The 70557-nt window shown below is 36.0% G+C and overlaps 4 protein-coding genes across 4 annotated transcripts; 2 read left to right on the top strand and 2 right to left on the bottom strand.

Moving 5' to 3' along the window:
• Positions 1 to 19941: 19941 nt before the first annotated feature.
• LOC143597924 (alanine--tRNA ligase, chloroplastic/mitochondrial-like) lies at positions 19942 to 27412 on the bottom strand. Its single transcript, XM_077076293.1, has 14 exons — positions 27320 to 27412; positions 25946 to 26042; positions 25774 to 25846; positions 25609 to 25670; positions 25342 to 25520; positions 25093 to 25271; positions 24904 to 24982; positions 24257 to 24391; positions 24034 to 24183; positions 23851 to 23961; positions 22870 to 23769; positions 22019 to 22291; positions 20401 to 20610; positions 19942 to 20322 (listed from the first exon to the last, which is right to left on the bottom strand). Exons 1-14 carry the CDS (start codon positions 27410 to 27412, stop codon positions 20137 to 20139), a joined length of 2727 nt encoding a protein of 908 aa, XP_076932408.1. The 3' UTR covers positions 19942 to 20136.
• A 22636-nt stretch (positions 27413 to 50048) lies between these two features.
• On the top strand, positions 50049 to 59210 carry LOC143597923 (uncharacterized). The gene is made up of 2 exons (XM_077076292.1): positions 50049 to 50765; positions 59206 to 59210. Exons 1-2 carry the CDS (start codon positions 50273 to 50275, stop codon positions 59208 to 59210), a joined length of 498 nt encoding a protein of 165 aa, XP_076932407.1. The 5' UTR covers positions 50049 to 50272.
• An 886-nt stretch (positions 59211 to 60096) lies between these two features.
• On the top strand, positions 60097 to 61052 carry LOC143597922 (uncharacterized). Its single transcript, XM_077076291.1, has 3 exons — positions 60097 to 60447; positions 60533 to 60773; positions 60868 to 61052. Exons 1-3 carry the CDS (start codon positions 60097 to 60099, stop codon positions 61050 to 61052), a joined length of 777 nt encoding a protein of 258 aa, XP_076932406.1.
• Positions 61053 to 66322: 5270 nt separating this feature from the next.
• On the bottom strand, positions 66323 to 67474 carry LOC143597921 (uncharacterized). The gene is made up of 2 exons (XM_077076290.1): positions 67406 to 67474; positions 66323 to 66952 (listed from the first exon to the last, which is right to left on the bottom strand). Exons 1-2 carry the CDS (start codon positions 67472 to 67474, stop codon positions 66323 to 66325), a joined length of 699 nt encoding a protein of 232 aa, XP_076932405.1.
• Positions 67475 to 70557: the final 3083 nt, after the last annotated feature.

Genomic DNA, 70557 nt, shown 5'->3' with positions numbered 1-70557 from the left:
GGGATCGACATGGATACCATTCTCGTTGATCACATGTCCTAAAAAGTGAACCTCGCGAAGCCAAAATTCACATTTCGAGAGTTTAGCATACAGTTGTTCCTTCTTCAATAGTTCCAGAATTACCCTTAAGTGCTCTTCGTGGTCAGTCTCGTTCTTGGAGTAGACGAGAATATCATCGATGAAAACAATCACAAACTTGTCGAGGTACGCCTTGCATACTCGATTCATGAGATCCATAAATATGGCTGGTGCGTTGGTTAGGCCAAAAGGCATAACCGAAAACTCGTAGTGACCATACCGTGTTCTGAAAGCCGTCTTTGAAATATCTTCCTCGCGCACTCTCAGCTGGTGGTAACCAGATCGCAGATCGATCTTCGAGTAGTAACTCGATCCTTGAAGCTGGTCAAACAAATCATCAATTCGGGGTAAAGGATAACGGTTCTTGACCGTCACCTTGTTCAATTCCCGGTAGTCGATGCACATTCGGAAAGTCCCGTCTTTCTTTCGGACAAACAAGACAGGGGCTCCCCACGGCGATGAGCTAGGTCGGATAAAACCCTTATCCAACAAATCTTGCAACTGAGTGGACAACTCCTGAAGTTCCGCCGGTGCAAGCCGATACGGGGCTCGTGCTATGGGTGCTGCACCGGGTGTCAACTCGATTTGGAATTCGACTTGACGAATAGGAGGGAGTCCGGGCAAATCCTCCGGGAAAACTTCCGGGAAGTCTCGCACAACAGGTATATCTTCAATTCGTTTCTCCTCCTCGGTTTTCTCAACAATCTGCGCCAAAATTGCCGGATAACCCTTTCGTAGATACTTCTGCGCCTTCATAAGGGTAATGACGCTGGTGGTCATGCCGCTTCTCTCGCCTCGGACCGAAATGATCTCGCCGGAAGGGGTGGTAATATGGACTATCTTATCGTGGCATATAATCTCCGCTCGGTTCTCGGATAACCAGTCCATGCCGACAACGACATCGAAACTACTAAGCGTAAAAGGAATAAGGTCGATATCAAAGACATGACCTGACAGTTTTAACTTACATCCCGCAAGTACATGAGTCGTTACTATAGTCTTACCGTCAGCTAATTCAACAGGAAACTTAGCATCTAACGGAATTGGAGTTACGTCTAAGAGTTGACTAAAGGCTTTCGACACAAAACTCCTATCAGCTCCAGTGTCAAACAATACAGAAGCAAAACAATCGTTTACAAGGAACTTACCAGTCACCACGTGTGGATCATTGCGGGCTTGACCCGACCCAATTACAAAAGCTCTTCCCTTGCCATTGCTTCCACCATTACTGCCACTTCCATTACCCCCATTGTTGTCATTCTGTTTCAGCTTGGGGCAATCTTTTCTGAAATGACCTTCCTGCCCACATTCAAAACATCCCTTCGTCGTCATAGGTGGCTTAGGAGCACCCTTTGCCGCAAGGTCTCCTCTACATTCTTTCGCTTGGTGACCCATCTTTCCGCATCTCTGACACTTGACACGGTCACACTGGCCAACATGATGATAGTTGCACCTGTTGCACTTTGGATATTTCCCAGCATATCCGCTCGAAACCTGCCCGCTACCGTTGTTGTTGTTATGATTCTGAGTGTTAAAGCTCCGAGTGAATTCGGGCTTACGGTAGTGTTGTTGCGGTGGGAGGTTCGAGGATGAAGATCTGGTGTTGTCAAACTTCCTCTTCCCGCTGTTCGGGTTGCTGTTGCTGTTATTGTCGTTACTCTGGTTGTCACGGGCTTTAACAGTTGGACCCCTAGGTGGTAACGCACCTTGGGTCACAGCCTGATCCGTCAGTTTGTGAGCTAAACGGATCGCTTGTTGGATCGTGGCTGGTCTAGAAGACGTCACCATGCCCTGAATCTGCGGTGCTAATCCATCAATGTACATTTCTATCCTCTTGCTCGGCGGATCCACCATCCGCGGACACATCACAGCCAACTCGTGCGAACGGGTAGTGTAGGCTTCGATTTCCGAACCCACCATCTTCAGCGACCAAAATTCTGACTCTAATTTTGAAATCTCTTCTCCCGGACAATACTCCTCTCGCATCATGTTTTTGAACTCCTCCCAGTTCATCGCATTAGCCAGTTCCAATCCAAGGATCTGGACGTTCGAATTCCACCAAGTGAGGGCGGAATCCTCAAGTGTTCCAGCAGCGAATTTGACCCTACTGGCAGGGGGACAATTGCACATTTCAAATGCCGACTCGGCCTTCTCAGCCCAACGCAGGAAGCCTATAGCTCCCTCAGTGCCCTTAAACGTACTAGGCTTGCAGTCAAGGTAGTTCTTGAAGGTACACGTTCCACTCGGACCTCCAGCTTGATTCTGAACGTGTGCGGCTAAAGCGGCCGCTACATGGTCGTTCAGCAGAGTTTGGAGTTCAGCTGCAGTCAAGCTGATGTTACCACGTCCACGTCCAGCGTTTCTTCCAGCCATCTAGGTATTATCATCCCGAGATGTCGTCGCCTGAGGACACGTCCGAGTGTGCCTCTGGCTCAGCCGGTCCTTCCTCCGGTTCCTCTTCGGGTTCCTCCTCGGGATCCTCCTCAGGCTCCTCTTCGGGATCTCCTTCGGGTTCGGCCTCAGACTCTGCCTCAGGTTCGGCTGCGTTCTGAGCAAGTTGCATTCGTAAGACATCGCAACGCTCTAGAGCTATCTCAGTTAAGGTCCTTGCTTCTTGGAGTTGCTCTTGCAAGTCTATCATCTCGGCTTGCATCTTCATCATAATTTTCATTTGCTGATCACTAGCCTCTCGCATTTCCATCATTGCCGCTGCCTGCGGGCAATCTCCTCCTTAGTCTCGGTTCCGTCCTTCAACAGTCCGGAAACGTTGGCTCTCGTATAGCGCATGTAACCCACGTCACGCTCCAAGCATGAAACAACAGCTGCGAGAACTCTCTCTACAGGTTCGGCTATGGGTGGTAGGGTGTTGGGATAAGCAGGGTGGTTCGGGTGAGGCAACGGGGGAACTTGTTCGCGATAGACCATACGTCTGATCATGTTAGGGTACCAATCCCAGCTAACGTCGTTTTCGTAAATGCCTCCGGATAGGCGGTACCTCTTCGGTGCGGGAGCTTCGAGTTCCGGGACTACTCGGGGTGGCGAGGCGGTAGGTAACTGCGGTTCCTTCCCGTGAGCATGCGTCATCGAATCGGATGATGATGAGGGTGGCGTCGACATTCCTACAGGTAAGCCGTGTATGCGCGCGCGTATGAGTGAAAGAGGTAAAGAGATAAGATTACAAGACTACACAAACCTATGCAGTGCGTATCATTATAACTAATGGGTCGTCGCGGTTATAGTCTAGTATGCATGCAGCTTCTAGTTCGCTATAACCAATGGCTTTGATACCAATCTGTCACACCCTCAAAATCCACTAACGGAGTTTTACCGTCAGAGGGTGTGAACTGGCAGGATCGGAATCATCAGTTATAATCAAACCATAAAATAAAGTTTCAAAACCATGAAAACGTTTACGAGTAATTAAATGCGGAAGCGTAAAAACCTTTAATCAAAAGTTGCGTCACGCAGGACGACTTAAAACCAAAGATAATCGTTAAAAATAAGTTTGCAGGACAAAAGCGTTTTCAATCAATGCATGTTCCTAAACCGCGCGCCCGCCTCGGCTACCTGAGAATAACATACTAAAAGTGTCAACACAAGGTTGGTGAGTTCACAAGTTATATAAAATAAATCGTTTAGCGTTTGCGTTCAGCGTTCTACGTTAAGCGTTTTGCGTTAAGCGTTTTGCGTAACCACGTTACGGCGTTTTGCGTTACCAGATAGTGTTATGTCAAAGTATATATCGATAGGTAGCTAGTCTATACAACAAGTATTACTAAGTGTTCGACACCGAAGCTGACTCGTTTAGTAAGTGCCTTGTCACCAGGTCCTCCAGACCATGGTACGTGTTAGCCAAAATTACACCCGCTCGACCTCCAGTCGAGTTTAGCGTTGGGTGGGGTTTGTCAAACCCAGTAGTACTACTCAACAGTGACTCGCTATTCTAAATATTAACCGGTTCGATGTGTAGGACTTCAAATATTTCGTTTGCCACTTAGCCTTTACAAGTGATATATAATTTATAACAAAATCTTAAATGCGTTGTGGAGTATGTTATCTCCCCCAAGTGAAAAGCGTTTGAAAACAGTTTAAAGAGGGGAAAGTGAAACTCACTGTTTGCGAAGAATTTCCCAAAATAAATCACCAAGATGCGCGTCACCGAAAAACTCTCTCTAACGTTCTAAAACAACAAAGAGATTTTTCTAAGTGTCGGAATATTATCGAGTCTCTAGACCCGGTACGTAATACCTATGCACATAACATGTTTCGTGTTTCGTTTGTGTGTGACTTTAACAAGTGTTTTTGTGACACATCACATGTGTAAGCAATCATATACGTGTCATGTATTCATAACGTACATTACTAGCAATTTTTCCCCGTAAGGGCATTTTGGTCAACAAATAACAATTAACTAGCCATTATTCCCCATAAGGGCATTTTGGTCAAATTATGACAATCAATTAGCAGTTATTCCCCGCAAGGGCATTTTAGTCAAAACACGACAATTATCTTGCAATCATTCCCCTCAAGGGCAATTTGGTCATAACACGATAATAAATTAGCAAGTATCATATTTCATGCATTTTCACAAAACTCAGCAGCTAGTTTCACCGAGACAGAAATCCTACTAGAAAGATTGTACTATTTCACCGATCATAGCATCTCAATTAATTTACCAAAAATCATCACAGAAGCACATATGTCTTAGGTTTCCAGAACATATTTTATTACATTTTTATTCCTCATAGTTTTCTCACAATCATCAAATCATTACAGCAAACTCATAACAGTCAGATTCATGCACAACATAATGTTATTTGCAATTCCCGTTAAACGAAAAATCCAATAAATGCAAGACCACTTGGGTTTGGTTCCTAACTCAATGAGTCAACTTCCAGAAGTGGAACCAACCCAATTGGTCTCGTAGTTCATGAGATATAACATTTACAACATAACCTAACAGCAGGTCTAACAGCTCAGCTTTGCACAATGTTTTTGTAAAATCATAAAAGTTAACTTCTACTTGTCCAAAAATTACAAATTTATACTTTATAGAAACTAGACTCAACCTAGTTTACTGCAGTACCAATAATATCAACCAATTTTCATGTTTACACTTCGTTACAGTCACTTAAACATCATATACACATTCTGTCCAGAAACTGTTTGCATCCAAACTCAATATATTAACAACCTATGAACTATCGTGCATTCATATGACCCTCTAGACTCCATAAACACCATCCATGCACATCAATTACATATTACATACTTGATTAGGGTTTGTGTTTGAACTCAAATCAAAGACACAACAATCAACATGCAACAAGATTCAATCTAGCTATCAAATCATCATCAATCAACAACACTCATGTTAACTTCATACATACATGAAATCGGCTCATCTAGGGTTTTCAATTAACCCATTAAACATCAAAATCAAGCAACAAGAATGTAAAGGATGATCAATTATACCTTCCTAGCACCTAGTTCTTCAATCACAAGCTTGATTTCTTGATGTATGTGTGTGCAAAGTGGACGGCAGCCAAGGAGAGGGTAGGGAGGGTTTGTGATCGGAACTTTGTGGGAAAGAAGAATAATAGTTAGGGTTAAGGTTAAGGATCTATTTATAAACACACAAGTTACACTCAAGTCCCTCCACTTCTAAGTATTACTTTTCTAGCCTAACTAACTTGTTTTCATCTTGAGTTAACGTTTATAACCATGTTATCACATAACACATAAGTCTAACACATAATTATCACATAATTACTGTTTTGACGTTTTTCGTTTATTTATCAATCGTTTGCGTCAACTCGCTTGCGTTTCGGTGCAAATCCCGAAAGACTACACATGTAGTAAGTGTTAAGCGTCATTTAAACCCTAGTTTAAATGTAATGAAGTGTGCGTTATAGATTTAGTGATCTTAAGTTTGAATTGACGGAGTTGAGTTAACGGAGTTAACCTGAAATTGACGATTGTCACAACGGACCATGCCGCCCATCAAGTAACCAGCTAACTCCATTGCGGAGTCGGTTGTTTGAGGTAGGTGAGACCTCACCATGTCGTGGATTTCCCGCGGCAATCTCCAAATGTATCGTGTGACTTTGCTGGACTCAGGTTTAACCAGCTGGGGAACAAGGTGACATTACTCATGAAACTTGGTGTTGTACTCTCGGAGATTTGTCCCTACGACCATAAGGTTGAGGGATTTAGTTTGAATTTGGTCGGTCTCGTGCATGGGACAAAATTTTGCCATCAACAACGCTTTAAATTCTTCCCAACTTAAACCATACATCATCTCTCTCCCTTTGCTCATTAATAGAGCATTCCACCACTCCAGCGCTTCTCCCTTGAACATAAAGGCAGAATACTGGATCTTTTCCTCGTTGGAACACTTGCTTGTGATTACAATTGTCTCCATCTCCTCAAGCCATCTCACGGTTGAAATGGCTCCTTTATCACCATGGAACTCTTTCGGTCCATAGTACTTGAAGTCCTTAAATGAACACCCACTAATTTTTAGTTTCTTAAACTCTTGCCTAACTCCACCATCGGCGTTAGACTCATGAACACTCTCCTCAACGTGAGAAGGTTTTGGACGGGATTTTGCGGATTTATGAGAATGATTAACAGATCGAGAGTTTCTAGATTGAGAATGTCTAGACTGAGATCGAAATTCAGATTCTTCCCTAACCGCTTTCTTGATCATCTTTTGAATTTTATTCATATATTTTTCGGGAATTTCTTCCTCTTGTTCTTTCTCAGGGCCTTTCCCCTTGTCTTGTATTTCTTTTTCTTTACGAGCATTCTCGTCGTTGTTACTTTGTTGAGACATTTTTTTTCTTTTTCTTTTTCAATTAAGTCTGAAAATTTTAACAACATTTATTTTATTAAACACATATTTTATTACACATACATATATATATATCACAAGGGATATATATATTTATTTCATAATACACACACACACACACATATATATATATATATAGTTCCAACGATATATATATAATTCGTCCTATCATTATTTCAAGAACGTTTCTACGTTCTTTATTACACATATTTTACATATCATACAAGCTATATTACACATAAATTCAAATAGCCTTCTTCTCCATCATCTTTAGTCTTTCAAAAACTTCTTCACAACCTTTGTTAATTTGTTGCATTTGCGAAGAAGTGTTTCTCCCATGTTCTTCTTTTTCTTCCCTTCCTCAGCCACCTTCTTCCTCCGGTCATCGGTTTCGTGCAAAGCGCGGTCCAAATGTTCTTCATATGACTGCGGGACTACGTTGGGGTATCCATATTGTGGAGGTGAGTCTCGGTAACCCAATGTCACCATCTCGTAGTGATTCCTTGGTTCTGGATACGGTACGTAAGTCATGTTGGATGCAAGGTAGAGGTAAGTCTTGGCAGCTTGACTTTGTTCTCGGATCTCATCAGCTTGCTCTTCAATTGATGGAATCCTTCCTTGGAATGGTGGGAAGCTTGACGAAGCTTGGCTCTTGAGTTTCTCAAGGTATTGGACATATGGATCAACGGAACCATAGCTTGGAATTTGGGAAGTGAGTGATCCATCCATTGGGCTTGACATCTCATTGGGATTCTCAGGATGCTCTTCTTCCGATTATTCCTCGGATTCTTCCTCGGGATCCTCCTCTTCTTCGGGTTCTTCTTCTTCCGGTTCATTTTCTTCCATGGGTTGTGGAGTCTCAATGTTTATTGGGGGCATCTGAAAACTCTCAAAAGGCATCATTATCCTTATTTTTGGTTTGAGGGACGGCCCTTCATTATTGTTTGGTTGAGAGCTGACTTCATTAAAAGTGGAGCTTCCAGTATGCCATCGACGTTGATCGGAGTGGCATTTCATCCAGTAGGAAGATGGGGATTTCGGTTCCTCTTTGATAGGAAAATTGGAAAGGAAGGCATAGGATGGATGAGGGTTTAGTAAGTATCCAATTGGGTAGTATTGCGGTATTTCTAAGGGTTGGTAAGTGGGGATTTCCGATGGGCGATACTTCAGAAGGTTGATACATTGGTATTGTTGGTGGATGATAACTTGAGTGTCTTGGTGGTTCAATACTTGGTTTTGGTGGACTTTCAGGAACATCTATCGGATAGTGTCTACTTCCGGGGTAATACTCAGGTTGTTTAGACCAGTCATGTTCCATATCTTGGTCAAAGTAAGCTTCATAATAACCATCGCTCATGTTGTCCTCGGGGTAAGGTTCGCAATTCCGACTTCCTTTTCCTTGCGCACAAAGTCTTCCATATGAGCTTTAAATGACATCTAATATTATGGGTGGTTTAGATTGTGGAGTGGGAAATAAAGGTTACCAGCCTATCTTATCCCTAAATCAAATAAACAATTATTTCCTGTACTTGGATCGAAGCTTGGGTATTGTTTTATGATACCCAATTCGCTAAGATCGATGGCTCTGATACCAACCTGTCACACCCCATCTAAGGCCTAGGAGTATAATCAATAGTTGGTACCACAAGTGTAAATAAATCAGAGTTGCATTCAATTAGCGGAAGACTTGTAAAACTTGTGGATTCAAGTTGTAAATATTTACAATACAAAAGTCGGGATTATAAAAGATTCCCGAACTAGTTCAAAAGGTTACTTGTTTTACATTACAAAACCACCACCATATATTAAAGTTTTAACAAAAGATCCGAGCCATCAGATTTAAATATAGTACTTCGACACATCCAAGCGCTAATCTTGTTCACATGCAAAAGTATAGAAAATACGTCAGCAACGAATGCTGGTGAACACGCTGACGCAAAATATTTTCTTTTACTTTATTACCCCTCGAGACTACGCCAGTCTCGGCCCAACGTGGCTTAGGAATAACAAAGTCAAACAACACATCATAAACTCGAGCCTCTACTCTAGGTCACCTCAGCAAACACCGCAGCGTTCGACTTAGTTAAGTACCCGTAAATATACACAACGGTCGTACTCCCTGCATGAGAGCATCCTACGACCGAGGGTGGTGCGGTGTGCCCACCGCGTAGTACCACCTATGTAAGGATCCAGACACACGTATACCACAGCCTGAGGGCTAGGTTTATACCCTTATTTATAATGGTTTTAGGAACACATAGTCCCTTGTAAACAATTTTCATATAACATGTTTGACTCATTTGAAAACAAGTTTATAAAAGTTTGGGGGCGTATTCACCTTATCGCTTTGGGATCGGCTTCAACACCGTCCGAGGGTCTTTCCCTTGCTATCTCGCACCTATAGTACGAGTATAACCATTTGTTAGTCGGATATACAATCCGGCTTAAGACCTTTAGTCTTATTTTATAACTCAACCTCGATGAACCTTTAGTTCATTTTCTTTTACTTGAAAACCTTTAGTTTAAAAGTAATAATAAACCTTTAGTTTATATAAAAACCCGACGTTTCTTCTTCTCCAAGAAACGTAATCATTTTCTTTTATTATTTAAGAAAACTCATTATTGCTTAAATAATAATTTCATAACAAAGAATATACATATATACTTAAACACATATATACGTATTCATAATTCATTCTTTTATTCTTTTCTTTGTTATGTTTATTTTTCTTTTATCGAGGTATCGAGTATAAACTCGACTTAAGGCTTAAACCTTTAATATAATATTATATTATATTCATTTGTCGTTACGCCTAACCTTATTGGCGTATTGGAAACCCTAGGAACTCGAGCAGCACTCCTACGCCGCTTCACTTCTCGATCAACTTTAATACACCTCCAATGGTAATACCAATCTTCAAAAATCAACGGTACGTACTTCGAGAACAAACACCATCTTGGTCAAATGAGGGTGGAGGGTCACACGTATTTCGAGGAAACGTCGGTACACAAACGAAGGATTCGGACACGCAAATCGAGGAAATATGGCACGTTTATCGCGGTGGATCGAGTATACGATTGTCGGGATTTAGAGAGATGTTAGAGAGAGAGTTGAGAACTGATTTTGATGTGCATCAAATGAGATACCGAACCTTGCTATTTATAGACAAAATTTCGGGTCCCATCGCAGTACGTGACCGCCTTCAAGGCACCCGTCGCGTACCGCGACGTATCCTTGGTGAGTCAAACAGTAGGTCTACCACGTGGCGACACGTGGTAGACGTTGCGCCACGTGGCGACACGTGGCGGCAGTGTTGCCACGTGGTGACACGTGGCAGCAAGCAGTGACACCGTGTGCCACGTGGCACACGTGTCACAACGTGTCAGACATCCCATCGCGTACCGCGATGGGTCAAGAAAACAGATTTTACAATTTAAACCCTGGAGTTTGGAATTTGACATAATTAGTCCTTTGGCTTTAGAAAATTGACATTTTGAACTCGAAATTTTTCACGATGTTACAGTAACTACAGAGATCATCATCGATTTCCTAAACTAGAATTTCCTAATTTTACTGGAGAAAATCTAGAGGGGTGGCTTTATAAAGCAGAGCACTACTTTGATATTGATGAAACCCCTCCAGCCTTGAAAGTTAGATTTGCCATTACCAACTTAGATGGTCCTGCTTTATAGTGGCATCAAACGTTTGTGAAATCTAGGGGGCACAATAAGAGATCTACAATGGTGTGATTATGTAAGGGCTATAACCACTAGATTTGCTGATCCTTTCATGCATGATGCTATAGGAGCCTTGGTATCATTGAAACAAACAGGAACTCTACAAGAATTATGTGAAGAATTTGACTTATGGCTGAGTAGAGTTTCCATCAGTGAGGATTATGCTGTGAGTCTTTTCTTGCGGGCTACCAAACCAGAATTTGGTTATCCGGTAAGACTCCTTAGACCGAGAGATTTATCTGAAGCATACGTGTTGGCTAGAATGCAAGATGAGTCTAATCATGCCATTAATTCTCATCCCAACCTTAAGTACAATAAGCCTACTGTTCAAACATTTAATAGTGTCTCTAAAGGATTTCACAATCCTAACACTAATAAAGTGTCTATACTACCCACCAAGAATTACAAACAACTTTCACCTAAAGAATATGAAGATAAGAGGTCAAAAGGTGAATATTTTGGTTGTAACAATAAATTTACACCTGGTCATGTTTGTAAAACTAAGCAACTGTTTGTGATAGACTTAAATGATTATGGAAATAAACATGAAGAAGATGTGGAAGAAATCGTGTATGAGCCTCCTAGTGTTAATCCTCAAATTTCTTTACATGCTATTATGGGAGTGTCTTCTTATTCTACTATGAGAGTCAAAGGTTCCATAGGTACTAAGATCCTACACATCTTAGTAGACTCTGGATCTACTCATAATTTCCTAAATCTTGAACCGGCAAAAAAACTCAAATGCCCAACAGTTCAGGTCCCACCTATGAATATTACCATTGTAGATGGTAATAAAATGTCTTGTACTCAATTATGTGAAAACTTTAGATGGGTAATGCAGGGTATTTGGTTTAAGGCTGATGTTATGCTCATTCCACTATCCAACTATGACATGGTATTAGGAGTACAGTGGCTACAAAATCTCAATGACATTATATGGAATTTCAAGGATTTAATAATGAAATTCAAGGTGGGTGACTTATTGTTTGAACTAAAAGGCCATTGAATCCAACACAATGACTAGATGTTCAGCAAAAAAGTTGTAGAGTTTGTTATCTCAGCCTAGCTTAGCTAGTGCTCAGATGTTCAGTATCCAAACACACATCAGTGTGAACTTCCAACATGAACCACTGTTTCTGAGGTAAATGACAGTTCTACCCTTCTGTCGTTATTGGAAAAGTATGCTGATGTGTTTGATACACCTACTACTTTACCTCCTAAGAGACAATGTGACCATGAAATCGTACTAAAATATGAAAACATCACCCTTAATTTAAGAGCTTACAGGTATTCTGCAATACGAAAAAATGTGATTGAAACACTTACTCAAGAACTGTTAGATTCTGGGGTTGTCAGGGGTAGTAAAGAAAAAAGATGGAACTTGGAGGTTTTGTGTTGACTATAGACAGTTGAATGAAGCAACGGTAAAAAATAGGTATCCTATTCCACTCATTGAGGAATTATTAGAGGAGTTAGGTCTAGCGACTATTTTTTCAAAGTTGGTTCTGAGAGCAGGTTACCATCAAATCAGAATGGCAGAAGAGGACATTCATAAAACTGCATCTAGGACTCACCAGGGACTTTTTGAGTTTGTGGTCATGCCCTTTGGTCTCACCATTGCTCCCGCTACATTTCAGTCATTGATGAATACTACTTTCAATTCTACAATGAGGAAGTTCACCCTAGTATTATTTTTATGACATTTTGGTATACAGTCCTACTGAAAGTCCTACTGAAAAGGAACACCTTATTCACTTAGATACAGTTTTGTCTCTTTTATGAGCAAGTTCCCTATTTGCTAAGAGATCTAAGTGTTCTTTTGGTGGGTCCCAAGTGGAGTATTTGGGACATATTATCTCTGAAAAAGGGGTAGCCACTTACCCTAGCAAAATAATAGCAATTAAGTAATGGCCTTGTCCTCAAACCTTGAAACAACTAAGAGGTTTTTTTGGCCTTGCAGGCTATTATAGGAGATTTATCAGGTCATTTGGTGTTTTGGCAAAACCATTGATTGATCTTCTAAAAAAGAATGCCTTTCAATGGAATGAGTCAGCTCATCATTCCTTCGAACAACTAAAGAATGCATTAACTACTGCCCTGTCTTAGCTCTGCCAAATTTTGATAAAGTATTTGTGGTAGAGACAGATGCATCATCTAAGGGATTGGGAGCTGTTCTCATGCAAGAAAATCATCCAATTGCTTTCATTAGTAAGGTTTGTCTACTAAGCAACTATTGATGTCTGTGTATGAGAAGGAACTCTTAGCTATTGTAATGGCGGTGAAGCAATGGCACATTATTTGCTTCCTAAGAAGTTTATAATTAAGACATATCAGAAAAGTCTTAAGTATTTACTCTCTCAAAGAGTAACTACTCTTGCAGCAGTCTTGGTTGGCCATACTCATGGGCTACACTTATGAAATTTGTTACAAACAAGGGGTAGAAAATGTTGTTGCAGATGGGTTGTCTAGAGTAAGTGGAATGGCTTTATTCACTATGGGCGTGAGTTCTATTGATCCTTTGTTGTTAGACAGGATCAAGGCTTCATGGGTCAGTGATTTGAGGCTACAAGAGATAATAAAACAGCTAGAAAAAGGTCACGCAGTTCCTCATTATCAATGGCAGAATCAACTCTTAACAAGGAAAGGCAAGTTGTATGTAGGAAAAGACATAACACTCAGATCAGATATTGTGCAGTTGTGTCATGCTTCTGCAGTTGGGGGTCATTCAGGGATCACTCCTACTCTTAAAAAGCTTATTTCTTTATGCTACTGGAAAGGTTGTTCTAAAGATGTCTATACATTTGTAAAAGAATGTGTAGTTTGCCAACGTGATAAATATGAAACTATAGCATATCCTGGTCTATTACAGCCATTACCCATTCCTACTCATGTGTTTAGTGACATTTCAATGGATTTCATAAGTGGGTGCCTAAGGTATAGGGTAAAGACACAATCTTTGTTGTGGTAGATTGCTTGACCAAATACGGTCATTTCATTGCACTGTCACACCCTTTTTCAGCTTCTCATTTGGCTCAAGTTTTTTTAGACTATATCGTCAAATTACATGGTAATCCAGTCAATATAGTCTCATATAGAGACTCTATTTTCTTGAGCAAGTTCTGGCAAGAATTTATGAGGTTGCAGGGTATAAACATATCTCTATCTACAGCTTATCATCCTTAGAGTGATGGACAAACAGAGGTTTTGAACAGGTGTTTAGAATCCTATCTGAGAAGTATGACCATGAATGCACCTTCTAATTGGGTAAAGTGGCTCACTTTAGCTGAATGGTGGTATAACACCACTTTTCATTCAGCTATAAAGATGTCTCCTTTTGAAGCGTTATATGGCTATAAACCTCCTATTCACATCCCTTTCATTGCCAGTGACACTCAAGTAGCTGACGTGGAATTATTACACAGAGATAGAGAAGAGATGATTCAAAAGCTTAAGTCTAACCTACAAGCTACAAGAAACCGTATGAAACAATATGCCGACAATAATAGGACTGAAAGACAATTTCAATTGGGTGATTTTGTGTTTTTGAAATTGCAGCCATATGTCCAGGCGTCTATCAGGAAACAAAGGTATTCCAAATTGGATCCGCGATATTATGGCCCATTCATGATAACTGAAAAGCTGGGTAATGTTGCTTATAAGTTGGACCTCCTTGCGGATTCTCAAATACACCCAGTATTTCATGTTTCTTTATTGAAACGAGCTCATGGGTCCAATACCGATAACCCCGATTCCAAATGACCCAAGATTATTGTACGAGCCACAGGCTATTCTCGATCAGAGAGTAATTCGAAAGCAGAACAAGATGGTCAGACAATTATTGATTCATTGGGAGTCCTTACCATTAGTAGAAGCCACTTGGGAGGATGCCATGGAATTCAACTTGAGATTTCCTCATTTCCATTCTTGAGGTCAAGAATGTTTTTAGAGGGGATAGTTATGTTACAAGCGAAACTACAGGGACTTTATGTGTCAAGTATTGATTCTATAACTTGGGCTACTTTTGTAATAGTTGTTAGTGAAAGGACTGTCTATGTCATATTAGTAATAAGTAGTTTGATAGTTGGTAGATACATGTATAAGTACAAACTCGTATAAGGGAATAAAGTGGCTAATAGTTGAAGAATCTTCTTTTTGTTCTTTCTAAATTTTGTTAGCTATCAAAAATTGATTGAATCTAAATTGATTATTGAATCAATTGAGGATGAGATAGAATCGAGTGAATCGGAAACAGAAATTGAACCTGGTTAGGATCGGTGGTGAGAGGCTGGGGTGGTCGACCCTGGGGAGATGAAGAGTGGTGATGAAGGATCGGTGGTGAAGAAGGGGAAGAAAGATAGGTGAAGAGGGTGTATGGTTCAGCAAGTTTTGGAGGCTGAATGATTCAGATATGTACTGAACGATTCAGATGCCATATTTTAACAAACCAAACACGCATACCACTGAGCGATGCAGATCTTAATATCTGAATGGTTCCATTAAGAGGTAAACAAACACCTCTTAGAAAAACAGGTAGAAAAAATGTGAATTAAATATTTGGGGTCACATATGCAACAACCTCTTTTGATTCTTTAAGGATGTACACTTAGGTTTATAAATATGCCTCTTTTGATACGATACAGTTGAAACATTTTTCAAAGTAAAAGGAGACCAAAGGCAATGAACGAAGCATGAATGCACTTAACAATTGGTAAGCTATTGGGCTATATATCAGATTGCAACAACATAATTAAGCATATCTGTTGACAGCATTTCAACATTTGTATTAAGAACAAATTATGTTGCCAGCAGTGTTTGGGCACACACACTTAAAAGTTAATTAAACCTCAGCTTCAACGAATCACTAAAAAAGAACAAATTAGTAAAACTATCTTGCTGGAACTCGAAGATAACTATGTATGCATTTAATTAAGCTACTGACATGTATGTCAACTAGATAAAGCAAAGTAACCCGTCAAGCATTTCATCGAACACTTAGAGCTTGTTTGGGATTGAGTTTGAAAAAGGCTTATTGACTTATTGGTGTTTTCAAAAAGCCAATAAATTAAAATGTGTTTGGCAATCACAAAAGTGTTTTTTATTTTAGATTTTTGAAATTGTTAAAAAACAGTTTTCCAAAAACCCCAAATTCTAGCTTTTCAAAATGGCTTTTTGAAAAAACCAATAAACCAAGCAACTACAATTTCATTAAGCAAAAAAACAAATGCAAGAATAGATTACCAATGATACCAAATCAACAACTCAAAACCACTACTCTTATGTGGAATTAGGCCACTGATATCAATAGCCCCACTACGGTCAAAAGACAACCTCTGTGGCCTTTAGGAATTCGACAACTGTCAATCAGAACCACAAGCGTTACACCACCACCTCCATATACGATGGGCGTTGCCTATGGCAACAGTCAATCGGAACCACGAAAACGCCACACAGCATACTACGAAATCGAAGCCATGGACGGAATTCTCAGGCGAAGATGGACAATCATGGTGATGGATCCTGAGGATTTACAGAGGGAGAGAATACAGTAGAGAGAAGACAGAGAAGAAGAGTCAAGAGAGTAGGAGAAGATAAACAAGAAGAGAAAGAAAACTGACAGAGAATCCGTGGAAGGTAATTGGACGGAGAAGAGGTGAGTTACACGTTGAAGACATACAATTTTATATGCAGGATGTACAACCCAGATGCATAAATATATTACTACTTTTGTATTTATTAAAATTTATTCAAACAAACAAAAACGAACGTTCATTAACATAGATGAACGAATAAAACTTGTATTTATGTTCATTCGTTTAATTATCTGGAAGAAGTTTGTTCATGTTTGTTCGTTTATTTAGTAAACCAACTTCAACCGAACATATCGTGAACGTTCGATTCTTTTACATGCCTAATAATTAATGTTAAATAAATAACTGTTGTATAGATATGTCCATGTAAAAATGGATAATATATTAATTTTCTTTGCCTTGCAGCAACCGACAAATTTTGGTGAGAAGTGGCATGTGGTGACATTGGATTTCCAATGGCGACTAGGATGATACATTTGGTTATAAATAGCATGTATCTCTTGTAAGGGCTTAGATAACAGCGATGGACGACAGATGGCTAGGAATATGATTTTTAGTTGCTAATATGAATTTGGGAGCATAAGTTATATCTAGTTGCTAATATGAATTGAGGAGCATAAGTTATTTCCGTAGGTGTTTTGAGAGCAATTTTACTCTGATACAATTACAGTTTGTATATGATAATTTGTTAGGATTGCATGTGGACCATTTGTTAAAGATACCTATTAATTAAGATAGACGTGTTACATGAGCGGTTGCTTGATGGCAAACAAATGATAAGTGTAGGAATGGAATGTGGTGACCGGTTATATTGTAATTTTGAGCTTCCACGTTTTAATGGTTTTTAAGACAAAAGGGTACTTTTGTATTTTGTTTTATGGAAACTACGTTTGAAACACCCTTATCTTAACCAAAACCCATTTTTTTAGTCACCATCATCTTTCTATATCAAACATTCCAAACTTATCAAAATCATCATCGTTCATAAAATCTCAGCAAAATCACAAAATAATCTGCCGTTGTGAATGATATATAATCATATTGCAAAATGTTTTTTTGTAGTTCAAAATATGGATTGGCTTCGTGAGTAATGGACTGGCTCAAACTCCCAACTAGGGTAATTTCCTCAGTTTTCTAATAACCGATATTAACTATTATTAAACTTGAGCTTTAGTAGTTTCCCCAATTTTATAAATACGTAGTTGCCTACACATATTTGGTTCAATATTAATTATTACATGCGTTTGGATATCCAGTTTTATGTTATAATTTGTTGTTTATTATATATTTAATAACTTATGTAGGTTGTTAAAATATTATGTAGGTATATGTTAATCTTGTTCTCAAAATACATATAAACTGTGTAGGCTATTGTAAATTTGTGTAGGCATATGTTGGTTGTGTAGGAATTTGTTATATAATGGTTGCTTATTAGTACGTTGGTTGTGTATGAGTATCTAATTGTTGTGTAGGATACATTTGTTGTTTAGGGACATGTTAATCTAAGTATGTATTGTATATGTTACGATCTAGCTACATATAAAGAGATGATTTGAAACAATTATTTTTTTGTAGGTTGTTTCTGATTAAGTGTTGCGACTGTTTTTTTTTTGTTAGTTGAAATGTGTTATTTTATTTATGTTTGTGTATTGGTTTGTGTGTTTGTGTTCAAATTAGAATCTATCATTTCACGTGTAGGTTGTTTTTCGTTAAATGTAGGTGGATGTTTTCATGTTGGTTGTTAATATTATTTATGTGTATTACTATACTTGTATGTTATATATGAATACATAAATGAAATGTATTACACAGTTTGTAGTTTTAAAAATTAATGTAGCTGTGCAACCTTATATTTAATGTTTAGTTGTTAAATAATTTATTTGTAGAGAAGGTTAATAATGAGAAGGATGGAGGAAAGAAAGAAAAATTATTTTGGAATTGAAGTTTGAGCTACTTGAACTATGTTAGATATCATGAGATTTTAAAACCAGTAATTCGGAAACTAAATAATAATGATGAATAATAAACAATTAAAATAATATAGACATAACTGCACAATTTATTAATTACTATATAAAACAACTGAAATCATCATCATCATCGCACTCAGTATATCCCACCAATAGCAAAGCTATGGTAAGGTCTGAGGAGGGTAAGATGTAGACAGTCTTACCTCTACCCCATAGGGATACAAAGGCTGCTTTCGGTGAGACACCCGGCTCGATAGTAGTTTTGCATCAATCCTTGGACATAAGGCACATAGCACTCAATCATCGGTACACCGGCTCATTGGTGCATGTACCCTTGTCTTTCGGCTATCAACGCCACCACATGATGCCTGATTAACCTTCCGCCACTTTTAACGTTATTTTCACGGGATTAGTAAAATAACGTCAAAACAGTAAAATAACGTCAAAACTAGTGCAATTTCACTTTCGCCCACCCGAGGGTTCACAAGCATGGCGTTATAAAACAACTAAAATGATTTTTACTAATTTACCCCACTAATTAATTAAATTAAAATTAAAAAAGAAAACTTGTGATTGGTTGAAATGATTTCTCGCAATAACTTGATTTCTCTCCTAAACTCAAGCATATATTTATAGGGTAAGGATCTTAAAGAGAACCCTTTGGAAATTAAGAACTTTGAGAACCATTTTAGCCACAAAAAAAGCCTCTAAAAAATATTTTAAAAAATTATAAAACAAAAATTTTAAAAGCATGAAAACCAAAATTCTTATAATTCATTCCGGTTTCATAAAAAAAACACTTTAAATTATGCACGTGTATAATTTCATTTAATCTCTAGTAACGTAATGTACATTATCATTTACCTTAAATTGTACACATGTGTATAAAAAAAACATGTATATACATATATGTACTTATTATACATATATGTATAATTTAGCTAAACCGAGAAGGTTTTTTTTTTTTTATTTTATGAAACCGCGATGATATATATAAGAATTAAGAATTTTGATTTTTTTACTTTTTTTCATTCTTGCGTTTTTTTATGTTTTATGTTTTATGATTTTTTAATTTTTTGGGTTTTTTGTGGTCTAAATTGGTTCTCAAAGTTATCAATTTTAAAATAGTTCTCATATGATCCAGATCCTATATATATATATATATATATATATATATATATATATATATATATATATATATATATATATAGGTAAGGATCCTAAGAGAACCCTTTAAAAATTAAGAACTTTCAGAACCATTTTCGATCACTAAAAAAACCTCTAAAAAATATTAAAAAAACCAAAATTTTAAAAAAGTAAAAAAACCAAAATTTTTATATTTCATTACGATTTCATAAAAAAAACAAAAAAACAACTTCGTATTATACACGTGTATAATTTCATTTAATCTCTAGTTTTGTAATGTACATTATCATTTACCTTAAATTGTACATGTGTATAAAAAACATGTGTGTACATATATGTACATATTATACATATATGTATAATTTAGCTAAAAAAAGACGTTTTTTTATGAAACCGGGATGATAAATAAGAATTTTGGTTTTTTTTAATTTTTTTATTTTTGCGTTTTTTTTTTGTTTTATGATTTTTTTTATTTTTGGGTTTTTTGTGATCCAAAATAGTTCTCAAAGTTCTCAATTTCAAAACAGTTCTCACATGATCCCAATCCTATATATATATATATATATATTTGTGCTGAGTCATCTTTGTTTGCATACGTTCGTTATCATGAACTGTTGGTTTAGATTTTTAAGGAATGAATATGAACGAACACAAAAATGTATATTTTAATAGTGAACGTACTTGAACAAAAAATTATTTGCCTGTAAAGTTTTATGAACGAACATGCCCCCGTTCGTGTTCGTTCGGTTTGTTTCCACGTCTAGTTCAAGAAGTCAAAATCAAGAAACCTGATTTGCGTTGAAGTCCCAACATGAAATGAGTTGTTTGCAAGCACTGATGCTTTATAAACAGCTGTTTTTGCGCGTGCGGCTGAAACTTCACTTTTTACCAATCTTAATTCTTCAATGATTGCTCCTACCCTTGCGGGTACTTCTTCTGCTTTTACCTGTACAACAGAAGATTGATTACAAATCTTGAATGAAAGTACATTTATATAATTACATATCATGTTTTATATAATTACCTTGAGTGTGGAGCAAAGCTGCTTCATGTAGTTATCGCGATTGCTAACGTATTCGATAAAGGCGTCACCGGCAACGGCTTCTATACGTCTTACGCCCGAGGAAATTCCTTGTTCCGAAACTATCTTAAATCCACGAATCTCTGAAGTATTGCAAACATGTGTGCCACCACACAGTTCCATTGATACACCCGGAACATTGACAACACGTACCTAAAAAACATAAATTGTAAAGGAAATAATTAGAACTGTGTGTGAAAGTCAACAATCGAGCATTTGTTGACAATAAGTCATAATCGAATGAAAAGTTCAAAAGAATTTTCAAATGAAATGCCAAGCAAGGTCTGTTAAAGAAAGAATGAATAACCCATCTGCAATTTTTAGCAAAGAAAAAAGTTAAAAAGACGAACGTGGAGAATGAAGTTGTATCTGAGATCAATGTAGATAGTTTTAACAATAAATTCAAGATGAATCAATGATTAAAATTGAAGAGTTGAGAGTGCTACTGGGAATTCAAAACCTTGGCGATACAAAAGCAAGAAGAGCAATTCAAGATTAAAGGGGTGAATGAAGGTTAATCTTAAATTATTAATTAAGTTAATGGTTTAATTTGTTATGTTATTTTAATTAATTGAATTGTAATAGGTATAGGAAAGTGTTTCTGTTGGAGAGAAAGTTTAATAATTGCCTTGGAGAGCAAATTAAGTAGATCTACAAATAGGGGTCTAGGTGGTTGCTTTTTGTGTGTCAAGGAGTCTCTTCTCTATGTAAGTTTGTTAAGTCCATTCGTTAAGTTCGTTTGATTATATTAAAAGAGTATAGGGTTGTCACCCCAATATCTAGTGTTCGTTTGTTTGATTCGATTGTTTGTTCCATCTGGGCCAACAGTTTTAAGGGGTATAAATTCTGAAAATGGGGCATACTTGATATTAGGATTCTATGTGTGGTACGCATGATATTATTATTATAATACCAACTTTTGAAGGAGACAAGGATTATTCCATTATTCCAAAATGAGTACATTAGAAGTTATATTTTTTTATGTTTACGATCAATCGCGGATTTTGTTTGTTAACTTCAACAAGTACACTGACGCCCTGTTCTTGAGTTTTTTTAAAAGAGGGAAAGGAAAGGAAAACTAAGATAGTTAAAAAATGGGTGTTCTTGAGTTTTTTTTTAGGATGGAAAGGAGGAGGAGGAGGAGTTAGGAGGGATTAAATTAATGTATTTTCCCAATAAGTTATCCTCCCAAAAATGGGATGATTCCTAAGGATAACTATTTTTTAACATAGTTATCCTTTCCTTTCCTCTAATTTTATTCCAACTCAAGAACACACCTTTCCTTCCCTTCCCTTCCCTTCCCTTTCTTATCCTTCCATCTCCTTTCCTTTTTTTTCCTTGGTTAAAAAACTCAAGAACAAGGCGTGAATGTCCCTACAGTTTATAGTATGTTATCACCTTTGCATTAAACTTAACACCGGTTAGTGAAAAGGACGAAAGTGCGACAATATATGAACTTCAAGACGTTTAGTGTACTTATTGAAGTTAAGGACAAAATCAAATAGAGGACGAAATCTGTCATTTACTCTAAAAAAATATAAGATATTTTTCTAAAACATACCTCTTCGCCATATTTTTCTCCAAACATTGCTATTGCCCCAGCACTTTTAGCATCAGCAATAGGCATTACTTCAGTTTGGAGAGGAGTTGCATCTCCAATCCATTCATTGATTAAATCTTCAATTCTTGTTAACTCATGATCAAGAAGTTGTCGATGGAAGTTGAAATCAAATCTTAGTCGTTCAAATGCCACCAATGAACCAGCCTGTGATGTCTCTTGTCCTATAACTTTCTTCAGCGCCGCTTGTAACAAATGAGTAGCCGTATGATGAACCTAAAAACATATTTGTTTTTAAACAACTTAAATAATTATAATTACTCATGATAAATACCTATATGAGTACTACACGGATGGTCTTGTGGTTTTTAGGCCAAATTTTAAATTGCGTCCCTAATGTTTAAAAGTTACCTACCCTTTACTCTATGAAACGGTCCTTGGGTCATTGAAAATGGCTGTTATGCCATTTTCAAAAGTTACATATCTAATCCGTACTATTTCAATCTTTAAATTTACAATTCAACCCCTTATACTTCTTATTATTGCTATTATTATTTTTATTATTATTACTATTACTATTATTATTTATAACATGTCAGGAATGTGTTCGTTCATTTTCGTTAATTTATTTATTTTCTCACACACATTATTATTGTTACTATTACTACCACTATCATGTTTTTGTTTTAACTAGCAGCAGTAGCAGCAGCAGCAGCAGTAGTAGTAGTAGCAATAATAATTTATGAAAGAGAAAATCCATGCAATTTTTATACATTAGGGACAAAATCCAAAATTTGACCTAAACCACAAGGACATCCGTATTCCGTGTAATTTACTCTGATTATAATAGTTACCTTTGCCCGCTGCCTTAGTTTTGCATCGACTGCAGCTTCAACTTCTTTACCAACTGCAACGCTTCCTTCTTTAATCACGCCTTTATGTACAAATATGTTTCCTAATGACTTTTGCACATCATCTATCTCTATAACGCTACCGTTGACCTTTAGTACTCCACGATCTCCAATTTGACCACCCGACTCAGCATAAAAGGGAGTACGATCCAATAAAACTTCAACTTCATTTCCTTGCGAAACCTCCACAACCGATTTCCCACTCAACAAAAGACCCTTAATCACCGTTTTAGAATAAAGGGTATCGTAACCGATAAACTCAGTGTCAGGAATATTCTCGGTCAACTCTGACCCGTTTTCAACTGTGAGTTTGACTGTGTTATGTGCGGCTTGTGATTGTCGCCTTTGATTTTCCATTTCAATGTCAAAACCGCACATGTCTATAGTAACCCCACGTTCATCGGCCACTTCCATGGTTATTTCAACTGGAAAACCATATGTGTCATACAAAAGAAACGCATCTTTTCCAGACAAACACGGACCGGTGTTGTTTATTTTTGCTTTTTCTAAAGCATCATCCAACATTTCTTCTAGAAGCTTCTCGCCTTTTTCTAATGTTACCACAAAACGTAACTCTTCTCGTTTTAACTCTTCTAGAATACGATATTTTCTTGATTTTAACTCGGGGTCGATTTCTTTACTCAAATCTATAACCTTTTCGGCAACAACCGGCAAAAACGCCCCTTCGAGGTTGCCAACATCATCTCCACGTATATCGAGTAATCTTCCCATACGTACCGCCCGCCTAATGAGGCGTCTGACCACATAACCCCTACCGATGTTTGATGGGAAAACACTGTCTGATATTAGGTAAACAATCGCCCTCATGTGATCACCGATAACCTAATTAATTATGTTACCAAACTCATCAAATGTTTCATCATAAGAGGAGAAACAACGCAGTAGAATAACAAACGTACGTACTTTAAGTTTGGTTTTTGTAGAATCGTCTGCAAGGGCATACGAGACATTTGCCAATTCCGACACTTTCTCGATAATCGGGAAAATCAAATCGGTTTCATAGTTGTTGGGAACCTGTTAAAAAACAAAACCGTTAATGTTCCAACGTGCTAATATGACAGCATGAAAGGGAGTTTTTTCGAATACCTTTTGCAAGATGCGGGCCATGCGTTCTAAGCCCATACCTGTATCTATATTCTTCTGTTTTAGTGGTTCTAAAGAACCGTCATCTCTTTTGTTGAATTGCATGAAGACAAGATTGTAGAACTCTATAAACCTCGTATCATCATTCAAATCCTAGGTATGAACATTAAAAGTCAACATCATGATGAAAAGGTCAACACCGCCTGCAACCAAGACTATAACTTACAACATCTGAGTGTCCCCTATCCAGATGGAAATCATAGTAGATTTCTGAGCAGGGCCCACAAGGGCCCGTCACACCGCTTGTCCAAAAGTTGTCTTCTTCACCCATCTTCTTTATACGGTCTGCAGGAACACCTATCTGTAACAAACACACAACGGTAACATATAATTAACGTTTTCTTCCTCTTTAATCTTCTTTAAGCCAACTCAGTTCTGTTAGCTAAACTGTACTTAAAAAAGATGATGATGATGATAATAATAATAATAAACTGTGTTTAAAAAACGCAGTCGTTTACATTTATTACAATTCAGCCCATTTATTTTACTAGTTGACCCTTAATACTTATTCTAGTTGTAGCATAGGTCACAAGAGTTAATTATTTGATATAAAATAAGTAGTCAAAAAGTAATAATTTTACCAATACTATAATAATTTGAATAAAATGAGAAGTTTTTATGCATTAATAAACATTTGAATTGTAAGACAGAAGTTCTTTAAAGCTAACCTTGTTTGACCAGTTTGACTTTCTAAAGATCAAATAACTCAAAGTGGCCAATGGGTGCGAATGATTATGGTTCAAAATATTCATTCTATTCAAAACATTTATACAAAAGTGGGTGGTCAAACATTATATTCAATAATTCATTCACCTCATTATGCCATATTGCATATGTTTCTTCATCATTTTCATAGACACTAATCCATAAGTTTTCTGCAGGCAATCCAAATCTGAAACAAAAGCAAAATACTTGTAACTGAAAGAGTCTATTAAGTAACAGGGTGCATATTATCAGATGGTTTAATTTCATATTGTTTTATGTATTGGGAAACTGTCATACTCTACGGTTGAGAGTTCCCAAGCCCACTTAATCGCATCTTTCTTGAAGTAATCACCAAAGCTAAAATTCCCGAGCATCTCAAAAAACGTATGGTGTCGAGATGTTCTACCCACGTTGTCAATATCATTGGTACGTATACACCTTTGCGAAGTAGTAGCACGCGGTACTTGCCTCGCCACCTGCACAGACGTTTCTTGAATAAATAAATAAAGCAAGTTGTTAGAAAGAAAATGAATAGCTGCTAGGTACCTTTCCAAGAAAAATAGGCTTGAACTGAAGCATGCCGGCAATGGTGAGCAAAACAGTAGGATCATCAGGCACAAGAGAAGAACTTGGAAGAATCTTGTGACCTCTTGCAGCATAAAACTCAAGAAACCGCCTTCGAATGGAATTCCCGCTAGTAGGATCATCTTCTGTGAGAGGTTGAAAAAAGATTAATAATAATAATAAAAATAATAATTAGGCTGGTGTTAGGCGTATAAATATTAATAATAATGTATATGAAGAAGCACACACCTGAGGTAGCAACAGCATTAGCATTGTTGAGTGAGTGTGAAGTCCTCTTCCTCCTCCAACTCCTGTGTTTGGATATTAAACTTGGTAGGACTGAGTGTCTTAAACCTCCTCCTGTTTTTTTATATAAAACCAGCCAATTTAATTAATATATATATATACTCATACCATGGTTCTACTTCAAAATGCGATAACAAAAATGAATCGATAATTTGATCTGAATTTTCCTTCCTTCCGTGGCCTAGAATTAAATTATGCAAGCAAATCAAATTTGAATAAAATTTCTCAAGCATTCAATTGTGAAGGAAGGTTGGGTGGATTCAATTAATTACTTACTTACCTGGGGAACAAGTAGAAGAAAGAGGAATTCGAGTGGAGGAATGAAAGGGGGCAAATGAGCATGGAAGCTTGGCCGTCGAGACTACTTCCATGGCACACTAGTAAACAGATAACAAACCAAACCAAACCAAACCAAACCAACCAACCAACCAACCAACCAATTTCAACCTACTGGATTATTTATTATTTTCCCCCAAAACTTAAAACCAACAAAAATAATAAAAATAACTTCTCCATATATATTCATAACTTAAAATACTCCATCTACAATTCCATCCGAAAGAAAACCAAATAAAAAATCATAAACCAAAAAACTATATAAATTATAAAAAACAAAAAGTTTATCTCCTCAAAATATTAAAAAAACATAACAAAACATTCTTGGTTTAGCCTTTGAATTTAGTTTTTGGTTTTACTTTAGCTTTCATAGTTTATATTTTATATAATAATATAAAATAACAATTTTTTTTTTACCGGGGGAGGGGGTTTTGGTTGAAAGCACACAAAATTAAGTGTAAAATAGTCATTGCATATTTATTTTAATTAAAATAAATTTAAATGGGTAAATTTCTCATTTTTATAATTAAGGAGGGGAAATATGCAATTGAAATTTTGGGTTGGGTAAATATGTATTTAAAAAGTTAGGGAGGAGGAAACAAAAACCTTCTCGGTAGCGTCACTCTGACGAACACCCGGCAAAAAGGGGGGTTTTTTATCCACGCGCTAATACAGACGCACTTATAGTGTATTGATCCAAAAACCTTATAGACATGTGTAACCGAAAGCTCTAATACCACATGAGAATCTTTATCGGGATATATTCTAGTTATTAGGTAAATCGGTGTATTGATAAGTTAGGTTTACTGTATGAAGTGTGTGTGTGTGTGTGTGTATGTTTGTACAGAGAGAATTTGACAAAGTAATGAGGCTTAAACGTGTAAATCAAACTGATAACTTTTTATTAGCTTATTAGAATTACACATATAAGATCATTCGTTGACATCTTCAGTGTATGAGTTTGATTCTAAACGAACGTTGTCCATTACCTAACTACCTAGGCGAATGTCATCCAAAATAGGCGAATAAACCTCATACGCTTAGACTCTAAGTATATGAGCCTTTTATCTTTATATAAATTACATAAATGGTACATGTACGTTCATTCTAAGACCATATTGTACAAAGTACGATACAAACATATAATATCGCATTAACATTATTTACCATCTTCGCCTTGGGTGGCTCCACCAAAGCTTTGGGATAAAGAACGGTTTTAACTTCCTTCCGCTTATCCTTAGAGTGAGTGGATATCCTTCATAACCGGTATTTTAGTTTCAGTTTTACTTCTACTTTTCTTTGGTCCAATCAAGTTTACCGGTTCTAGCTTGTCATCACGGTCGACAATTTCATCAACATCCTCCACCATAGGGATGAGCTTGGTATAGTACTTGTATCTGTACCCGTACATGTACCTAGTTGTACTCATACTGAAAATCAATAAAAACATGTACCAATACTCGTACCAAATTTTTCGGTATGGTACGGATATTGGTACGTGTATTTCGGTACGACACTTGTTTTGGTACCCTTTGCTTCTTTATTTCCAAATCTTTGAAGATCTTGAAACCGGTACTAGTACGGGTAACAAACAACCTGAATTAGTCCAGCTACCGGTATTTGTATAGGTATGTGACGGGTACCAAATAGTACAAGTACCAAATTGGTCGCCAATTTAATGATAGTATTGAAAAACCCTAATCCGATTTAATGTATAGGTAAGTGATTTGTTTGTTTGTTCGAGCCTTGGATGTTATATTATTTAATATTGAAGAAACATTTGGTACTTGTTCAATAATAACATGGTTGGAGAATTTATTTTATATATTAAATATATAAATCTCAATTAAACCCTTAAATGTTCCAAACATGTACAAAATACCAAACGTAATCGTGCATGTACCCGATTGGACCTGTATCGAAACTCAACAAAAACGAGTATTAATACCCGTACCGAATAGGCTAAACCGGTACGGGTACGGATACAGATACGTGTACGGGTATGGTACGAGTACGGGTTTTTGGGACAAAATGCTCATCCCTACTCACCACCCCTTCAATAAGTGGTAGTAGTCCAACTTTATTATCATATACCTTATCGCTGCGAAGAAACTAACCTGATTGACGTATTTCTTCGAGCTTGAGCTTAAATGTTGCGGATTGGTGTTCCGTCACTTGTAGTTGACCCAATGTTTTTAATGATGCCAAATTTGTTGCTAGCTGCTCCACTTGTTTCTCAATTGCTGCCGATGAATTGTCTCTCAGCTCGTTTTGTTTCTGTATGTCTATCACAATCTTCAGCAATACATCCAACTTTGTGTCACACCCCGACCTATGACGGAAATGTCGGGGCGTGAGCTGATTGCTCACAGCTCTCAAGGTATTATCATACAATTAATATGACAATATCTAATTAATTTATATAATAACAAACAACTTTTAAGTACATCAATTATAAAGAAATTATCAACAACAACACCTTCACTCTCTCACGGTTTATTTGAGCTTTTAAACTGGCCCTGTAACCCCAACCCTATCAAACGATTAAAACCTCTGTTCAATTATCTCCATCTTTCTGTAACCCCCAATTGTACCATTAAACCCTATCTTCAATTGCACTAAAATCTAATTAAAGGGCCTCCAAATCCAAGAAATTGCAATCAACATCATTTTTCATACAACTGTCTCAACCACTCTTTCGATTTCATCCGACCTCCACAATTGAAAGAGACGATCTATCAAACCCACCGCCTACCAAGGTGTTATCATTGAAGGATCTTAGCTGATTCACCCTCTGCCACCACCGTAACACGTCGCCGGAGCTCCGCCGTCGCCGCCGCTCAACGCCGCCGCCGCCGAAACTCAAGGGTTGTAGATTGTGTCACGTTTCTAGCTTATTCTCGTTAGCTCACGGTGTCTCGTCCCGGTTTCAATATTGGTGACTTGCTAAAATCCCGGTGAGATCGTTTCATATCTTTTATTTTTGTTGGCAATAGGCCTTGATGCTGCTAGAGTAGTCAGTCCAATTTATCTGTTACTGTGTGCCGTGTGTCTATTATTATTATTATTAGTTTTTGTTACTACTATTATTATTATTATTATTGATTTGGTGTTCTATTGCTTGTGTTTGTGTGATTAGTTGCAACCATAGAGCGTAGGAACCATGACTATTACCTGAGACCATGTCCTGAATCGAGGGGTGTAGGAAAGAGTAAAGATAGGGAGCGTATATTGCGTTTGGCTTCTTGGAATGTAGGAACATTAAATGGTAAGTTGTTAGAATTGGTAGATGTGCTTAAAAGACGTAGGGTTCAGATAGCATGCCTCCAGGAGACTAAGTGGAAAGGACATAGAGGGGCTGAGTGTAATGGGTATAAGTTGTGGTACTCGGGGTCTGATGGAGCTAGGAATGGAGTGGGGTTTCTAGTGGCTAAGGAAATACACACTAGTGTGGTGGAGGTAATAAGACATAATGACAGGATTATGGTGTTGAAATTAGTACTAGGAGAGGAAGTAGTGGCAGTAGTCTCCGCCTACGCGCCTCATGTAGGCCTAGGGGATCAGGAAAAGAGAGAATTTTGGGATTGCCTAGACGCAGTGGTAGGGGGCATACCTAGGGGGAGAGGATTTGCATAGGAGGTGATTTTAATGGACACATTGGTAAGGCTAACGATGGTTTTCAAGGCGTACATGGGGGTTTCGGTTTTGGTGATAGGAATGAGACTGGAACAGATCTTCTAGAGTTTGCGGTGGCACATGACCTAGGTATTATAAATTCTTTTTTTAGGAAACGAGATTCTCATTTAATCACTTTTAGCAGTGGCGGACGCGACACGCAAATTGACTACCTTTTGATGAGGCGAGGAGACCGACGTTGGTGGAAGGACTGCAAAGTCATACCTGGGGAGGCAGTTGTGACTCAACATCGACTACTAGTGACTGATATAGCCTTCAGAAATAAGCTGACTGTTCGAGAGAAGAAAGGTACACCGAGAATTCGATGGGGAAATTTGAAGGACGAAAATCTCCTTCTGTTTAAGGATAAACTCATACTGCATACGCGGGCTCGACTAAATGGGGACTCAACTCATATATGGGAAGCTATGGAGACAAAGATCATCCAAGTAGCAAAGGAGACTCTCGGGGTCACAACAGGAAAGTCAAGTGGGCATAAGGAGTCTTGGTGGTGGAATGACGCAGTGCAAGACAAGATAAGGGACAAACAAGGATGTTTTAGGGAGCTAATGAGGTGCACGAATGAGGAGGAGCGAGTGGATTTGAGGGACAACTACAAAACGGCCAAGATATAGGCAAAGAAGGCAGTGGCGGAAGCAAAGAAGGCGGCCTTTAAACGGATGTATGAAAGTCTAGAAACAAAAGAGGGGGAACATGCTATGTTTAAGATTGCCAAAGCCAGGGAGCGTAGAAGGCAAGATCTAGGACCGGTGAAGTTCATAAAGGATACAGATGGGCATGTACTGGTCAAGGAGCAGGACATCAAGCTAAGATGGCAAACCTACTTCCACAATCTTTTTAACAATGGGAGAGCTTACCAAGAAGAACATGACAACACAAACTTTCATCGACAACAATCGAATAACTGCTACTGCCGACGGATCACACGAGAAGAGGTGAAGGACGCACTTAGGAGGATGGGAAGGTCTAAGGCGGTTGGCCCAGACAACATACCCATCGAGGTGCGGAAGTGTCTGGGGGAGGAAGGAGTCATGTGGTTAACTACTCTGTTCAATAGTATTCTCAAATCAGGTAAGATGCCAGACCAGTGGAGGAGCAGCATTGTAGTTCCTATCTATAAGAACAAAGGAGACGCCCAATGTTGTGGTAACTATCGAGGAATCAAACTACTTAGTCATACTATGAAGCTATGGGAAAGAGTGATTGAGGTTAGACTTAGACGAGAAACTCAGGTTACGGTCAACCAATTTGGCTTCATGCCGGGGCGTTCCACCACAGAGGCAATACACCTTATAAGAAGATTAATGGAAAAGTATAGGGAGAAGAAGCGTGATCTACATATGGTGTTTATTGACCTAGAAAAGGCCTACGACAGTGTGCCACGACAGGTGCTCTGGGAGTGCTTGGAGGGTAGAAGAGTGCCCAGGAAATACATAGAGATAATTATGGATATGTATACCAGGAGTGAAACAAGTGTCCGTGCGCCAGTGGGGGATACTGATTTCTTTCCTGTAGAGGTAGGTCTTCACCAGGGGTCAGCGTTGAGCCCGTTTCTTTTTGCAGTAGTCTTGGATGAGTTGTCAAGGTCGATTCAGGGGACTCTCCCGTGGTGCATGATGTTCGCAGACGATATTGTGTTACTTGCTGAGAAAAAACAAGATCTAAACATGAGGCTTGAGGAGTGGCGAACAACCTTAGAGACAAAAGGTTTAAAGATTAGCCGATCTAAGACGGAGTACCTACACTGTGATTTTGGTGAGATAAACGACAGTGAAGACGCACACATCACAATTGAAGGGCAGGTGGTCCCGCAGGTAACGAAGTTCAAGTATTTAGGATCATTTGTACAGAGCGATGGGGAATTAGACAGTGATGTGACCCACCGAGTTCAGGTAGGATGGTGTAGATGGAAAGCAGCCACAGGTATATTATGCGACAAGAGTTTCCCGACTAATCTGAAGGGAAAATTCTATAGGGTGGCAGTTAGACCTGCAATGCTATATGGAACAGATTGTTGGGCCATCAAGAAGGCACAAGTGCGGAAGATGGAGGTAGCAGAAATGAGAATGCTACGTTGGATGTGTGGGCACACAAGGCTAGACAGAATAAGAAACGTTGTGCTTCGCGAGAGATTAGGGGTGGTGAACATAGCAGACAAGATAAGAGAGTGGAGATTGAGATGGTTTGGACATGTAAAGAGAAGACAGACGACGAATCCTGTTAGATCCGTAGAAAACATTACTATAGAGGGGAGGAGGGGTAGAGGACGACCGAAATTGACTTGGGATGAGAGGATTAGGCATGATTTGATAGACCTAAACCTCTCCGAGGACATGGTTGAGGATAGGAATTCGTGGAGAAGTAGAATTAAAGTTAAGGATTTTTAGAGAGAATTGAATACCTTAGGGCTTAGACTTAACTTATTTAGGTCACATACCATAATGGTATTTCCCTTACATACTTTATTATTATTATTATTAGCTTTTATATTGCGGTTAAACTGTGACCTTTTTATTAATATTATTATAATTAGTAGTAGTTTTTATATAACTGTTAAACTTTGATTTCCTTTTTTTGCTTCATACACATGTTCTTAGAGCCGAGGGTCTCTCTGGAAGCCACCTCTTTATTCCTTTGGATAGAGGTACGGTGTGCCTACATCCCACCCTCCCCAGACCCTACCTATAGCTCTGCTGTCGGTGGGATTTTACTGGGTATGATTGATTGATTGATTGGAATTATAAAGAAATTACAAAACAAGATCATATAATTATTGAATAAGTTTTAATCCTAATGGTCTTCGCTGCGTGTTCTTCACCTTGATAAACAATCCAATAATAACCTGCAAATGCGTACAAAATATATAGGTTTGTCAACAACACATGTTGAGTGAGTAGATCACCAGTTTAAGAGCACAAAAATAATGAGCTATAATAATGAATATAATAATATATAATCAAGAGCAAAACCGTTATCTGTGAGTATAAACAATCAAAGAAAATGAGCAAGTAATAGGTGTCGGTAAAACCATTCTCATACGGCAGACGTTTGCTACTACGACGTTCGTATGATCATAATATTATGTGATTATGATGGACCTCTCCGAATGCGGTAATTAAAGGAAGTAAGCAAATAAACATGTAGCATATAAACATTTAACTGATACACACACAAAGATCACAGTTTGCTATTGATAAAAAGATATAAAATGTAGTTGAATTATAGGTACGCATAAGTCCCCAAAAAGATTTAAAAATAAGTAAAAAGAAGGGAAGTGATTACTCACCTTAGCAAATCAGAGGAATAAGTGCGACAAGAATGGTAATTGATAACGTCACACTCGATGAGGTATATCAACGACGAACTCTTAAGTTATAATAATTACGGAAATTAAATATGAATTCAACCACGAATCTAAAACTAGTTAGAGGTTCGGGATGATGATCGTTGTGTTCTTGCGAAAGTTATATATTACTTTAATTTATCATCAGTTTTATTATCACTTTTATTTAACAAAGATTTATCATAAATAATATGATTTTAATTATTTAAAATACATAAAAATACTTAACCAAATATTTATAAAGATTTTTATAGTTTACATAAAGAGATTTGCTTTTATATATTACTTAAAAATGCATTAAATATATTTTTATTATTAATAAAGATTTCTTATTAAATTTTGTTGTAAATAATAGATAGTAAACAATAAATAGTAATATTTATATAAAATATGATCTTTATAAAATACTTAAACTTTACTTTTTATACGTGAATTAACGAGATTAATTTTAAATATATATTCTAAATTAAAGTTTTAAATATTTTAATACTAAAAACCTTAACATGTTTTAAATATCTATTATATATATATATATATATATATTTATATATATATATGGGTGAGGATCTTAAGAGAACCCTTTAAAAATTGAGAACTTTGAGAACCATTTTGAGCCATAAAAAAAGTATTTAAAAAATATTTTTTAAAAAAATTATACAAACAAAAACAAAACGAAAATTTTTAAAAAGTAAAAAAACCAAAAACTTTTATTTTTCATCCCGGTTTCATAAAAAAAACCTTAATTATACACAATGTATTTAATCTCGATTTACATAATGTACACATATGTGCATTATCATTTATCTTAATTGTACATATATGTATAAAGAATAACTTGTATAAAATTAAAAAAATACGTATTATATATATATATGTGTATATAATTTTTCTAAAACGATATTTTTTAATTTTTTTATGAAACCATGATGAAAAATAAAAATTTGTGGTTTTTTACTTTTTTTCTTTTCGCTTTTTTTTTTCTTATAAATTTTTTTACTTTAAAAAAAAAAGATTTTTCTATTGGTCCACAATGGTTCTTAAAGTTCTCAATTTCAAAATAGTTCTCACATGATCCTAATCATATATATATATATATATATATATATATATATATATATATATATATGTGTGTGTGTGTGTGTGTGTGTGTGTATGGTGTTTAACCAAAGTTCGGAAAACGATTAGTTAAGGTGTCGGTGTTAACAAAATATTGATCATTTATTACATTTGTGATATTGATAATATGTTTTAAAGATTTAATAATACATATATATTATAGTTAATGTTGATGCTTAAAAGAATAACCTACCAGACGGCTGGGGCAAGGCTCGAACCTGCGCCCCAGTTCGTCTAGCCACTATACGTCCACACCCTAGCCAACTACGCTAGGGTGTTAGATGGTTTGAAGACGGAATCTGTTAGTTATAAATAGGCAGCAAAGATAACCAGAAATATACAAAAACCCTTGATCGATCAAACCAATAAACTGTTATACAATGGATCAATTAATGTTAGGGTAATTGGTTAATGAGTAAAGACGAACTGGTTACACTAATTAATTACCTTAAACGAGTTAGCTCAGATCAAGAACAGCGCAAAGGAACCGACGGCCAGAACATGATGAAGAACAGATACATGCAGGCTACGATAATCAAACTAGTATTGGGGGTTTGGTTGGCGATGGTATAAGGATGGTACAGTCGTGTTTAATTGGATTATAATGTTTGTTATATTGTATACTGATAATTGATCTTGTTTAAACAATCAATACGTATACATTTTGATCTTGTTTCCTAATACATGGTGTTGGTTAGGCCGAATATAGTATGAAGATCAAGAATCCCAAATCAATTCCATGTTAGATGCGAGGATTGTGGTTCAAGCAAAACAAACGGGTCATTGGGTACGGGTTCCGATCATGAATATGGGTTTGGGTTATTAGGTAAAAGGGTTAAGAAATAATATAATACATATTTGCAAATCAGACCCTTAACTAATGAAGTGGAAACATAATAGTGTTAAAGTATTTTTAGGCTAAAAATTGTATATTTTCGAAGTTAATTTATATAATATATATATATATATATATATAATAAACAATTAAGAATAAAATAATATTTTCTTGATAAACGCAATATTTTTATTGATAAAATTTCCCGATTATAAAAACGGGTTGGGTAACGTAAACGTAAAGGTAAGGCGAAGGTATCTGATAAGCCTGTGAAGACCAGAATCCGTAGGGGTGATGGTGTAGAGATTGGTGACTTTGTGCCAAGATCGACTGCTAATGTATCACCGCAGCAAGCACTGGTGGCTACTACTCCTGATAGTACTCAGGTAGTTACATTATCAACGATTGTATCATTAGATTCGAGGTTCGCATCAATTCCACACACTGTTTTGTCACCGACGCCGACTCCTCAGCTTGCTACTTCTGTTACAAGTCCTACGTGGATGGCTATACAACCTGCAAACTTTTCGTTCATGTCATTTAACCGTCCAACGGGACCTATGCAGCTGACTCCTTCGTCCTTTCACAATATGCCACTTCAACAACAAATGTTCTAGTTGTTGAACTTGGTACATTTATAGGAAAACCAAATGGACGTTGATTGTCAATTCCAAGAGCATATGTGTTTGGATCAGCGGAAGATGGTTAGTTACATCTCGTATTGCCAATGTGAAAACTGAGAGTTGCAGGCGTTGGTTACTACTCAGGGGAAGAAGATCAAGAAACAGGACGAGATCATCCTTCAGCTGACTTGCAAAGAGGATATGTTAAATAAGCTGAAAGGAAATGACGATGATAAAGACCCCTTAGCAAAAGCGAGTGGTGGTAAGTAGCAACCAAAGACTGGTGCTTTTGGTAGTAATGCGGGTGTTGAAGGTTTAGACAAGCAGTTAGTAGTATGTCAGAATACTACTAATGTGCAGCCGATTGAGTCTGTGAAAGAAAATATGATATTACTTAATGATAATGAGAAAGCGATTGTGATGAGTATGGTTAATGCGGACGAGATCGAGGAACGCGAGTTTGTGGATTGTTCATTGTCAAAAGAACAAACTGCTTTGTTGCTCGGGTTGAATGACGAAGAGTTGGAGAACGAAGAGGATGTAGAGGTTGTTGATGATGATGAAGTACGTTTCAATACGAGTATTTCGTCTAGGAATACGTCATTTGAATATGACGAAGTAGAAGTTGAAGATATGACAACCGAGGAATACCCAAATCTATATACAAATAATAATAATATAGATGAAGGAATTCCATTCTTCACGACTGAACATGTTTAAACGGCTGAAGAACGTCTAAGTACGAAGAAAAAGAAAGATAAAGTATGGAAGTTGGGTCTGGATCGAAGTATTCAGATGATAATGTATTCGAGGGTATGTTCGGACACAATAAGGCTCGTTTGTCAAAGCTTATTGATGTTCTAAGGTATGCTGAGCATGAAGATGACAACCAGATGAAAGCTCGTGCTACTGCTCATCAGGTGACTAAGTTTAAAGCTTTAAAGACGGTGAAGGGTGATATAGTCTCGTGGCTATATGATTCGGAACTGAAGGTTTGTATTATCAAGTGGGAGCACTGTATTCATATTTCCAACATATTGACGATGATCATACTTTACCAAGATGGGATGTACGTACACTGGCCAATAGACCGTTCATGAATCGTGGTCGAAGCCAGATGTCGGATTGGTTCTACACGCATTTATAATATGAGGTACTTCACAGATTTAATTTTTTCAAGCCTCAAGTTCCAACTCGAAAGTATATTGATGAGATTGACCCGAGGACTGGTTGTGGGAAGCTTATGCTTAAGGTAAGACCGTCGCATACATTAAAGCGAGTGCCTATTAAGACTTTTCCTCAAAGTCTTTACAAGAAACTGAATCGGTGGTACTATGATAACCGTACTGGTGAAGCTTTGATAGTTCTTGGATCAGGGTTGAAGACGGAGTTCATACATGTAATTGACCCGATATGGTTGGTTAACTTATCTGAATCTGATAACGACGTGTTATTCAACAATCGGATCAGGTGGCCTGAGATGAAAGACTATGATCTCGCTATGCAATTTCAGCCTGTGGTACGTGATTGCCATGCGTTAGGGATTCATAGTTGTGCCGACTGGAAAACCAAGCACTTCAAATTATCAAGACAAAGAGCTCAAGACGAGCGGAAGTTTGTTAGCACACGTTTTGTCGTCTCGGTATTTGTATTGTAATGTATTTGGTCTTGTAATGTATAAGGGTATTTTGCGAAATGTACCTGGGTACATTCATTAATGTAAATAAGCCATTCGTTATGTGATGTATAACGAATGAGCTCATATGTATTGAGGTTTGTCCATTTGTTAAGGTTGTTTAACGAATGAGGACAACGAATGAGTCATCTGTCTGTCTTAATGTATTGTTTAGGGAATGATGACGAATGGTGTCCATTCGTTACGTGATGTATAATGAATGACATTGTCATCTATGTATACCCTGTAACTTATTAATTATAAAGTAGTGTTTATCCTTACTGAATTCCTCTCGTTTTGCTGCCAAAATCTGCATTCACACACTAGCCTTAAACGTATTCAAGCGATACCTAATCACCAGATCATATCTAGTGACTAGATTCAAATTGTAATCATATTATTCGTTAGCGTAATCGTACGGAAGTGGTTTCTCAAAGTCGAAGAACCCACCAAAAGGAAATGGGAAAAGCAGTCCAAAGATCGAGAGATTTGAGGATCTTGTTTTAAAACCTTGAAGAAGACGGTCCAAAAGGTCTTCTAAAAACAAGAAGCATGCATTTGCACGGGTTCCTAAATATTGTTCATTTGATTCTCATACACCTCATTACTTCATAATTTCAGAAAATATAATAAAATTTGGTAACTTTGTGGTTGACTTTCCCAAGACAACTACGTCTCGGGAACCCATGTCTAATTAGTTGCTAATGTGTGTAGGGTCAGTCAAGAAGAGTCCTTACTGTATGACGCTCACCCGTTCGACGGTGGACACATTTCATTTGCCGGTGACATGGGTGGAAATATCACAAAGAGAGGAAAAGTATCAAACGGGGTTATGACGTTTGATGATGTAAATCTTGTGGAACAGCTTAACCACAACATGCTCAGTGTCTTACAGATATGTGATCGACAGTACTCCACTGCATTTACGAAAAATGAATGTTTGATCTTAAAACCAGGTTTCAAAGTCCCAAAAGAATGGATTTTGAGGCGTACTCAGAGGCATAATGATGCTTATAAATTGGACATGAATAGCTCTTACTCACGTAAGACCACTTTATGTTTAATATCTAAGGCCTCAGAGAACGACTCATCTCTATGGCATAGAAGTCTTGGTCATGTAAATTTTAAGAATTTAAACAAACTGGTCAAAGGAAAGCATGTGAGGGGATTGCCTGTCAAAACTTTTTCTTGCATTGAACAATCTCTTTCGTGCTCCAAATGCATGCAACACAAGCTCCCTCACAGGCCTAAGACTGTCAATAGCATAGATTCCATTCTTCAAATGTTGCATATGGATTTATTTGTACCTATTCATCCTTCGGCAATTGGCCGAAAAGCCCATTGTCTTGTGATTACTGATGATTTTTCTCGTTTTAGATGGACTTTCCTTTTAGAGCACAAGGATGATACCGCTCAGTTTTTTTTATCAAATTCATTACTCTTGTGGAGAGGCAGACTGACAAGAAAGTAAAGTGTATTAGAAGTGACAATGTGACTGAGTTTTGCAACAAAGCTGTGGATGACTTGTCATTCAAATGGAATAGAATCCCAGTTCAGCGCTCTGTACACTCCACAACAGAATAGGGTAGCTATATCTCGCAATCGTACACTAATCGAAGGTGCAAGAACAATGCTGCCAAATTCCAAACTTCCATTGTTCTTTTGGGGTAAAGCCATCAATGTTGCATGCTTCATACAAAACCGAGTGATAATCAACTAGCGCTTGAAGAAAAATCCCTTTGAAGTCTACTACAAGACTAAGCCGCATGTCAACTACTTCAATACCTTTGGATGTCCATGCACTTTGCTCCATACATGTGCTCACCCAGATCCTAAGTATGCTGAAAAGGCCGATGAGTGTTACTTTGTTAGATATGCTCCCAGCAAAATCGGTTATTGTGTCTACAACAAGAAGACTAAGGTGATTGTGGAATCCTTCAACGTTGACTGGCAAGAGCTTAATGCAATTGATGCTCGCACGGGACCCAAATGGTTGTTTGACTATGACTACCTATTCAATCAGTTTCGTGGCATGTCTATCCCACCATCAACCAGTACTCAAGTTCTTTGCCCGAACCGCTGTTGATTCAAACTCTTGTCAATAGCTTGTCTGATGTCAATCTATCGGCTGGCCCTTCAAACGGATATGTACCGCCTGCAGTCCCTCCTCCAGCTGCTAATAATCTAGTAGTCAATAATCATGCTCCTTAATTCGCTGATTCAACTGATCTAGTAGCCGTTGAAGATGCATCTGAATTTGACTCAGATGACTCGTATCTGTTAGCTGACAATGTGGAACATGTTCAGACTGAACCCACGATAAATGTTCAAGCATCACCAAGTGTGGTAGAATCTGTTCCCACACCTCCCTCTTCAAATGATAGTGTACTAGTTGTTTCTGCTGAGGAACCCATTGCTGGTGAATCTGATAACACTGCATCCACTCATGTTCCTGCAGTTGCTGTTCCATTTTATGAGAATCTTTGGGATGACCCCATTGCACAAGAACATGTGGTTGATCAACCTGACATTGTTCAGATAACCACTGATGTTCTAATCAATGCTCCTCGCATATTCCATCATGTTGAGAGCCTAACAATTTATCATCAAGCGGAACCAGTCACCCAAGTTGAGGACATACCCCAACTACCCATTAATCGGACACATCCCACTGATGTCTTTTTGCTTGTTTTATTTTACATGTCGAACCAAAGGACTATAAGGTAGCTTTAAAGGAAAACTCCTGGGTTGAGGCAATGCAAGATGAGTTGTTACAGTTCAAGAATAACAATGTGTGGAGGTTGTTTAAAAAGCCGGATAATAAGAAACCGATAGGTACAAGATGCTTGTTCATGAACAAAAAGGATGACAAGGGAGTGATTATAAGAAATAAGGCACGATTGGTAGTTCAAGGTTTCTCTCAGTGTGAATGTCTTGATTACAATGAAGTCTATGCTCCTGTTGCTATACTCGAAGCAATTTGTCTCTTTCTTGCCTACGCTTCATACATGAACTTCAAAGTGTATCTGATGGATGTGAAGACTGGGCTTTTGTATGGTAAAGTGAGAGAAGAAATCTATGTCAAGCAATCACCAGGTTTTGAAGTGTTAGTGCATAAAATGTCTATTGCTTAGGTCTTGTATATAGGTATTGATAGTTAGTGAGTTTGGAGTGTACTTTAATGTTTTGGGCGTATCTCTACTATATATAAAGAGTGAGTCAAGGACCTCTTAATTTTTAAGAGGTCCAATAAATAATGCATAAGGTACAACACTCAATGCATTAAAATTTAAGATTCTAGGGATAATTTTGTCTTTACACAGTTAACTAACCGTAACTTCTAATTTGTGATTTTATAATTACAATATATACCCCTATAACTTACAATATATATCCCTTGAAACTTACGATATATAACCTTATACTTTAGTTTACTTTTGTAATATTTAGAAATATTTACACATTTTACCCCTCTTCTTTAACAACAAATTTGACAAAATTACTTTTTTTACTTTCGCCTATATTTTTAAATATATAATGTTCTTAAAAAAAACCGAACCAACCATTACGGCGTGCTAATTTTTGTCGATGTTTCGGTATAAAAAAAATTCAAAACAGATTTGTAGATTAAAATGTACAAGTCAATGAAGCATTAAAGTACAAGTTAGATATGCAAATAAAAACCTACAAAATGTTTATAAACACCCCTTGTTCTATTTTACATTAGGAATTATGAAATTACAAAATCCGCCCAACCAAAATACACATACGATATATAACTTACAATATATATCCCTTGAAACTTACGATATATAACCTTATATTTTAGTTTACTTTTGTAATATTTAGAAATATTTACACATTTTACCCCTCTTTTTTAACAACAAATTTGACAAAATTACTTTTATTTTTACTTTCGCCTATATTTTTAAATATATAATGTTCTTAAAAAAACCAAACCAACCATTACGGCGTGCTAATTTTTGTCGATGTTTCGATATAAAAAAAATTCAAAACAGATTTGTAGATTAAAATGTACAAGTCAATGAAACATTAAAGTACAAGTTAGATATGCAAATAAAAACCTTTAAAATGTTTATAAACACCCCTTGTTCTATTTTACATTATGAATTATGAAATTACAAAATCTGCCCAACCAAAATACACATAATACTAATTCGGTTGTGGTATATGTTAAAATTGAAAAAACCCTTAGATAAAATCAACTCAATGATCACATAAACTTATTCAGTTGTTAAATAACAAAATTATCTACATATCAATATATACCAAATAAAATTTTATTAATATCAATTTAACACTTCTTTTCAAAATATCACTACTAACCTAAGCTCGTTAATGATTTTGGCAATATTCAAACGACCGATGATAGCAGCATCTTCGTAGCGTGCCTTCGTGTAACTACGCATCATTGAAGTAAGCTACACCAACTTAAATCGTATTAGCATGTCTAACCTGAGCAATTACATAAACTTTTATTAATATCAATTTAACACTTCTTTTCAAAATATCACTACTAACCTGAGATCGTTAATGATTTTGGCAATATTCAAACGCCCGATGATAGCAGCATCTTCGTAGCGTGCCTTCGTGCATTTATGCATCATTGAAGTAAGCTACACCAACTTAAATCGTGTTAACATGTCTATTTTTTAACAATAAAAAAACCTCAACTTTCATTAAATTAATTCACAGTTACATATTTTGAATGAATGTAATAAATTGTTTTATATTGATACTATTTAAAAGCTGGACTAATTAGAAAAACAATAAGTTAACATTTAATGTAATAAATTATTTTATAATAATGACATGTCTATTTTTTAAAAGAAACAAAATTAACTAATTCAACATTTGTATAAATTTTTTGATTCCCACTATAAATTTTAATTTTGGGCGCAAAAAATCTGTGCAATGTAATTCAAATCTGAAGAAGTGGGTTAGTGGGATGACACATGGCAGAATTTTATTTGTTATGCAAGTTGAATTAAAAACTATTTATATACATGATCCGATGTTTAAAAACCCTGCAATTTCTCAATCTCCTTCGACCATAATGAAGATAATTCTCAGCATAACACAAATAGATCACAAGGTAATATATAATTCATCTTAATTTTGCTTTCATAAGTTATATTTTTTACCTAATATAACTTTTGCATGTCCAATTTTGTGCAGGCTAATTCTGATTGTGTTGAGGTCATTTCATGTGATCTTAATTTCATTCCCTACAAATCTGATATGCAGCATGGAACTAATCAAAAGGTATCTACATTTTTTATATTCTTTTTGTTCTCATTTGCTGTTTTGAAAAAATGTTGACTATACAGTATCAAGGGTTTGAAAAAAAGGCCAAGAGACTCAAAAACCTTTCAGAATGGTGCTGGAGTGATATTATTAATGTTGATGACTCTGACGACAATCAAGATGTTGATAACCTACATGATCAACCTGGGCCGGGTTTAAACCCCAACATGAAAATCAAAAAACCCCGTGTCTCCGTCCAGAAGCTTTACCGAGTTACTCATGTTAACTCTTAGATCTACTAAGTTCAGTTTTGTTTAGCTTTAAATTACGTTTTGTATGTTTGCTTTTGTTATCTTTGGTATGTTATCTTTATTTTAATTAATGTTCTTTGTTTTTTAGCTTTACTCATGCTAACTCTTTTAAATTCACTTTTGTTTAGCTTTAAATTATGTTTTGTCATGTTTGCTTTTGTTAACTTTAGTATGTTATCTTAATTTTAATGAATATTGAGGGTATTTCTTTGTTCTTTTATTAAATATTAAAAAAGAAATATTGTTAACTTTAATATCTTATCTTAATTTTAATGAATGCTGAGGATATTATGTTCATTATAAACATCATGCAAAAACAAAAAACTAACATTCTAAACTGTTAATTTCGTAAAAACATGTTCATGTTCTAGGGAATTGTCATTGTTGGTTGCAAGAGTTATACAATTAAGGCATAGTATCTTAAATCTTGCAACCTCATGCAAGATTTAAACGTTCATTGATTAGATATATCATTTTATAAAATGCTAAAAAATCAAAACAAGCCCCTTTTGTTAAAATTTAAATATATAATACTATGAAGATGTACCTTGCAAATCGACCACTATTAAAAATGGAAATTATCCGAAATAGCCCTTTATGTATCATAACTTGAGAAATTCAAGACCCTTTTTGCAAATAAATTGTTTGCCAATGCATTCTTGTCAACCATTTTCTTAATAGCTTTCCCTCAAATCCTTAAACCATTTATAAAAATGTAACACCTAATAAATATGAAAAATAAAATATGAATTTATTTTTTATCTTTTATTAACTAAACCCTAAAAAAGTCTTAACATGCAAAACCATATGTTGAAGTGAAGGTAAATATAATATAGATACGTGTACAAGTTAAAGTAAAATAAAATTAAATTATATCTTTACATTTTCTCCTACTTCTAAGCAAAAAATGCTAGGAGGTTATGAGATCATGGGTTGATAAGTATGGTTACGATATTACACAATATGATACATTTATGTTTTATTTTAAACTTATGTTCAACTATAAGAACACTATCAACACCAATTTTTTGACATATATAACTTAGATACTTATAAAAATATATGTAAATATTTTTAAAATTAATCCAGAAGCTACATAAAATATATAAAAAAGGTAAATATATGACTTATGCTTGTTACTTGAACTTTAATTAAATACAAATATATAAAAAAGGTAAATAGATAACTTATTTGTTATTTGAATGTTAAATACAAAATCAAATATAATCTATGTTAGCAGTTACTCAAACAAACGTGGGTTCCTTTTTTTTGATGGGTGTGTTGCTTTAATATAGGGCAGGTCAATCTAACCACCTATATCATCTTCTTCAACTCTCGAACTAGGATTATCACACTCCTAATTAGCAGTTTTTAACAAGTTTTTCCAGTGATAGGTATGCAATTTATATATTATTTTTTTATTATGCTTTTACGGTTTCTTTTATGTTCTTTTGTGGTTGCATTCTTTGGTTTAATCCCCTCAAATCATTTCTAAACGTAAACATGCCTTCATTCCCAGATTATTTTAAGTCCTCTGCGTTAAAGCTTCAAGAATTTTACATCTACTCTCAAACTACTTTCAAAGGTATGCACTTTATTTGTTTTATGATTGCTCCTTATTTCTCTGTGCATTTTATAAATAAGCTACATTATTGCGTTTTATATGTTTTACTTTGGTATGTATTTATATGCTTAATCTTTAGTTATATATGTTTATGTCTTTCAATTTGTTTTGATTGTTTGATATTAAATGTTTTTTATGTTGTAGTTATTTAATATTTAATGAAACTTTATTTCAAAGTAAATGTAATTAGACAATATAACATATACACATAAAGACAACCAAAGTAGTATTTATTTAAGCACACTTACCAGTAGTGTTTCTGATATTTGACACCCCTGCTGCTCTTATAAATGGACTTGTCCTCTGGTTGAGTTGAAATGGCCAGAAAGCATGTTAAGTCTCTCAAAATCTACACATATAATTAACTACTAATATTAATATTCCCAAGCCACTGGTATAAATAGATAAATGTACCTGTGCATGTTGAAATTTTAAAATGGGATCTGGCTTCATCAATCAAGTTGATTGCTTTATTGGGTAGAAACCAATCACTGAACCATATAATTAACTCATCAAACATGTAATCTTAGAATTTACATATAACTTATAAGTTCCTTCAATCCTTCTATATAGATGTGATAGCTCAGCAACACCTACTACAGCTTCATCAGTGTACCAAAGCTTAGGATTGATTTCATATCTTTCTCTAATAAGCCGTCTTTAAATCTGTATGATTAACCCTAATAAATAATAACGACATACTAATGAATATAATTAAAAAAAACAACATTAGGCTTGCCTGAGTGCAAATGTTAACATGGCCGACCACCACTAAATTCTCCAAAACACGAGCTGCAACACCGTCACCCTCTCAAAGCAAATCGAGTAGCTAATGTTGTGATCTAATATAGCTGTGACAAAAAAACATTGTAAGGCCCTGTTACCGGTGCCCTACATTTGGTGTTGGATTTACTCATAAACACAGTTCTAAATATCAGAGTTAATTAAAACATTCGCGGAATATAAAAACTTTCATAAAACATTTCATAATCAAACCATAACTTGTCTTAAAGAAACATCTCATCTTTCAAATAAACAAAACATTAAACTTAAACGTCTTGAGTCTTCCGATTCCAGCCTCTTATTCAATGCCACGTGTCCCCTCAAGCGAGCTGCCTCATTCTACTCACCTGCGTGCATACTAAAAGTCAGCTACGCTGAGTGAGTTCTAGTTAATCACATAACATACAATACATTCATAGCTACGTACTTTCATACTTTCGTTTATAATATACTTACTTACATTGGCACTTTCTTTCTTTCATATACTTACCTTTCGTTTTAAAGAGCATTACGCCCTATAATCTTCGCATATATTATTAGGGTATGCAACCCTTTAACCTTCGCATACATTATTAGGGTATGCAACTCTTTAACCTTCGCATATATTATTAGGGTATGCAACCCTTAAACCTTATCTTACCTTTCATTATCATATCTGTACAATTAATACCATACACAACCCCTAGAGAAGTCCAAGGGGCAGAGCCCCTGGCTGGGGTCGAGCTGCCAGGTTAGCTTGGAACAAATTTATTTACATTAACTGTCTTAACACATTATCACTAGGATTTTAATTCATTTCCCAGCGAACTTAACTTTTGGCGAACTTAATATTAAGCGAATTTAACATTTAGCGAACTTATATACAAGCGAAGTTATAGACAAGCGAACTTAGCATGTAGCGAAGTTAGCCACCAGCGAACTTGCAGGTAGCGAAGTTAGACACTAGCGAACTTATTCGGCGAACCCAGCTGCAGCGACGTTCCCCAGCAGCAACTACAGTTCGCTCTAACCCCTTAATCGTATCCGTTTCTTCGTGAAATCCTTGGATATGATACTAGCCAAACCCGTAAACGTTCTCATGTTCATTTTCGGATAAAACTTAACCTGAAAGCGCATAAAATTGGACCTTTAAGATTAAAACGTTCAAAACTATATCTTAGGGTTCCATTTTAACGAGCCGTTTATGCTCACGGGTTCATTAGGTTCATTTTATCATCAAGTTTGCTACTTTAATACTTGTTCATACACAACCTACTCTAGATTCAAGTTTCAAGACTAAACGTTTATAAAAACGTAAACTTTAAAGGTAAAACGGCTTACCTTTATGCGTTCTTCGGTCTCGGTTAGCTTGCTTATGGACTCTAGATCTTGTGTATGGCTCGTATAGCAAAGATCTACCAAAACTAACGTTCGCTCGATACCGTTTCACCCCTTTCTCACTCGCGGCCGTATATGTGTGGTGGTGTGTTTTTGAGTGTGTAGAGAATAAGATGGAAAGAAATGAGGATTAGGGTTTTAGGATGGTTTAAGGGGTATTTATATCCCTTAAAGCCCATGGACCTAAGGCCCATTACCCTTTTAATCCATCTTAATTAATCCAAGTCCATGACTTTTCTTTATTTAATACTAATTAGTAATTTACCGCCCGACTTTCTTTATTTAATATTAGAATATTTTAGGATGTTACAAACATTTCCTTAATAAAACTAAATAACTGCTTTTTGAAGAAAAATCTACCAAAAAACATATATAAAAAGTAGGCAATACCAAGTAGACGGCCTTCCTCCAACGAGAGTTTCAAAACGCTTTTAGCTCGAGGCGTAATTGGGATCTCAACAACAACAAAACCACCACCCCTATAGGGGTTAAACTTAACTGCCGGCTGAACCTGTTTAAAAATAAAAGTAATTATCGTAAATACTATTATCTCTACCTGTGCAATCATTTCAAGAAAACAAAGGTTAAAGGAAGATATATTATCGTAAACTTATATAAAATCATCTTCATTTCTTTATTTACAACCAAATCTCAAATAAACTATGATATGCATATTCGAAATCAAGAATGACATTATTTTTAGATTGCACCCGAAACAAAAATCTTAACAAAAAACCAATAAATACATAATATAGCTCGAACCTACGGCATCCACACTAACAAATAAAGTACATACTTTCAAAGGTATGTACTTTATTTGTTTTATAATTGCTCCTACTTAATAAAAATTTTATGAAATAACCTACATTATTGTGTTTTATATGTTTTAGTTTGGTATGTGTTAATATGTTTAATATTTAGCTATATCGGTTTATGTGTTTCATTTGTTTGATAGATTGTTTTGTATTTAATGTTTTTATTATAGCGTAGTTATTTGATAACAGAACATTTTTGCAAAATAAATGTAATTAAACAATATAAAATAGACAGACATAAATTCTGCCCATAAAAATAACTATATATTAATATTGGTATTCCCCGGGCCTTAATTAAACTTCGTCAATGCACACACAAATAATATAAACTGCACAATATAAATGAATAGTTAAGAAACCATACCTTAGATTCCAGCTAATACAGATAGTGAAAGAAATCCATAATACCCAGCAAAACTGAGACATTCTGCATCTTCACCAGCAATCACTCTAGCAACAAACGTACCATGTCCAATATTATCATTTGAAGTATCTTCATTGGTCCAATTAGTGCGTTCTATTGTAAAAACATAATATCAGATTCTTACTATATAAATCTTGCAAATTTAACCAATTTATGAAGATAATAAAACCTTAATGTTGCGAAAATTTGGATGATTAGAACGAATTCCAGTATCGAATATAGCCATCTTAACTTTTGCCCCTGTGTATCCTTTAGACTTAAGTGAATCTGCCCCAAAATAAAGTCGTAACTTGTGATTTTTGCAGGGAAATTATTCATGGCACGTATTAGAACTTCATATAACTAATTAGTATTATTAGGGCTGTAAACCAACCTAACATTCAATTAACTGTTCGGCGGGAACTCATGAAGTTCATTTATGTTCGTTTGTCTAATAAATATAGATAGAATGTTAATTTTATTTAAATTGTACCTCACTAACAATCCTTCTAAATGCTACAAATTACATCATTTAAATTTCAAACCCCTGAAAAGGAAATAAAAACTAAATATCTTGAAGAACCAAAAAATGATAATTTTGTGAGTTCGCCAAACTTAGTAATTTGGACCCGTTAACTCAAAAATGATAATTTTCACCCATTTACTAAAAATATAATTTTGGCACGTTAACTAAAATTGACAACTTTGACCCGTTTACTGAAAATGCTATTTTTGACTCGTTTACTAAAAATGATGAGTCATATAAACTATTTAAGTATTAGCCATTGAAGAGGATTTGGAAGTTTCGATACGTTTAAAATGGAACGGGTTGAATTTGTGTTATGAGTCATCTCTAACGGGTCAGAAAGAAAAAAAGAACTTGGCTCAAAAGAGTAATTGCAATAAGTTTGATGATTTTAGACTAAAAGTATTTTGGGTTGACCCATTTTTCTTTCCTTCTTGCTACATACTTCATGACAGTGACCACAAAATCAAATGTAAACAATAAAAGTTAAATATACACTCCTCTGCAAAGGTTTTAGAAGAAAATCAAGTGCATAAAAATATTAATAAAAAATTTTCCAATAGTGAACTGCAATTATATATATATATATATATATATATATATATATATATATATATATATATATATATATATATATATATATATTAACAGCTCTAATATAAAAATCATGAATCAGAATAAAAGAACACTAAAATTGTAAAAATAGAAAATATATATATAGGGAAAATTGTAGATACCTTCAAGATAGAAGGAATGGCAGGAGGTCTTGAAGAGGTATCATAATTTGAAAGCCTAAATTTCGTTCAATCGTGAAATTTGGGGATTATCAAGGAGCCAACTAGCAAGCAACTGAGGATGTGAATTCGTATATAATTCTCATTTATGCAGAGACCTAGGTCACGATCGATCTTCAATAGCGCTCTCTGAAAATTAAAAGTTAAATTGTTATCAGGGTAGTAACAAATCGACTACCAAAGCCTAATTACTGAATTTAACCACACTTATTTGTTCATAGACAGAAGATACAATCTAACCTAGTTATCATAAAACCAACAGAAGCCGATTTGTACAATCTAACCCCTAAATCAAAACAATCTAGACCCCTAAATCAAAAAAATCTGGACAATTAAAAATAAATCATACCTAGAAAAGAATCAAATTGGGGATTTCACTATGGCTGAAGGTGTTTGAGTGGCTGCGGTTGAATGGTGGCCAAGACGTAGGGGCGTCGTCTAATTTGTTTGAAACGTGTTCTGGGTGGCAGATCTCTGTCGAGGGTTTTTAGTTAGAGTAGTTTGTGATCTATGTAGAGACAATTAAATGGGTTGGGGAAAGGAAAAGGGAAAGGAAAAGTGTTATGTACGACACTTGAATTTTAACCCAGTTTAAATAAAATTACTAATTTATCTTATTTGTTTGATTTGAATTTCATAAGGCCTAGAAATTAAACATAATAGATATTAGTGTTAATTAAATAATTTATGTAGATAATTTATATTTCCTATTATTGATATTAATCAAATTTATAAATTATTATTACTAAATGATAAATGTCTTTTATTAAATAAAATTTAACAATTAATATACCTTTGTGTTTTTTTAAACATGCTACTCTTTTATTTATTTTATTTTTCTTTAGTGAAATTTTGATTAAATAGTTATTTTGTCAAAAGTCGCTAGAAACTTGACGGGTTTTGGCCGGGTATACCCGACGGGTATTTTTAAACGTCCATTTTTATATCTTTTATATACACAAGAAAACTCTCTTTAGTTTTTATAATTACTAAATATATTTTGTTATCTTTCTATGTAATAAACTATACATCCTAAACTAAACATGATTTGTCTTTTTCCAAACTAAATTGTTTAGATCAAAATGACTATATCGTCCCTTCCGATTATGGTATTAATGCTGGAAATTATTGCAAAACTCCCTCCAAATGCAATAGCCCAATGCAAGACTGTTTGTAAGGAATGGTTAACCTTCATATCAACGCCGATTTTTCTAAAGGCTCAATGTGATTACATGCGCGCATCAGCTGGTCAGAAAATTCTCGAGGCAGGTCCACGATCGTGCAAGGTTCGCTCGTTGAATTATAAAGTCGCGAACTATTTCTTGGCCACCAACATTAGCATCCCGTTTAATGCTAGGCCAGAAAATTTGTTATTTTTATCAAGATTAGATGGCATGCTATGTGTTTTCCTAATAAACACATGGGAGTTGATTGTTTGGAATCCATTGACAACTTTCTTCAAAAAGTTGTCAAACTCGAACAAACAAGGGTTCTACAAATATAACATCGATGCAATCGGATTTTATGTTAACTCTTCATACGATTACAACATCGTACACGTAAAACATAGAGGGGGTACTTTGGCCATTTATGTCTATTCAATGCGATTAAGCTCATGGAGGACTGCACGCTTCCTGAAAAAACGCCCGTACCATAATGAAACCTTCAATTGGTGTAACATCCCAAAATTTCTAAAGTAATATTTAATATATTATTTTGTCGGGTGAAATAAACGAGTTAGTGGAATGATAATAATAATAATAGCAAAATATGAAGACTTAGTAGGATAATTAGATGGGATTAGATATGGACCAAAAGGAAATATGGGCCTTCGGTCCATGGGCTTAAAGGAGTATAAATACCCCCTTAAACCCCAATCCTTTCCATTCCATCCATTTATCCATCCTAATCTCTACACACTCCAAAACACACACGACCCGAACCAAGATCCAATGGCAAGGACCCGAGCTCGTTGGTGCTAGATCGTCGTGACGAACCAAAGCAACATCAAAGACCAGCTCGTGTTCGTAGTTCGACTCGTTTACGGTACGTTTATATCGAGAACTTGTTCGTTTAGGTTTGGATTAGTATAGAAATGATAGATCGGTGTTTGTATGGTAAAAACGAATCCTACAAAGCTAAACTTACTGAAAAATGGTTAAGATTTGATGGGTTAATCGATTGATAAAAGAACCCGTAACCTGTATGCCTAAATCGCACCCTTTAAACGTCGATGTTAGGCCGATTTGATGGTTGGGGTTTGTAGGCGCTGGTCAGACGATTCCGTGGATACCTAAATCGAGTTATTTGGTTAAGAAACGAAGATGATTAAGGACGAACAGTAGCTGCAGCCGACAACTTCGCCTGCAAGCTAAGTTCGCCTGATGAACTTCGCCTGCAAAGCTAAGTTCGCCTGATGACAACTTCGCCTAAAAGCTAAGTTCGCCTGATGACAACTTCGCCTAAAAGCTAAGTTCGCCTGATGACAACTTCGCCTAAAAGCTAAGTTCGCCTGATGACAACTTCGCCTAAAGCTAAGTTCGCCTGATGACAACTTCGCCTAAAGCTAAGTTCGCCTAAGGTTTAACTTCGCCTAAAGCTAAGTTCGCCTAAGGTTTAACTTCGCCTAAAGTCAAGTTCGATTAGAAAATAAATTAAAAACGATAAGTAAAAGTAAGCTAATACTAGGCCACCAGATTAGATCAGGCGAGTATTGATACGTGTAACTTATACAGTCAGCCGAGCTCAGTTAAAGAAGGGATTTACAACTATCGGAGGAAGAAGCAGAGTTCAGGTGAGTTTCTAGCCCCATTTATGTGTTATGTTTTCGGGGCTGTGTGCATACTCGATATGTTTGTTAATACGCTTATCCTAAGAGATAAGTGTATGCCTTATGTGAATAATGTGATATGTATGAATGATGGCTTGACGGTACGTGAACGATCTTCGGATATTGCACGTACTGTCAGGTTGTAACGCTAAGTATAAGGTAAGTATGATATGTATGCTTATGTGTATGAATGTGATAAAGTTAATAAAAGAATGAAAGGATGGTTGTATGGTTACGAAGAGGGTACCGCGCCCTAATAATACTCGAGGTATGATGTATGGTTGTATGGTAACGAAGAGGGAATCGAACCCTACTAATATTCGAGAACTAGGGAACCGAACCCTACTAATATTCGAGGAAAGAGGGACCAGACCCTTATAATATCTGTGATGTTAGGGACCAGACCCTTATAATATCTGTGATGTTAGGGACCAGACCCTTATAATATCTGTGATGTTAGGGACCAGACCCTTATAATATCTGTGAGGTTATAGGGCGAAAGGCTCTTTAAAACGTATGATTATGTATGTAAAGAAAGTATGAAGGTAAGAATGAAAGTATATGCAATTATGTGTGTATGAAAGAAAGTTAAGAGGTTAAGTATGAAATGTAAGAAGGTATTGTATGATTATGTGATTAACTAGAACTCACTCAGCGTAGCTGACTTTTAGTATGCACGCAGGTGAGTAGGATGAGGCAGCTCGCTTGAGGAGACACGTGGCACTGAATAAGAGGCTGGCATCGGAAGACTCAAGACGTTTAAGTTTAATGTTTCGTTTATTTTGAAAGATAAAATGATGTTTTAAGACAAGACGTGTTTTGTTATGAAATGTTTTATGAAAGTTTTTATATTCCGCGAAAGTTTTAATGAACTCTGATTTGTAAGAACTGTGTTTATGAGTAAATCCGACGCTAAAGTAAGGCTACCGGGTTCGGGGCCTTACAATTGGTCGTCGGGAACTTTATGTGGTGATGGTTTATACTTCACGGTTGCCCAACACTGAGAATTTGGTCAAAAAATTATACTTCGGTTTGACGTAAACACGATGGAATTTTCAGAATTAAGCTTGCCAAATGTCCATGGTTTTGGAAATTTGGGTGTTTTAGCCGATATAAATTCCGAGTCCATATGCTTGTTAGTCCCGGATTTATAAAGTATGGTACTGTAAGTTTGTGGAAGTTAAATAACGGTGTATGGATAAAGTTGTTATCTTATAGTCATAGAGTGTCTATAATATTTCCGAGGACTACCTCTATCACGTATTACAATTTAAGTGGCTCGTGTCTTGTGATCACGGAGTGGGGACAAGTGCTTGAAGTTGACTTGAGGTTCGATCAACTCGCTTATAAACTCCCTTCCTTTTGTAGTGAATTCAACCATGGTGCAATCCATACCGAGACTATAGTTTCCCACGGATTTTAGTTTCGTGTGCTTCTATCATGCATTTGTTATAGTGTTTGACATGATGTCTATTCCAGTCTAATTTAATTTTTCATTCTAGTGAACTCTAATTTGTGTTTTATGTACTTTTATTTGAATGACATGCATGTTTTACTTAAACTCATTTCTATGTAGTATAGATTGTTATTATTATTATTATTATTGTTGTTGTTGTTGTTGTTGTTGTTGTTGCTATTTGTGTTTGGTTACAAACTTTTTTTTTATTTTGTGATGGTATTACATTCAAATCAAGGCGCATCATGTAGGCGGTAATATTATGTGTTACATGTAATAGTTATATTTTGGACGTAGTTGTAACAATTGAAAAAATTAATATCATATTCCGCTAAAAGATTGGTTTCGTCTAAAGTTTTAGTTTGGAAAGAAAACATCAAATTTCTATATAAGATAACAATGAACAGCCATAAACAAAAGAAAAAATAACTATAAACATTAACACTTCTTCTATACTAGCATGTGCGTAGTATTAATATTAATTTATTATTATAAAAATGAAATCAAAGTAACTGACAAATAAATAATATGACGTTGAGGCTTGTGAGAAATTGCGAACGGTATTGTTAACTTTAGGAAATTAACAATTAAATTTGTCTATCAATTTTAAAAATGTAAGAGACATAATTAAATTTAATATACATAAAGGTATTTATGGGAAAGGTTGAAAAATAAGTATGCAATGAGTTCTAGATTCTAAATGAAGTAGATGTAATTGATCAAATGGTTATAAGTTATAACAAGTCATGCGACCACAATTTAAATATTAAAAGAGTATATAATGAAATATTCTAAATACATTTATAAATGTTCCAATATAAAAGGTTTAAAATTTCGTTATGAAATACATATATATATATATATATATATATATATATATATATAGTATAGACAACTAAAAAAAACTCTTTTATTAAAATTCAATAAAGGTTTTTATTTTATATCTTACATTTCTTATATGTGTCTATGCACGTTTTATTGTTAAATATGCAAGAAATCTTCACATTTTGCGTTTTACTCTTTTAAATTCCTTACTATTTTTATATATTAGAGTATTACACATTTGTTTTGAAGGGTTTAATTGATCATGAATACGCATTCCATTGTTGACTCTTTTTCATCACTCACACAATACGGAGTTTGGTATACCGTGGCTTTTGTTTGGGTCGAGTTCGTTTTGCCTATAGCACGTGAAAACAGATTCTTGGTTGTTTTTCTCGACCAATCCGTAAGATATTTTTTTTGATTTTGCACACACAGTAGAACTCTATTTCATATACTAAATATATTTCTTTTATAGAGACGACATATAGTCGCATTCGTCCCGGCAGATATAATGCGCTTTTACAATCACATAAATTTAGTGGGCAACGTGTTCGTACTATATCGTTTCCAGATAGAGAATTTCGAATACATAGAGTGGCCAAAACATGAAAACCATCTCTTGTTTGGCGGTGATTTCAAGATTGTATTTAGCGAACACACTAAACTTATTCGATTTACAAGCCATGTTCCACGAGGGTTCTGTTTGTACCCATTAGTGCCTTCTATAAAAACTCTTACGCACGACAGGAGATATGAAAAAATAATTACCGGTACGTATAATCACGGTCCTTACATACATCCTTCTATCGTACGCTAATTTTATTATATGCATATTTTAAAGAACTTGTATATTGGTTTTAGTTGTCGTTGGAAAAATTATCATGGGCTCGCGATCGTATGGTATTTATGGTTTAAGTGTGTTTCTTCAAGATGTAACGTAAGTCAATATACATATGATAATTATAATTTTCTATGGTTTATAATTACAATTTTTGAGGTTTCTAATCTATATTATATGTGGTAGCGGTCACATAATACAACTGTATTTAGAAGACACGACGCAAATCAATATTATAAAAACTTTTCAAGCAATGTTAAAAAAATCTGTTGTGTACGCATCCCGGGTCAAGCTCATTCGTTTGCGAGATAGTAAGTTATACATTTTAATGGGATTTTTCATTACTAACACTAATTGTGCCATGATTATTTATAAACTTATACATGTTTTATTGCTTATAGGGAATATTTTAAGGTCAACGAATTTAACTACGATCCATTATGAACCAGACATGGTCATGGGTTGTTCTTTTAGTCCGTGTTCGTGTTGAATAACATTTGTCCTCTTTAGCTTACTTCCCATTTTGTTTTAAGACAATGTTATCTTTGCGTTGATTTTGTTTACCTCTCTTACTTTACTTCACAAATTACTTTAATACACCTTCGCATATGTGTTTTGGTTTTCTTTACCTAAGTATTTATTTTGAATATTGGTTATCTTTTTATTAATAAAGAGCGATAGTTGGTTAGAATCAATAAACAAAGATTATATACACTTCAATTGGTTATTCAAATATTCAAACAAACCATGTATATTGGAATTTTAGATCATCGGGACTGAACTCGGTAGATTGGCGACGCTAACGAACTTGTAGGTATATTTACCTTTGTAAAGAACACATGTAAATATAACACGTCCATATCATTCTAAGCGGTGTACTCACTTAAGATATTCATTAAAAAAGATTTTTTTTCAAATGTTCGTAGGCCATAATTTAAGCACGATATATACAAGTGGAGGCACACTGGCCGTTTAAGATTTTTACAGTAAATTCAGATCATCAAATAAATAAAGTAAAACTTGTCTTTTAATTTTTAATTGTTTTAAAATTCAGAAATCAAATGCCGAAAAGTTATGACCAATATCCTTAATTTGAAATTTCTCATATACATACTATAGTACTGTACGTATAGTATAGATAGATGACATAATAAATGTTGTTATTAATAAAACAAACTTAACTAATTTAAGATAATACATTTTTACTAACAGTGAATTCTATGTTAGTATGTTTTCTTTTTAAATAGATAGGCTTGAATAATAACGTAACTAAAGAGCTGTCATTGGCTACATTTTACATACACACTTTATTAATAATCCATATAATCATAATAGTTTTTAATATGTATTATAAAATTAAAAAGTTTAAATACATAGTGAAATACATTATAACCGTAATAAGGGAGAAACCAACCCATTATTGTGTTCAATATTATTTAAAAACATAATGCAAAATATATTATTCAGTTATATAGTTATTTATTTAAACTATTTCAATGATAAATGTGTTATGCAATTACTATATTATTTGTCTTGTACAAAATATTAATGAATCTGGTTTGTGTGTTGATATTTATATATTGATTTGTTAACTTCTTAGGTGTGAAACTTTGCGTTATTAACTTATATATGTGATCAATTAGAAGGATTCTTTAAATTTCCTAAAAAGGTATGATATATGTTGTTTTTGACTTATATATGTGACTAATTAGTAGTTATAGTCTACATTTTACCTACATACTTTTATTAATAATTCATATATAGTTATGTAACATCCCGTTTTCTAGTTTCGGTTAATAAAATGAAAATAGAAATTATTGTGAGTTGGGCTAGTGTTTGGTTATACGGGTATGAGTTATGGAATTGGGTTGCTAAGGAAAGAAGGAAAGACCATGGGCTTAAGCCCATGATCCATAATTATATAAACATTAAATCACCCATTTAATTCATTTCTCACACATTCCATACACCACCAAAACACACACTTAAGCTCTCTCTCTAGTTTTCTCCTTATCTTAGCCAAAATCAAAAAGGAAACCGAACACTGACCCAAGGTAATAATAGTATAATGTTGTATGAGCTTAAACCTGTTAGATCTAGTCATGAAACGACGAGCCGAAACCATTAAACCGTTCAAGTCACGAGATCCGGGTGGAATCAGGTATTAACCGAACCTAAGATGAGCGTAGGGATCACCCTAGCTCAGATCTGGATCGAACGGGACGAAAAACGATGAAAACGGTGGAAACACAAGTGAGATCTCGTTTTTCCGGCGAAAACGCGGTTTTCCGGCGATGACGGCGCCGGAAAAGTTTGGTACGAGGTTAAGGCGTCAGAGAATGTTTCTGACATTCTCTGACCTAACCCTAGTTCGTTAACGAAAAGTTAACGAATTAGAGGTAATTCGTTATGATGATTCGCTAAGGAAAGGATAACGAACTAGACTTAGTTCGTGTTCAAATTCGTTAAGGACAATATAACGAACCAACTCCAAATTCGCTATGACCATTCGTTAACAGAGATAACGAATTAGAAGGTCCAATTCGTTACATGGACTGATTCGCTACATGAACTGATTCGTTACAAGGTCCAATTCGTTTAATAACCAGTTCGTTAAAGGGTTCAATTCGCTACTTGGACCAGTTCGCCATGATAAACCAATTCGTTAAGAACCAAGTAATGAACTAGAAGTTTGATAAATGTCAGAACAGTTCCTTGACTTAGAAAAGAATGGATTAATTACAAATAAGCCCTTGAACTTTGAGTTAGCGAATTAAATAATAATTTAAAATCCTAATGGAAAATGTGTTACCCCAGCCAGGGGCTCTGCCCCTTGGACCCTGCTAGGGGCTTCCGCCCCTAGACCCCACTGCCAAGGGCGCTGCCCCCGGACCCCCGTTCGTTGTGGGTTATATAAAGATAGAAATGCGATGTGAGTAGTAATAGTAAATTGATACGTGTAAATATTATACAGTTAGCCGTGCACAGCTCAAGAAGGGAATAACTATTAACGGTGAACGTAATCGCACTTAGGTGAGTTCTAGGCCCATTCTTTGTTATGTTTTCGGGGCTGTGTGCATACTCGATGTGAATTGTCAATACATTTATCCTAAGTGATAAGTGTATGCCATATGTGATTATGTGAAAAGTATAAACGGTTGCTTGTCGGTACGTGAACGATCTTCAGATATTGCACGCACTGTCAAGTTATACCTATGGTTATGAATGTTATGTATAATGTATGGATGATATGTATGTATGTATGTTATGAATGAATGTAAGAGGTAGCCAGGTACAGAAGAAAGGGACTGAGCCCTAATAATACTCAAGGCAGAAAGGGACTGAGCCCTAATAATACTCAAGGAAGAAAGGGACTGAGCCCTAATAATACTCAAGGCAGAAAGGGACTGAGCCCTAATAATACTCAAGGCAGAAAGGGACTGATCCCTAATAATACTCGAGGCAGTAGGGCTTAATGCTCTTTAAAACGTATAAGTATGTAAAGTATCGATAGACGTAAATTATGTAAAGAAAGAATAAAAGAAAGAATGATTGAAAGAAAGAATATATATAACTATATATGAACGAAAGGAAGATGAGCAGGTTAAGTATATAATATGGATCTTCGGATGCGTATGTATAAGTAGGTGAAAGTACTGTATGTTGTATGATTAACTAGAACTCACTCAGCGTAGCTGATTTTTAGTATGCACGCAGGCTAATCGACTGAGACAGCTGGCTTGAGGGGGATACATGGCAATGCTGAAGAGGCTGACATCTGAAGATTTGTCGTGATGTTTTGATACTATGTTTTATGATATGTTTTTTTAAAGACAAGTTATGGATGTTTGTAATGGATGGTTGACAACGCGAAAGTTTTAATTAACTCTGATATTTAGAACTGTGTTTATGAGTAAATCCAACGTCCAAATGTGAGGCACCGGTAACGGGGCCTTACAAGTTATTTGTTTAAATTATTTCAATGATAAATGTACCCCATATTTATCATAGTAATTTCTTTTGTCGAAAATATTCATCAATCTAATTTGTGTTTTCACATTTGCAGGTTGATTTTTATTATCATTTTAGGTGGGGCACTTTGAGTTATTGACTTGTATCTTTGACCACTCGAGAGAATTCTTCAAATTTCCTAAAAAGGTATGATATATGTTGTTAATATATTTATTTGAAAGTATTTGTTTAATTTATAAATTATTATTTATACTTGCTAATTTCAAAAAATAGAGCGTGAACCTTATTATTTGATTTACAAGGTACTCGTCAACTTGCAATGACTAACGAAGACCCAAAAGATCGTAATGATGTATCTTCCTCATCTGCGTCTGCGTCAGCTCAAAAACGAAAAGAGTATAATGGACGATATTATGCTTCACACAAAGAGAATAAGAAAGCGTCTAAAGTATGTAACGGATATACCTGTCAAAGTTATTCGTTATTATCTTCGATGGCTAATAGATCGGTAGGGAGGAAACCGCTACAACCTTTACAAACTAATAATAGTCAAATGACACAGATGACAAAAGAGAATGTGTCATGTACTTCGGCTGAAAAACGAAAAGAGAAAAATAGACGATATTATGCTAGATGCAAAGAGAATCGAATTCGTAATTGAAGTGATACTCAAAATAAACAAACTCCTGCCGATGATCAACCATCGCTCCGAGATGAGAACATAGAAGATGACCCATATAATTTTGTTTATAATGGTGTTCCAAGAGACCATCTCATCTTAAAAGCACAGAGTCCATGTCCTTATTGTGGAGCGAAACGATTTAAATTTGAATTCCCTACCTTTTGTTGTATGGGTGGGAAAACAAAATTAGCAGATTGTGAAATTCTCGCTGAATTGTACCGACTTTACACCTCGCAAGATGAAACTGGAGAAGTTTTTAGGAAAAACATACGTGCTTATAACACCAACTTTTCATTTGCCTCAATGGGCGTGACGTTGGATGGTACATTGGCAAATATGACAGACGGTGTATATACTTTTCGTGCACATAAAGGAATATATCACAACATCGACCAGTTGGTTTCGAGAGATGGAACACCTCGGTACTTACAATTGTATTTTTATGATACTGATACCGAACTAGATCTTAGACTCCAATGGCGAAATCTTGATCGAGATATTAAGAAGATCTTGACACGTGTTCTTTCAGCAAACCCTTATGTCAAGACATTTCGAAGTCTTGCTGAACTTGGACCTCTTGATGACTATAAAGTTACTTTGAATGCTTCAGTGGAACTTGACCAAAGGGTGTACAACCGACCAACCACATCCGAGGTTTAAATAACATTATATTATTTCAGTTATTTAAAAGTAACTTATAATTACTTTGTTTACTTATTTACAATACAACATTATATAGGTTGCCGGTATTTGGGTTGAAGGGAATGACAATATCACTTTATACAAAAGAAGCATTGTTGTGTACGGCAGGTCTGAATATAGTCAAAATATTCTGCCGTACTTTGGTTATTACGATCCATTGTGTTATCCTCTATTTTTCCCCAATGGGGAGTCTGGTTGGCATCCTAACATACCACGTCAAGGAGTATCAATCAGTGAAGTCCACAATGATCCCGATATCATCGACGAACCAACAGAAGGTACCAATAATCTAACTACGTTTTCTAAGTGAAGATTATAAAAATTACCCCAAAGCGTAATGTAATTAATTATTACGTTTTTTAATCTATTCAGATGCTAACACAGAAGGTTGTAGAAAAACCGTAGCTATGCGAGAGTACTACTGTTACAAGTTCCAAATTCGGTCTGCTGAGAATGCGCTTCTGTTTGGTGGTAGATTGCTACAACAATTTGGCGTGGACGTCTATATAAAACTTGAGACGTCACGTTTACATTTTTTTTCAAAGAAACCAGGATAAGATAAGAGCGTATTTGTATCAAGGTATCGTTGATTGCGTCCATGCTGGTGAGGTTCATCCAAACAGAATCGGACAACGAATCGTTTTGCCTGCAAGTTTCATTGGAGGGCCTCGTGAAATGCGACGCCGTTTCTAGATGCTATGACTTTAGTTCAAGATGATGGCAAGCCTGATCTATTCATTACGATGACTTGTAATCCTCACTGGTCTGAGATATGTGATAATTTAAAACCTGGTCAAACCGCACAAGATCGTCCAGAGCTTGTTTCAAGAGTGTTTCGTGCTAAACTAGAGGATATTAATGAACAACTTTTAAAGAAACATCTTCTTGGAGAAGTTAAGGCATACGTTTATGTTATCGAGTTTCAAAAGCGTGGTTTGCCACATGCGCATATCCTTCTTATCATGTACCCGTAATACAAAATAAACAATCCAGACTATTATGATAAGGTTGTGTGTGCTGAAATTCCCGATAATTCCCGATAAGTGAAGGCACCCTAAATTGCACGAGCTTGTTGTCAAGCACATGATGCATGGTCCTTGCGGAAACTTACAACCTAAAAGTCCTTGTATGCAGGGAGATCCTGATCAATCATGTCGTTTTCATTATCCTAGATAATTTAATGATTTGACAACACAAGGAGAAGATTCATATCCATTATATCGAAGAAGAGACAGCGGAAAGGGTGGACGTACGAGGAAGTGATCTTGATAATAGGTGGGTTGTCCCGTATAACCCAGTGATTTTGATGATTTTCCACTGCCACATGAATGTCGAGGTTTGCTCAACTACAAAATCCGTGAAGTATGTATTCAAATATTTTTACAAAGGACATGACAAATAGGTCATTCAAATAGATCCGGACGAGCAATGGGTTGTTATTAATGAGATAAAGAGATTTCAAGATGCATGCTATGTATCACCCCCGGAGGCTATGTGGCATATTTTTTCTTTCCCCCTTTATCAAATCTCTCCTACTGTATTGACATTGCAACTTCATCTCCTTAATCAGCACATGGTCAGGTTTAGAGATGATGATATTATGTCTGAAATTGTTGATAGGGAAAGAGATAAGAAAACCATGTTGACTGTATTTTTTTGAGACAAACAGAGTGGATGAAACGGCAAGGCAGTATTTGTATAAAGATTTTCCAAAACACTTCACATGGAATGGAGGCTCACGTAATTGGAATTGTCGTAAACAAAGGCCACAAAGAGGTCCTATTGTTCCGGCTAATCCAGCTGAAGGAGAAAGGTACTACTTAAGCCTACTTTTGTCAAATATCAAAGGTCCTACTTCTTTTGAAGATCTTCGCACACTTAATGGTGTAACGTACCCGGCATTTCGAAGAGCGGCCCTTGAAATAGGCTTAATAGAGAATGTCACACCCCGACTAGGTAGTTGCGGAAGCGTAATACGTGGATGTAACAGATAATACTGGTATCAACCATATTGTTTATAAAGAAATTCAACAAACTAATTTACATCATATTACATTGGCAGGTACTAAGTTTACAAACTAGATAAAAATCACATAACCGGTTCACGGGCTTCTTATTCATTACTATGTATTTGCGTCTATTCACAGCTATTCAACTTTGCTTCTAACACCAAGCACATAAGCAATTCATTCCAACTTCGGCTTACCTGAAAAGCATGTTAAAACGGGTCAACTACGTCTAGTTGGTGAGATTCAAGTTTCACGAGTACGAACAAAATCAGTATACGAGTTCGTAAAGTTCGCAGTACGTATGCATATAAGTATGTGTATGATGTATTATACTAAGCCACAAGTGAAACCGAAACAAGCTAAAACGCATGGCTACCATTGCCTATGTACTCCCGTTGGCATTTAACAACCACTTTGCCCGAAGTAAGTACTATATCTAACACCACATCGCAGAATCTAATAAGTATAAATGACAATGTGCAACTGGGATAACACGATCCGGCATACCCGGGGTTCCCCCCTCCGGCCCTGTCAGTTGGGTTTGTCAAACCGATTGTAGTATCAACACGTCACCGACACGAAGTTAATCACTTGTGTTTGTGGGGACTTTCAAGTGTTAGTACTTAGATAATCCACATCATCATACGTTTTCAAGTATATAAGTACATGTAAACATGCTTTCCACCCCAAATGTTCATAAAACAGTTTAGAAAGTGGGGTCGTGAAACTCACCTTATCGTAGTTCAAGCTGGTAATATGTATCAGTAAGTAATATTCCTCGATTATAGCTTGACCCTATAACTGGTATCGTACTGTTAATACTAGTACAGTGTTTAAGCTAAATCGGGCTGTATAACTAGTCTGGGTATAGCTGTTAAGCCCAGAACATGACCATAGTCTTAGATTGTGACGTTGTACACTATGAAATGTTCAAAACCAGATTTGGCTCAGTTTCACCGTTTTCCGAGCCTAGCCTAGTTGATCGTTTATGCGTTTTGTGATTAGGTAAGATCACATAAACTTAAGTAAACATATTTTTTTGGGTAAAAGGGTTTGTACCCAGGCTATAATAAAAATAAAAACTGGCGTAATGACAGAGTATCAAAACGGCAACAAAAAAACACAACCACAAAAACTAGACGAGAGGCATACCACTCGCTAGCCTAAAAACCCACTAAACACAGCCCATTAAACTACAAGAAAACAAAATAAACATTAGACTTCTAATGTAGCATTAGGCAGCTTCCAAACTTCCATCCACTTCCTTGAGCTTGAACGAAACCGACTCGAGAGAAGTTTTAATCTGACAATGCCCACTACCGCATCAATGATCTGACTGCAATCCCTCTTTTGATTTTTGAATAGTCTTAAATTCCTTTCCTGCCAAATCAGGTAGCAAGTCGCTGCTAAAACAAGTTTAGCAGTAACCACATCCGCCGATTTACTAGAAGCAAAAGACTCGTATTTCACCAAGATATCCCCCCACATATCAGAATATGAATCAATCTTAGCAAACTCACATACACCTTTCCAGACTTTGAGTGAAAGCGAGCAACGAAAGAATAAATGACCATGAGAATCAGGTTGAACATCACACAGCGGACATACCTGGCTGACATCAGTTCGGTTCTCCCAATATCTTACCTTATCCTGAGTTTTTAAACGATTCTTAATGATCAGCCACAATAAAAAAGCGTGCTTAGGAATACAGTTAGGATACCATACAACATTAAACCAAGTGACCTTGCGATCCTTAGATCGAATAGCATGCCACATATCCTTAACAGAAAACTGAACAAACTTTCCATTCAAATCTTTGATCCAAACTTCATCATCTTTTTGATTTTGAATTGAAGGAAACTGCACAGAATGAAGAATAGAATTCCATTCAACTGGCCACCTCCAAATACCCTCCTCAACTAAATTTGAAACTCTGTCAGATAAAGAAAAACCCTCCCGATGGATTGATCTAGTAGACACCATATCAATCAGAGGACGTGTAGTACACCAATTATCATACCAGACAGAAGTAGAGTCACCGTTCCCAATACGAAACCAGAAAAATTGTCTCACCATTTGCCGAATCTGTAAGAGGTTTCTCCAAGTGCAAGACATATTACCCCGCTTTTGGACAGCCCAGAAGCTAACGCCCCGCAGTTTATATGTATGAATCCATCTGACCCAAAAGATTCCTTGTTACTAAGCAATTTCCATATATGAGCAGACAAAAGCGCAACATTAAACTCGGACAACCTTCGAATACCAAGACCACCTTCAAATTTAGGAAGGCAAACAGCCTCCCAAGCCACTTTAGCTTTTCCCCGGCAACAATCCCCATTAGACCAAAGGAATCTTCTCATGAGTTTTTCAATTTCAGTAATTAATTTTGCCGGAAGTAAAAACATCATACCCCAGTAAATATGCATAGAAGAAATAACTGATTTAATTAATTGAAGCCTACCCGCAAAAGACAAACTTTTATTTTTCCAATCAGCTAACCTTCCTCGAACACGATCCACCAAAATCCGGCAATCCTTGTAATAAAGATTTTTTGAAACCAACGGAACACCAAGATATTTAACGGGTAAATTACCTTCAGCAAAAGGGGAGATATTAAGAATATCTAGTTTGACATGGTTCAGAGTATTACAGAAAAAAGCAGTACTCTTTGGTAAACTAGGAGCCAAACCCGACACTTCCTTAAATTCCTCCAAGCCTCCCATAATAACTTGAACTGACACGGGATCTGCATGGAGAAAAATGAAGAGATCATCTGCAAAACATAAGTTAACAATATCCAAGTCTTCACATTTCGGGTGATAAATAAAACCCGCCGAATTTCGAACCCTACGCTTCAAAATAAGAGTGAGAACCTCCATAATTAGAGTAAATAAGTAAGGGGATAACGGGTCCCCTTGACGCAACCCACGTTTTCCCACGAAGAAACCATGCGGAACGCCATTCACCGAAACTGAGAAAGAGGACGAGGTTACACATGTCATGATCCAATTTATCATTATAGGATGAAACCCAAACCCACTTAAAATCCTCTTCAAGAACGACCAATCAACAGTGTCATAAGCTTTCTGAATATCCACTTTAAAAGCACACCGGGCTGCACCACGATCAAGGTGGTAGCTATGCATCAACTCCTGGGCCAGTAAAATGTTATCAGAAATATTCCTACCAGGAATAAAAGCCGATTGATTAATATCAACTAAATCCTCCAAAGAACCTTTAATACGATTTGCAATAATTTTAGTAATACATTTATACACCACATTGCAAAGAGATATAGGCCTATAATCTTTCGGAAGACGAGCATTTCCCACCTTAGGTAATAATGAGAGAATAGTATGATTAACCTCTTTAAGCAATCTCCCCGAAATAAAGAAATCCTGCACCGCCAAAATCACTAACGGACCAACAATATCCCAAGAATTCTTAAAAAAAGCAGCTGAATAACCATCCGGACCAGGAGCTTTATCATCTCCAATATCAAACATAGCACCTCGAACCTCCTCAGACGAAAACAGGCCCAACCATTACTGTTAGCTTGAGTCGTCGAAAGTTTTGTGCGAAAAAGATGATGATCATCCAGATCAGAAACTGTTCCAATATTGCCAAGAAAGCCTTTAAAATAATTCACTAAAATTTTAGCAACATCCTCCCATGGAAAACATTTCCCTCCTCATCTTCAATACAATCGATCCGATTACGAGACTGATTAGCTTTGACAACTTTATGAAAATAAGCTGTATTCGACTCACCCAACTCAAGCCACTCCACCTTTGCCTTCTGTTTTAAGAAATCGTTCCTCATCCAAAAATAGCATCATTCAACGCACTAACTAACGCAGCTTGATCCTCGCGCAGAATCTGATTAAACGGATCCGCATCAACACTCCTTTGAACAGAATCCACTTCCAACCGCAATTTATTAACTTTAATATGGAGATTACCCTTGTCATATAACAGTTTACGGAGAGGTTTCTTCAAATTTTTCAGTTTCTTAGTCAAAGAGAACATATAATAACCCTCTACCTCTATGTTCCAACCATCCTTAACCACCTGTTTAAAATCTGCATGTGAAGTCAGAACATTTGAAAACTTAAAAGGCTTCGGACAGAACTTCCTGGACAATGGAATAGAAAGAATAGCTGGAGTGTGGTCCGATATTCTATACGGCAGAAACTCAACATAAGACCCCGGGAAAATATCATTAAAAACCTGGTTCCCCATTATTCTATCCAGCTTCTTCATAAGACCTGAATCACCCTTTGGTTTTTGGTTCCAAGTGTATTGAAGACCAGTAAATTTTAAATCTAAAATTTCCAGCTCTTGAATACAATCCTTAAACTCAACCATCGAGATATCCCTCGAAGAGGAACTAGAAGTAGACTCATCCAGACTCATAATCGTATTAAAGTCCCCCATCACAATCCACGGCTGATTATTAACCAAATTGTTATGAATCATAAGATTTTGCCATAATTGACGCCTCAAAAGATACGAATTATGAGCATAAATAAAAGAAAAGAAAATTACTTTCCGATCAGATTTAAGACTAATTTGCGTGGTGCACCACTTGATCCGATTGAGAGAGAATCATCAAATCCATCACATTCGTATCCCATTCCAACAATAACCCGAGAGTACTTTTCACAAACATTTCCATTAGAACTCCAGCTCCAATTACGAAACATCCTACTACATATCCCACTCAAATTTGAAGGTTGAACATGCGATTCTAAAATAGCACATAACGAAATCTTATTTTCAGCTATAACCTGCCGAACCTCACTTTGTTTAGGGGAGCGGTTCACACCCCTCACATTCCAAGACATAACATTAAACATTATGAACCATTGAAACGGGAGTGCTTGCCCCCTCAGAATTTACCTTAATATTGATCTCATTGAACACTTCCTCAATATCATCATCCCAAACCTTCATTGGAACCATCCACATCACCTATGATTTCCTGACAAAGGTGCAAACGAATTTTTCAGTCCCTTTCTTTTTATCACTACTTTGAGAATTCTGAATCTGTTTAACACGGTAAACGAATTTTGGCTTAGGTTTGGAGAGATGAACACCCTCAATACCCTTATACTCACTACCACCAGCTTTTGATTTATGCTTTCGTTTAACTTGTTGGTATCCCTCCTCATCATCCCCATTCTTCTCTTTCGCAATCTCTTTAACTTGTTTTGGACACTTCCTATCAGCATGGCCAAACGATTTACAAGTATTTACAATGAGGAGGCTTCCATTCATATCAATCTCCACTGTTTGTTTAATGACACCCTCCCCAATCAACGCTGGAATTCCCACTACTAAAGAATCTTTAAACTCATGATCCGCTTTCAATTCAACCAAAGCTCTAGCATAGCTACTGCGACCCCAAGAATCAACACACATAGATGATGTATAAGAGTCCAGCATGATCGGATCACCAACCTTTGTAGCTAGCATACTTAAACCATCCTCCGTATAAGCAACTAACGGCACATGATGCATTTTAATCCAAACCGGGACACGGGTAACTTCAGATTTACATAACACAGTGAACGGTTGTCCATATATTTAAGATAAGAGGCATCGACCTGATTAGCCATGGACCATGTTCCATAACTCTATCCATTCCCTCCTTTGAATCAAATTTAAAAAAGAAAAATCCATCCGCATTCATCATGCACCGTTGTATACCAAATTTAGCCCAAGCATTTTTAACATATGATTCTACAACCGGAAAAGGGAGTCTTTTGTCCAAAAAATAACATACAATGTATGTTCATACCTTTCATTGACCTCCTTTATTGATGATTTTGGCAGAATCACATCCACACCTTCAATGTTAGAATCTGACTCCAAACACCTAAAGTTTACCTTCTTTTTCTCAGAATTTCCAGATTAAGAACCCCGGCATAGAAGCTTTTGAACCAGAATTTTCAACACCATCTTTCCTACCAGAATCGCCTTGAGGATCAGCATCTTATCATCCTCCAAATCAACATTCAGATCGTTAATATTTTGGGAAACAACTCCATTTTTGTTAACTGAATTTGATAAACTAATATCCTGATTCATAGAATCAAGAATATTATAAGAAACCCTAGTCACCTTTGCATTATGTGGAACCCTAGCCACCATTGGATCAGCCATCACATGAGCAGAAACACCATGATTATGTTTCTTTAAAATACCACGTATCGGAGCACCATCAATGTTCTTTACCTTTGACACGAGATTGACCTCCTCTTTAGACTCCATACTCGGACATCAAAAGCACAAGTGAGGTTAACTTCTGCCAAAAAAAAAAACGGGAAAGAAAGCAAAGAAAGAAACGAGCAGCAAAGAAAGCAACGAAAGAACGAGCAGCAAAGAATCGAGCAGCAAAAACCCGTGCAAAACAAAAACGAAAAACACCAAACAAAACCCTAATAAAGAATGACGACAGCAAAGAAAGATCGAGCAGAGTTTAGAACTGAAGGTTATATTCAAGGATTACTACCAATAAGGAATCCGAATAAACCCCAAACCCTAAACAAGATCGATCACAAGAAGAAAAATCAGCAAAATCGCCATTCTAGAGAGAGAGAATTAGGGTTTTGACGGCAGCTCAGAATTAATCATGAACTTTTAAGTAAACATATTGATTGATAAAATGATTTAATTTATAAAAGAATTTTAAGGTTTTGGTATCTGGATTAATCGCAAGGTTCGTTTCCGTTTTCACACGGGTTTGATTATACAAAACGCGTACAATCCACCAAATTTGTCCGGAATTCTCGTAAGAAGTTCGTTTTTATCAAATTCATCCAAAACTATGATACTTGACCACTTTTGATATTTTGACATACCAGTCAGTTCGTTAAACATAAAAACTGCCGGTTTCGTTAAAACAATATATAGTTTAAATCTTTGATTAATCATAACTAATTATGCACTTATATATAAATTATGGAAATTTTTTGTAAAAATAAATAAAATATGATAATTTTATAAAAGTATTTTTAGAAATTTTATGATTAATTATTTATTTATAAAAATTCATTTAATGTGTTATAATTAAGTAATAAATAGCCCATTTATACCAAACAACATCTGAAAAATCCGATAATTTTTCCAAGTGGTCTCAATATCATCACATAGCCCCTGCAAAATCTCTAGAATCCTAACTCTTGGCCAAAATACCTTTTTGTGCGTTTTCGGCTGTTAAAACTTGATTAAAACACAATTGCACAAAAACTACTTAGACATCTACAAATGTTCCCAATTTTTTCCAGTGATCTTAACATAAAATTTCTGGGTTCTAAACCAAATTTCATAATTTTTCATGAAGTTTACCTATTTTTCCTGAGTAAACGCCAATAAATGATAATAAATTTGCCAAACATTCTCCGTTTATCGAACAATTACCAAATTTGAAGAGAGACTCAATTATGTGATCCCTGTTGTCCTTGAAAGTTTCATAACCTAAAAACAAGCACGTCACAATCGCAGCACAAACAACCCCTAAACGAGTTAACCGGTAATATCTTGTCGAATTTCGGTGGTTTTCGATAGCTTAAACGACTTTCCGGGTCTTGGGTTGCAAACTCAGTGTATCACATATCATGTAACATAAAAGCAAGCATAAATCATCCATTGAACAGCCTTGTTAGTTAGGGTTTCGGTTTTAGTTTCAAACCGAACTTTCAAACCGTAAAAACGTTGTTTCAAGGTTCTAATCTGCGTTTTTGGTCAAAAAATTTATATGTTTCGGATTTATAAACATGTTTAAGAGTAAAGCATGATTTTTGGTGATTTTTAGGGTTTTTGGATGGTTAAACATCCTTAATACTAACTAAAACATGTTTATATGTTAATTATATGACCCAAACTTGGTTAAATTTTCATAAAACTTGATCTTACCTTAGGGTTTTGGATGAAAAGAGATGAAGAACAGCAGGAGCAGAACTTAGGTAAAGTTTGTGGCGTGAAATGAATATAGAAATTTCAAAAAAAGTGGCTAAAATATCTAATGTGGGGGTTTCCCAACTTGGCGG

Source organism: Bidens hawaiensis, unplaced genomic scaffold (assembly GCF_021521415.1).
Source record: "Bidens hawaiensis isolate Kalapana, Puna unplaced genomic scaffold, B.hawaiensis_p1.1 tig00049250_1, whole genome shotgun sequence".
NCBI lineage: Eukaryota > Viridiplantae > Streptophyta > Magnoliopsida > Asterales > Asteraceae > Bidens > Bidens hawaiensis.
The sequence above is the reverse complement of the archived record's forward strand: the minus strand, read 5'-3'. Positions and strand labels throughout refer to the sequence as shown.

Excerpts from the sequence above, each read along its gene's own strand:
- LOC143597924 (XM_077076293.1), bottom strand. The coding sequence starts at position 27,412 with ATGTACGGGTACAGATACAAGTACTATACCAAGCTCATCCCTATGGTG. Across the intron at positions 25,671-25,773 it reads CATTTTGAAGTAGAACCATG|GAGTTGGAGGAGGAAGAGGA; the intron begins GTATGAGTATAT and ends ATCCAAACACAG. Across the intron at positions 25,272-25,341 it reads AGCCTATTTTTCTTGGAAAG|GTGGCGAGGCAAGTACCGCG; the intron begins GTACCTAGCAGC and ends ACGTCTGTGCAG.
- LOC143597923 (XM_077076292.1), top strand. The coding sequence starts at position 50,273 with ATGACTATATCGTCCCTTCCGATTATGGTATTAATGCTGGAAATTATT.
- LOC143597922 (XM_077076291.1), top strand. The coding sequence starts at position 60,097 with ATGGGCGTGACGTTGGATGGTACATTGGCAAATATGACAGACGGTGTA. Across the intron at positions 60,448-60,532 it reads ACCGACCAACCACATCCGAG|GTTGCCGGTATTTGGGTTGA; the intron begins GTTTAAATAACA and ends AACATTATATAG. Across the intron at positions 60,774-60,867 it reads CATCGACGAACCAACAGAAG|ATGCTAACACAGAAGGTTGT; the intron begins GTACCAATAATC and ends TAATCTATTCAG.
- LOC143597921 (XM_077076290.1), bottom strand. The coding sequence starts at position 67,474 with ATGTGGATGGTTCCAATGAAGGTTTGGGATGATGATATTGAGGAAGTG. Across the intron at positions 66,953-67,405 it reads TCAATGAGATCAATATTAAG|CCGTGGATTGTGATGGGGGA; the intron begins GTAAATTCTGAG and ends GTTAATAATCAG.